The sequence below is a fragment of the Salmo salar genome, chromosome ssa25 (assembly GCF_905237065.1).
Source record: "Salmo salar chromosome ssa25, Ssal_v3.1, whole genome shotgun sequence".
Lineage (NCBI taxonomy): Eukaryota > Metazoa > Chordata > Actinopteri > Salmoniformes > Salmonidae > Salmo > Salmo salar.
The window spans coordinates 12284698-12350257 of NC_059466.1; the positions used below are offsets into that span (position 1 = coordinate 12284698).

Below are 65560 nucleotides of genomic sequence, written 5' to 3' on the forward strand. Positions count from 1 at the left end.
TACAGTGTAAAAAATAAAGAAAAACCCTTGAATGAGTAGGTGTCTCCAAACTTTTGACTGATACTGTATGTCTGACACTAAGGCTGCATCCCAAATTGCACCATATTCCCTAGATATTGCACTATCCTATGGGTCCCGGTCAAAAGCAGTGCACTATATAGGTAATGGTGCCATTTGGGACACATCTTAACAATCCCCTCTTTCCCTAAACCTCAGAGTCAGCACTTCAATTACACCTGGATGAGGCACGTTCGCCAGAAAGATGTCTGTCTCACTACTCAGGACAAAGGTAGCAGCCTGGCTCTGCAGCCGTGCAACAACACCAAGCCACAGCTACGCTGGCTCCACAAGGCCTCCTCCTCTGCTCTGGTAGGTTCGCTTTAGAGTGGGCCTTTTCCTCCTCTACTAGAGTTCTCGGAATATCGATTTTTGTGACGATGATTTGTTATTCTTATGCCAAGCTGTCAACTACTAGCATACAGAATATGTACAGTCTGCTTGAAGGTGGAAGTGAAGAGGAAATTCAGCAACTCTTGGAGGATAGTGTATGTTGATTTAAATAGCTTTTTTTTATTGTTAAAACCATCGCTTTTTGGCCCTTAGCCTTCGTCAGCGCTTGCACCTCAATTCACGACACCTTGGTTGGAGAGCGAGGTAGAAGCAGTGTTCCTTTGCTGAATGAAAGTTAACATTATGTACATTGTGGTGCTTACTGTACTATTTCCCTGTGTTGTCTTTGTTCAGATGGAGCACCTCGTTACGGAGCTTGCTCCCAAGCGTTTGTGTCTTGAGGCTGGGGCTCTGGGTAACAGCATGCAGCTGAAGAAGTGTGCGCCTACCAGTCCCTACCAGAAGTGGCAGTTCACGCACTACCACGCTGAATGACGGGAGTACAGGGCTACAGCACTATTCATGCATTAGTGATCGACACTCAAGTACTTGACTGTACTGTGTGTGTTTAGATGTGGTCTGCTGCAATAGGAATACGCATGGTGTTGGTTTGAGGGTGGTGTTGGGATGTGCAATGTTTTAAATTTTTTTTTTTTTATCATGATCAACCTTTGAATTTTGCATGACTTATGAGGCCCCGGAAGTGATTTGAAAGGGCAGCTATTAGACAATGTAATTAGTGTTTTAGGAAGCATAGTTTACTGGAGTTGCACTTTTTATTGAGCTCTTTGGTTTTACATTGTATGTTCATCAGCTTTGCAAAAAAAAGTATTTTCTCTAAAGAGCCGTGGCAAATCGACCACGAATGTGCCTTGACTATTTACGTGAGGATTTTTCTACAGATGTTCTCTATATTGTAGCACTCGGTTTGACCACACAATTTACCATATTTCTTACTGTTTCAGTGCCAAATGGCTGGATATATTATGCCACTTTTCCATGTAAATACATATTTTCTGTCCATGTACCATTTTCACTGTTTGAAATACCACTTTTATGTACAAATTGAAATGCATGCAGTGTGCCTGTGTAGACATTACATATCACAGATAGCTTTGCTAAAGACATCAGATTTTATTTTATTTTTTTCTGAGATAATACAATGCAATTTATTTTATGTGAGGTTATGACTCAGCTCCGGGTTACCCCTAAGGTACAGATCTAGGTTCAACTTCCCTTCCCCCAATCCTAACCTCAACGATTAGTGGGGGAAATGCAAAACTGACCCAAGATCAGTGTCTAGGGGCCACTTCACCCTACACCTTATGGCACACCTAGGATAGTAAGAGCTGCTTCTTTATTACTATATGGTTATAGGTTTAGTACATACTGTATGTATATTTCTCTAACACTAGAGGGGACTGTTGTTGATAAAATATGATATTCTTTCTCCTTTTCTGAATAGATATTAAAGATGGTAATTTAATGTGGGTGTCTTTTTCCAATTTTTTGCAACAGATATTTCACGAGAACATAGGCCTACACTTTCTCACTGTTCTTATGGCAATATTACAGCATGGAAAGGTATGGCTGTTACAGAGAGCTTTAGGGGTTAACTTTAGGAGTTGATCTTATAGCCTAACGGGAACTATATACATTTACTTTATACATTTAAATTGCAGAACTTCTTCACATATAGGGTTGATCACCTGGAAAAAATATAAATAGATTTTAAAAAATTACATTCATACTTCCAGTGCTTACCAAACTGAATTGAAATCTATACAGGCCAGGGTCCTTGGGAAAGTATTCAGACCGCTTGACTTTTTCCACATTTCGTTACATTACAGCCTTATTCTAAAATTGATGAACTATTGTTTTCTCAGCAATCTACACACAATACCCCATAATGACAAAGCGAAAACAGGTTTTTAGAAATGTTTTCAAATTTATAAAAATAAACACACCTTATTTAGAGAACTATTCAGACCCTTAGCTTAATTTCAAGTCTCATAGCAAAGGTGTTTCCTTGATTGGAGTTCACCTGTGGTAAATTCAATTGATTGGACATGATTTGGAAAGGCACACACCTGTCTATATAAGAACCTGCAAAAACCAAGCCATGAGGTCGAAGGAATTGTCCGTAGAACTCAGAGAGGATTGTGTCTGGGGAAGGGTACCAAAACAGTGGCCTTCATAAATGGAAGAAGTTTGGAACCACCCAGACTCTTCCTAGAGCTGGCTGCCTGGCTAAACTGAGCAATCGGCAGAGAAGGGTCTTGGTCAGGGAGGTAACCAAGAACCCAATGGTCACTCTGACAGAGCTCCAGAGTTCCTCTGTGGAGATGGGAGAGAATTCCAGAAGGACAACCATCTCGGAAGCACTCCACCAATCAGGCCTTTATGGTAGAGTGGCCAGACAGGAAGCCACTCCTCAGTAAAAGGCAAATGACAGCCCACTTAGAGTTTGCCAAAAGGGACTTAAAGACTCTCAGACCATAAGAAACAAGATGAAACCAAGATTCAACTCTTTGGCCAGAATGCCAAGCTTCACGTCTGGAGGAAACCTGGCACTATCTCTATGGTGAAGCATGGTGGTGGCAGCATCATCCTGTGGGGAGGTTTTTCAGTGGCAGGGACTGGGAGACTAGTCAGGATCGAGGCAAAGATGAACGGAGGAAAGTTCAGAGAGATTCTTAATGAAAACCTGCTCCAGAGCGCTCAGGACCTCAGACTGGGGCGAAGGTTCACCTGCCAACAGGACAATGACCCTAAGCACACAGCCAAGAAAACGCAGGAGTGGCTTCGGGACAAGTCTTTGAATGTCCTTGAGTGGCTCAGCAAGAGTCCGGACTTGAACCTGATCGAACATCTCTGGAGAGACCTGAAAATAGCTGTGCAGCAACGCTCACCATCTAACCTGACAGAGCTTGAAAGGATTTGCAGAGAAGAATGGGAGAAACTCCCCAAATACAGGTGTGCCAAGCTTGTAGCGTCATGCCCAAGAAGACTCAAGGCTGTAATCGCTGCCAAAGGTGCTTCAACAAAGTACTGAGTAAAGGGTCTGAATGCTTATATAAATGTAATATTTCAGCTTTTTACTTTGAATAAATTAGCAAATATTTCTAAAAACCTGTTTTTGCTTCATCATTATGGGTTATTGATGAGTGAAAAAAAAGATTTAATCAATTTTTGAATAAGACTAACGTAACAAAACGTGGAAAAAGCCAAGGGGTCTGAATAGGCACTGTAAATCTTAATGTTTGCTCGTAGGATTACTATGTCCCCAAGCCTCTTATTTGTTTGATCTGCTAATCAAATACCTGCCTTACATAAGTAAATGTTTCCCACTGTTATTTTCTGGGGATTATATTTTTTACTAATTATTACAATACTTCTGTGCGTAACTTTACAATACTACTATGCATATTGAGCTCTTATCAGTAGTCATTCCAAGTCTGTGGGAACTTGGACTTTTTACGTCCATCATTCATTTATTTGGCTTGAGTAGAGACATAGCATTACAGTAAAACGTCAACATTTGAGATATAATACACAGTCTTTTAAGATTGTGTATTAGAAAGATAAATAAACCCCTAACAATAGGGAATCATTATGCCAGTTTGCATAGTGACTGGTTTAGCATGCCCCTCAGTCCACATCCAGCTCCTTGTAGTTGAAGTAAAGCTGCAGTATAGCCTACTTCAAGGAAACTGACATCAATAGAATGTTATAGATTCTTCATCATGGACTCAAACTCGTCAGTCTTTTGGCGAGTGTTACCTTTGCGTGTCTTCCTGTAGGAGACAATGCTATATTTGGAGCTGATGTTGTGGTTGGAGGATTTCTTATGACGGGGTCGGCCAGACTTCTGTCCTCATGAAGACTGGGAACTGTTACCTTGACAGGCCAGGGAATCTTGGGAACCGTTGTCTGTCCTCCACCTCATCCTGACTCTCACTGTTGGGCTCATCACCAGAGGAGGTTGTGGTTTCAGGCTCCGTGTTCAGCTGAGTCACCTCCTCCTTACGTACAGACGGGTGTAGTAATTTCCTTGAGTGCAGCAGAAACTTAAAAGCAAAAGTACACAACATTTATGCCCCTTGTTCTTAGAACAAATTAATATTCAGGCTTTTCTCTGCTTGTAGTGACCTAAATATTCCATTCACATAACTCCAGCTCATGAAAAAGTGTATTGTATCTGGTTGGATCATAAACCTGGTTATATGGTGATTTACCAAAAATATTCATTGTGGAATGTATGTGCTGGATAATTGATACTGACATTTTTGCTTTATTGTAATGCAGATTTCCTTAACCTTGTCTGTCAATGTGTTCTACCCTGGCTGTTTTTGTGGCTCTGCAGGTGTTGGAGTTGGGATATGTGCCAAAGTTTCTGTTTTGGCTGTCTGGGGCTCAGTTACAGCACTGTTGTTGTGCTGAAGTGACCCACTGTCAAACATGGCAGAGGTACGTGTCTCCTCCGTCAGTGACCAGATCTGTTCCTGTTCCACTCTCCACGACTACACCCGGCTGTCTCAGCCTTGAGTAGGATCACCTCCCCATTCTGTTGTTGAGCTGACTTCTCTGTGGAACTACAGATCAAGGGATAAGACCTTCCTTCCCCGTCTAATGGAGCATCACCCTCATCATAGAACACAGTCATCTCCCTCCTCCTCCAGAGTGGCAGCAGCTCTATCCACAGCCTGCTCCAGAGACTGGATTGCTCCCAGACTCATCCCACTGATGATCTCCACCACCTGGGATGCCATCTTGTTCATATTCCCCTCCATCCCATCCACTTCCATGTCCAGTGGACGAGCAATGCTTTCTTCTGTGTCGACCATGTTTTTGTTTGTTTGTTCAAAATAGTTTTTTGGACCCCCTTTGTGGTAATGAAAAATAATCAGAGTTCTCTGATGTTGACAATTGCCCACCTCTTGTTTTTCCTGCTGAGATTTTGTCGTATCAGTTGCCCGAGTTTGTAAATCCTCAGCTGGCCAATGCGGTCGTCCATTCCAGTTGTCCAATGAAAATGCTCATTCTCGGTCCAAGTTATCCCTTTTGATTGTAAGAGAGATTACCATCCTGCATTTTAATCAATGATGTGATGCCAGTTTGTCTTTTTTTGTGCTAGTATGCTTGTAATTCTTGAAGCATGTTTGAGCCAATGAAAAACGTTTTGTGTTGGGCCAATAAATGTCTCTTTGTCTGTGTGGCTTGAACAAGTGAACTTATTTGACTGATTCTTTAGTTTAATCCATCCTGAGTGACCACCTTCTCCCTATGACATTCTGAGGCTAGATTAACATTCTACTGTAGATTTACCCAAAAAGAAGGGTAAGCTACAGAGTAGAGTTTATTTCTATAGAGGCCCCATTACCTATAGAGTGCACATGTTGCATGCTTAAAAGTCCAATGCAGCCGTTTTTATCTCAATATCAAATCATTTCTGGGTAACAATAAAATACCGTAATGTAATTGTTTTCAATTAAAATTGTCAAAAATAAACAAAAATTGCATCTTAGAAAAGAGCAATTTTGCTTGGACTGTCTGTGGTCTGAGTGGGAAGGGGGAAATGAGTTGTCATTGGCAGAGAGTTTTGTAACTCCCTTTCTTATTGGTCTATTGTTACTCCCTCCCACCAAAATAGGCTGACATTTCAGGCAGTTTTTTCAAACAGCTCTTACACTATAATGTTCATAGTATATCCCAACCTCATAGCATGCAAAGAGTGTGTTCTAAAGGAAAAGGGTAGCTACTTTGAAGAGTCTCAAATATAAAATATATTTTGATTTGTTTAACACTATTTTGGTTACTACATGATTCCATATGTGTTATTTTATCGTTTTGATGTCTTCACTATTATTCTACAATGTAGAAAATAGTAAAAATAAAGAAAAACCCTTGAATGAGTAGGTGTGTCCAAACTTCTGACTGGTACTATATTTTTATTGTGTACTAGATCATATGTGTTGAAAAGTGTTTTTTTTCTCAGACATAAATAAACAATTCCAGGTGAAAGCCAAAAGTTATAGCTTTCTTGGGGTGGAAAACACAACTACATGAATAAAATATTGCAAAACAGCTGTAAAACAGCTGTCAGCTCAAATGGTTTTAATACACCAATGGTAACATGATATTCGTTTACCTAAAATACTGCCTTGTAACCAACATTGGCGAAGGTTTGTTTGCAGAGGGGCGTGGTTATATATATATATATACACTGCTCAAAAAAATAAAGGGAACACTTAAACAACACAATGTAACTCCAAGTCAATCACACTTCTGTGAAATCAAACTGTCCACTTAGGAAGCAACACTGATTGACAAATTTCACATGCTGTTGTGCAAATGGCATAGACAACAGGTGGAAATTATAGGCAATTAGCAAGACACCCCCAATAAAGGAGTGGTTCTGCAGGTGGGGACCACAGACCACTTCTCAGTTCCTATGCTTCCTGGCTGATGTTTTGGTCACTTTTGAATGCTGGCGGTGCTTTCACTCTAGTGGTAGCATGAGACGGAGTCTACAACCCACACAAGTGGCTCAGGTAGTGCAGCTCATCCAGGATGGCACATCAATGTGAGCTGTGGCAAGAAAGTTTGCTGTGTCTGTCAGCGTAGTGTCCAGAGCATGGAGGCGCTACCAGGAGACAGGCCAGTACACCAGGAGACGTGGAGGAGGCCGTAGGAGGGCAACAACCCAGCAGCAGGACCGCTACCTCCGCCTTTGTGCAAGGAGGAGCAGGAGAAGCACTGCCAGAGCCCTGCAAAATGACCTCCAGCAGGCCACAAATGTGCATGTGTCTGCTCAAACGGTCAGAAACAGACTCCATGAGGGTGGTATGAGGGCCCGACGTCCACAGGTGGGGGTTGTGCTTACAGCTCAACACCGTGCAGGACGTTTGGCATTTGCCAGAGAACACCAAGATTGGCAAATTCGCCACTGGTGCCCTGTGCTCTTCACAGATGAAAGCAGGTTCACACTGAGCACGTGACAGACGTGACAGAGTCTGGAGACGCCGTGGAGAACGTTCTGCTGCCTGTAACATCCTCCAGCATGACCGGTTTGGCGGTGGGTCAGTCATGGTGTGGGGTGGCATTTCCGCACAGCCCTCCATGTGCTCGCCAGAGGTAGCCTGACTGCCATTAGGTACCGAGATAAGATCCTCAGACCCCTTGTGAGATCATATGCTGGTGCGGTTGGCCCTGGGTTCCTCCTAATGCAAGACAATGCTAGGCCTCATGTGGCTGGAGTGTGTCAGCAGTTCCTGCAAGTGGAAGGCATTGATGCTATGGACTGGCCCGCCCGTTCCCCAGACCTGAATCCAATTGAGCACATCTGGGACATCATGTCTCGGTCGATCCACCAACGCCACGTTGCACCACAGACTGTCCTGGAGTTGGCGGATGCTTTAGTCCAGGTCTGGGAGGAGATCCCTCAGGAGACCATCCGCCACCTCATCAGGAGCATGCCCAGGCGTTGTAGGGAGGTCATACAGACACATGGAGGCCACACACACTACTGAGCCTCATTTTGACTTGTTTTAAGGACATTACGTCAAAGTTGGATCAGCCTGTAGTTTGGTTTTCCACTTTAATTTTGAGTGTGACTCCAAATCCAGACCTCCATGGGTTGATAAATTGGATTTCCATTGATTATTTTTGTGTGATTTTGTTGTCAGCACATTCAACTATGTAAAGAAAAAAGTATTTAATAAGAGTATTTCTTTCATTCAGATCTAGGATGTGTTGTTTAAGTGTTCCCTTTATTTTTTTGAGCAGTATATATATATATATATATATATATATATATATATATATATTCACATTATATATACAAAAGTATGTGGACACCCCTTCTAATGAGTGTATTTCGCTATTTCAGCCAAACCCGTTGCTGACAGATTTATCAAATCGAGTACACAGCCATGCAATCTCCATAGACAAACATTGGCAGTAGAATGGCCTTACTGAAGAGCTCATTGACTTTAAAACGTGGCACCATCATAGGATGCCACCTTTCCAACAAGTCAGTTTGTCAAATTTCTGCCCTGCTCGAGCTACCCCGGTCAACTGTAAGTACTACTATTGTGAAGTGGAAATATCTAGGAGAAACAACGGCTCCACCATGAAGTGGTAGGCCACACAAGCTAAAACGGGACTGTTTTTTTAGCTTGCGTAAAAATGGTATGTCTTCGGTTGCAACACTCATTGCCTATTGTAGTTCCAAATTGTTTCTGGAAGCAACATCAGCACAATAACGGTTTGTCATGAGCTTCATGAAATGGGTTTCCATGGCCGAGCAGCCGCACACAAACCTAAGATCACCATGTGCAATGAAAGCGTCGGCTGGAATTTTGTAAAGCTCGCTGACATTGGACTCTGCAGCAGTGGAAACGTGTTCTATGAGGTGATGAATCACGCTTCACCATCTGGCAGTCCAAGGGACAAATCTGGGTTTGGTGGATGCCAGGAGAACACTACCTGCCCCAATGCATAGTGCCAACTGTAAAGTTTGGTGGAGGAGGATTAATGGTCTGGGGCTGTTTTTCATGGTTTAACACTATTTTGGTTACTACATGATTCCATATGTGTTATTTTATCGTTTTGATGTCTTCACTATTATTCTACAATGTAGAAAATAGTAAAAATAAAGAAAAACCCTTGAATGAGTAGGTGTGTCCAAACTTCTGACTGGTACTATATTTTTATTGTGTACTAGATCATATGTGTTGAAAAGTGTTTTTTTTCTCAGACATAAATAAACAATTCCAGGTGAAAGCCAAAAGTTATAGCTTTCTTGGGGTGGAAAACACAACTACATGAATAAAATATTGCCCACTTGTTAGATTGATGACTGAAGCCATATCGAAACAGTGTAAAACAGCTGTCAGCTCAAATGGTTTTAATACACCAATGGTAACATGATATTCGTTTACCTAAAATACTGCCTTGTAACCAACATTGGCGAAGGTTTGTTTGCAGAGGGGCGTGGTTTATACATCTAGATAGCTACTCTACAGGTGGCAGAATTTGACTGTAGGTTGTCCACAAATAGAAATTAAAGGTTTACCCTATTCATCAATGGGTAAACTGTGTCTGATGTTAGCTAGTTACTGGCTAGCTAGGTCTTCAGCCAGTATGGAACAAAGGGGGAAGGGTTGTTCAAAGCTCAGATGCAGTTGTCATGTCAACACAAGAGACATGCCAAACAGGAGATGTATTAAAAAAAAAATACATCATTGATGCAATTTCAATGTTGTTTGAGTTGCTTTGTGTATCACCATTTACTTGAGATTATTTTACTGCAACACTGTATCCAAGTTGCTTTACATAGGCTTAGCCTGTGTTTTTCAAACTTCCTGGTAGGTATAATATTATTTTGTAATTTCTATCCAAAACAAATATTATGGGTGATATCTTAGTCACTCAAAAGGCTATTTTACATGGGAATCAGAATGACTGTTCAGGACCTTTAAGGGTTCCTTGGGGGATGCCAACAAGAATACCTACTGTTGATGGTTAAGTTCCATCAGATCATATAGCTGCGACGGTCAAAAGACAGTTGACCAGCATACATTTAATATAACAGAGACATGGACCAGGACAGGAACAGCGTCACAACCGGGTAACAAAATGACAATTAATGCTGAAGCGGGGAACAGAGCTGGGGAACAGACAGATATATGGGAGGAAATAACACAGGTGATTGAGTCCAGGTGAGTACAATGAATCGCTGATGCGCGTGACGAGGGAAGCAGGAGTGCGTAATGCAGGGCAGCCTGGCGCCCTCGAGCGCCAGGGAGGGAGAGCGGGAGCAGGCGTGACAGGTTATAATATGGATTCTTTACTGGCTTGGCTTGCTCAATGTTTTTACCCACTTACCACTTGGTGAGGGGTTAATCTGGTCTCTCATGGTATGGAAGAGTAAGCATCGTACTGGGCACAGATGTCAATTCAACGTCTATTCCACGTTGGTTCAATGTAATTTCATTGACATTATGTGGAAACAGCGTTGATTCAACCGATGTGTGCCCAGTAGGATGGAGTGCTGGCAGGGTCCCAATGGTGTGCTTTCAGATTCCAGTCTATTGGTTTAGGTCAACCCAGAGCCATATATTTCTAAATACATGGCTCTGGGTCAACCGTACTGACTAGTTTGTGAGGCTATCATAGCCATCAAAAAGGCATTGCTTGTAAGTGCTTCTTACCTGACTGTTGTAGTGTTCCTTTTCTTCAACTATATTACTTTGTTTCAGAACCCAACTGCTGAACCTAAGAAAGGCGATCTGGACACTATTTTCACATTTGTTAAGGTATTGTGAACCTCTATTTAATACTTTTTTTGCGGTGTGGAATTGTAGGTTTTGATATAATTCCAAAATATTAATGGCTATATTCAATCAGATCCGCTTAGCGGTTGTTTTGATGGTGTCAGAGGTGGAACTGTGTTAGAGTTGTCACAAGTCGCGTTAACAGAAATCCCTTGTTACCAAGTTCGAACACTGGAATGTGAGATGTAATCAACACCTCGATTAGGATGTGAATGCACAGGTAATGTGTTATCTTTGGCACTGTTATGCAAGCAGACAGTATTTCAACCACATAAAATATGCACCCAAGACGAACTGATGTCTTACCAGTACGGAGAAAAAAATGTATGAAATATATGCATTCACTACTGTAAGTCGCTCTGGATAAGAGCGTCTGTAAATGACTCAAATGTAAATGTTATCAGAAACGTGTTTAATCGTTTTCCATTACCTTAAAACCGGTCAAACTGATGACATTTAGACATTTTGCACAGGACCAATCTTTCCACTGTTTGAGTTATTGCATTTTCTCCCCGGTTCCTAAACGAAACAGACAACTTTACCGGTGTTAACTAGATTACTAATGCATTCATTCTATCGGTGTAAGACATTATTCTGGTGAGCACTACTTTACTGTCTTCTGAGGAAACAAGTTATGATAGATACATGCAGTTCATATTTTAACTATAGTTAACAAACAAATGGCCTTCCAAATGTCAGAAATTAGAATATGGCCTTCCAAACCTGTCTAAATTAGGGGTGAAAGTGGCCAGTAGTCTATATTGTCCAGTTCAGAGTATCAGCAAAATAAATTACTACGGAATTATGCTGGATCAAACTGCGCAGGTAGCCTACTTTTTAAAGTGATTTGTTTGACAATCAGATGCAAACATCACACAACACGAAACTGTACCCGCACAGACCACATAAAACAACAGTTAACGGGATAAGATGTTTACATGCCACAGTATCCCGTCTAAAATCAGCATATCCCAGGCATCTTATCCGGGTTTCTCATAACCGGAACACAAGCTTTTTCAGGTTATTGTAAATGGGATATGATGTTTATGAGTCAACAAACAAATCTGAATACTTCAGTATCCAGAATAATAATGGGATATTGATGTGCATGTAAACGTGGTATGACTGCAAGAGCAGCTTCTCACCAATTTGATCCAACACAGTTCCACCTCTAACACTGCCAGTCACCGCTAAAATATCCGTTATGTGGGTGTCTGCTATCGCTGGTTCATGCTTGATCTGATTGAATTTTAAAGAGCAACTGCCCCTAAAAAAACCTTCTCATTTAGAAATCAGCCTATGGTCATTGATATGAGTCAGAAACATTTATTATACTGTCAAAATTGACTACAGCGACCAAATAGGATAATTTTGGTCACAATGTCAATCTAATCCAAAACAGAGTTTTGTGAAACTTGTGGTCTGACTGCATCACAAAGTAAATGGTTGGGTTTGTTTCAATCCTGCCCACATGCCCACAGCACACAAGAAATCATCAATTTGGAGTGCAGCTGCACAAGATCCCATCATAATGCCTGTGTAACTTAGTTGTAGTCAAAATTTCATTGCCGAGTGTGCATTTCACTAGCCAATAGTTTTTTTTAACGCATCAGTGGAGGTTGCTGAGTGGAGGAGGGCTCATAATAATGGCTGGAACAGGAAAACTGAATGGCGTCAAACACATATGTTTGATGTATTTCATACCATTCCACTTACAGTGCATTTGGAAAGTTTCAGACCCTTCCCCTTCTCCACATTTTGTTACATTACGGCCTAATTCTAAAATTGATTGAATTACATTTTTTCCTCATCAATGTACCCCATAATGACAAAGCGAAAACAAGTTTTTTTACATTTTCAGACCCTTTGCTATGAGACTCGAAATTGAGCTCAGGTGCATCTTGTTTCCATTGATCATCATTGAGATGTTTCTACAAATTGATTGGAGTCCACCTGTGGTAAATTCAATTGATTGGACATGATTTGGAAAGGCACACACCTGTCTATATAAGGTCCCACAGCTGACAGTGCATGTCAGAGAAAAAACCAAGCCATGAAGTTGAAGGAATAGAGCTCCGAGACAGGATTGTGTCAAGGCACAGATCTGGGGAAGGGTACCAAAACATTTCTGCAGCATTGAAAGTCCCCAAGAACACAGTGTCCTCCATCATTCTTAAATGAAAGTAGTTTGGAACCACCAAGATTCTTCCTAGAGCTGGCTGTCCGGCCAAACTGAGCAATCGGGGGAGAAGGGCCTTGGTCAGGGAGGTGACCAAGAACCCGATAGTCACTCTGACAGAGCTCCAGAGTTCCTCTGTGGAGATGGGAGAACCTTCTAGAAGGACAACCATCCCTGCAGCACTCCACCAATCAGGCCTTTATGGTAGAGTGGCCAGATGGAAGCCACTCCTCAGTAAAAGCCACTTGACAGCCTGCTTGGAGTTCGTCAAAAGGCACATAAAGGACTCTGACCATGAGAAACAATATTCTCTGGTCTGATGAAACCAAGATTGACATTTTTGGCCTGAATGCCAAGCTTCACGTCTTGAGGAAACCGGGCTACATCCCTACGGTGAAGCATGGTGGTGGCAGCATCATGCTGTGGGGATGTTTTTCAGCGGCAGGGATTGGGAGACTAGTCAGGATTGAGGGAAAGCTGAACAGAGCAATATACAGAGATATCCTTGATGAAAACCTGCTCCAGAGCACTCAGGACCTCAGACTGGGGTGAAGTTTCACCTTCCAACAGGACAATGAACCTAAGCACACAGCCCAGACAACGCAGGAGTGGCTTCGGGACAAGTCTCTGAATGTACTATAGTGGCCCAGCCAGAGCCCGAACTTGAACCCGATCGAACATCTCTGGAGAGACCTGAAAATAGCTGTGCACCGACGCTCCCCATCCAACCTGACAGAGCTTGAGAGAATAATGGGAGAAACGCCCAAAATACAAGTGCCAAGCTTGTAGCGTCATACCCAAGAAGACTCAAGGCTGTAATCGCTGCCAAAGGTGCTTCAACAAGGTACTGAGTAAAGGGTCTGAATACTTATGTAAATGTAATATATAAATGTGTAGTTTTTTGTAAATGTGCAAACATATAAAGTTTTTGCTTTGTTGTTAGAGGGTATTATGTGTAGACTGATGAGGAAAAAAACTATTTAATCAATTTTAGAATAAGGCTGGAAATAACTAAATGTGGAAAAATTCAAGGGGTCTGAATACTTTATGAATGCACTGTATATTGCTCCAGCCATTATCATGAGCCTGTCCTCCCCAATTTAGGTGCCACCAACCTCCTGTGAGTGCAATGCTGGCTCTTGCTGCGGAGTCCCCACTCTTGAGGCTCCAAGTCAAGTAAAAAAAAATTCTATCCATTTGAGTCTCAAGTCAGACGCGGGTCAAAGTCATGTGACGTTTGTGCTACCTATCCTTTAATTAAAGTTACGTTTGTGCTACCTACCCTTTCATTTAAGTTACGTTTGTGCTACCTACCCTTTCATTTAAGTTACGTTTGTGCTACCTACCCTTTCATTTAAGTTACGTTTGTGCTACCTACCCTTTCATTTAAGTTACGTTTGTGCTACCTACCCTTTCATTTAAGTTACGTTTGTGCTACCTACCCTTTCATTTAAGCAACAGAAGAAGATAATATGAGAGTATGAGATAGAGAATATGTGAAGAGGGACAGTTTATTTGTGCATTTTTTTACAGGTCACTTGTGTTCAGAGAATTTCAAAACATATTTTCTTTGAATCTTAATTAAAGCAGCAATATGAAGACAGCAAGCATAAAACAAATTACATTTCACGACACTCCAAGTTACTGAAAAATGTCCTGAATTACAGGAAACTTCAGATGTGTAGTTTATCAAGACAAAGTTGTAGATACATAAGCAAGCCAAACGTGGCAATGGGAACAGAAATAGTGAAGAATGTAGCACCTTCTCTGCCCACATCCTGTTTTGAACTGTGCAGTTAACCACACTTTTTTGTGACAAAACTGCCAGACATGCTGTCCAATATAACTTATTTGATCACATTTAAATATGCAACGCATACATGTCTTAAGTTATATACAAGCAAAATAATTAATTGAGGAAGATCGGGCCTTTTCATTCATAGTCATCACCCTACATCCTATGGTCACAATTTTAGAAATGGCAAGCACAATCTTTGTTTCATTGGCTGCACACACATGAACTGAGTTCTTGCGTTCCTTATTACAAATAACTGCATTCTTTATGACAAAGAATTGTTGCAATTTTAAGAATTGATGCCGTTTTCTCTAGGATTTTGGTCAAGAACAAATCCTCTGAAAATGGTTGTGTGAAAGTGCAACACCAAAGCAGTCCATCATGCACGCAGTATCTGTAGATAACTGAAGGCTTTTGTCAAAGGGAGAATGCTTGCTTCCTCCTAATGCTTCTCATGTCCATAATGCTCATATAGTATGTGTCTCTTCCCGAGTCCAGGTATGGCATCCATATTAGGACTGTCTCAGCAAGAAATGTTTGTATTGAACGTCACATCACACAAAGACGTACTGTAGCGTTCGTTCATAGCTCAGTTCAGGTGTCCTCCTCCTCCACTGAGTGGTTGAATCCAGGGATGAACTTCAGGATGTGTTTGCGGACGCTGGCTCTCCTGGCCTTCCTGGGGAGAGTCCCAAACAGGGACGACGAGGCTCTGGAGGCGTCCCATGTGGGGGAGGGGGAGGAGAGGGAACTGCTGCGGCTGGTCAGGCTACCGCTGCGGGTACGGCTGAGGCTGGCTGGGGGCCTGGGGGGCCCCTCCTCGGTGAAGTCTCTGGAGAAGAAGCAAATATCGTCTGGACTGGCCACACTGCATGGACTCGGGGAGCCCAGGTCGCCAAACACACTGGCCAGGTCACTGTCCTCCGTCATCCCACTCTGGCAGCTACTGTCACTGGAGAAGCGGTGGCCGCGGTGGCCACTGTGTCCTGACAGAGACATTGGAGATATCAGGGAGTCCATAGAGGGGTGTAGAGAACTGTCATTCAGGTTACCTTGAGACAAAAGAAGGGGAGTTAGTTGACAGTGTGAACTTATCCAACCACAGTATTCATGTGCACTATAAAGGATGTGGTTGATTGACAGGATTTTTTTTCTCAGTCAATTTCTCACAATGACGTTCAACAAAGCTCATTAATAGACAGATCAACGATTTACTCGTCATTTTCACATCAACAAAATGAGAAAGGAAGTTCTGCAGTTTCAAAGCTGGGAAAAACCCCTCACCTCGCATAAGACATTTTTCCTGTAATGTGAGCACTTGCAACTCCACTCTTTTCTCTCTCAGGGTTTGCTGTGTGGACAAAGACGCAGAATGACGATTAGACTCGGTTGACTCGGAGGTCAGCCATACAGTACTTAACATGACCTTTATAGTGATGCGTTTCCCTGTGACCCAATTCATCTATGTAGGATTAGTGATGAAATGGTGTTGAAAATACATATAGCTATACTAAACCTGTTTCAATACTGTGCTACGGTTGTTCTGTCACGTGTGCTTATTTGTGCTGTGCTGGGTGGGGTTATGTGGTTGGCTACAACACAGAGCACGCCACCCATATTTTCCACTGTAAGGTCTTATTCAACTAGGGTGTGTTACTGAAGCCAAACATCCGCCCTGTAAGAGAGACACACCTTGAGCAAGCTCATCTTCTTCTCCAGCTCAATCCTCTTCACCGCCGTCCCACACACCGTCTCCATCCTGAGATTACACAGGGACTAAATGAGCACAAACAGCAATAGCTCCGAATATAGTGCGCCAATACGGACCATGTCCCATAGGGCACTTTATAGTGCACTACTTTGACCAGGGCCCATAGAGCTCCGTTCAAATGTTGTGCACTATATTGGGAATAGGGTGCCATTTGGGAGGCCACCAAACAAAATCTCACAAATAATTCTGCACACCGTGGTACAATATCAAGGTTCATCAAAATGTTTCTATGCTCAATGTTGTTCAGAGTTACAGACAGTAACCTTTTGGCTTGGGTCTCATTGCAGGTCTTACTCACCGTAATAGGTTGGTGGATTCTCGAATCAGGTCAACGATGCGCTGATGGCTTGACCCCTCAATGCTGACCCCATTGATGGTGACGATAACATCACCTATGTGAACAGAGCAAGAGGGATAGAGAGCATATGAAAGATAGACAGAGAGAGAAAGAGTAGTCAGGCCTTTGCGTTGTTGGCCTTCCTCTGTGTGAAAGTTACATGTATTGTAATGGGTGTAACGTGGCCGTCTCTCTGAGTCAATCAGATCAAGCGTTAAGCGGCGATAGCCGACACCCGCATAGCTGATATTTTGGCAGTGTCAGAGGTGTAACTGTGTCGAAGCTAAATAATAATGACGCTCAAATTGAAAATCATAACTATTCATTTCTACCAGCCTAATCGGGGTGTACTGTAGATCACATCTCACATTTCAGTGTTCAAACTTGTAAACAAGGCTGCATGGGATTTGTCAGAATGCGACTCCGTGCAGCCAATGGCAATGTCCACTTTAAGTATAGTGACAGGAGCCGCTTGTGGATTTGACAGCCTGACACCACCAGAACAAACGCTATGCGATTGTCAGCTAAAGCGGATCTGTGAGTAGAGCGCCGAGTTTGAGCCACAGGTAGAGGAAGTAGGAGGTGGGTGTCTCACCGGCGGTCAGACCTGCACTCTCAGCTGAGCTGTCCTCCTGCACCTTGCACACAAATGTGCACATCTCCACCGCCATGCTTTTCTTCAGCTGCATGCCATACGTCTAGAACAAGAGGAATCATACTTCTGTCACTAGGCAGGACTGATGGCGCAGATAAATATTTCTTAAATGTATTTTGTATTAATTGTAAGACTGATTAAAATGTCTTACCTGAATTTCAAATCCAAAAGTCTCATTGTCTTGCTTTTGCAACATAATGGTAGTCCTATGTGCAGGCAAAATTCAGTTACACACTTGTCATAACTTGAGTCATTAAACAGAATTGTGGTGGTATCATAGTATTAACAGTCAATCAAATTTCAATCAAATGTATTTATAAAGCCCTTCTTACATCAGCTGATGTCACAAAGTGCTGTACAGAAACCCAGCCTAAAACCCCAAACAGCAAGCAAACAGTGCACTATACAAATGACAAAGGGCTTGTATTTACCTCTGAGGGTCAGTATAATCCACTAAGGAGTTTGAGCGGGCTCTGTTGGACTGGAAAGTCAAAAGTATATTTAAATACATTTTCATACATTTTATAAAAACAGTGAAAATAACTATTCTGATTATATATTCATTTAATGTAAAATAAACAATATTTAGACCAGTCTCATCATATTCCTGGTAAATAATGTGACAGAATATGTTAATTAAATCTTAAAAACACAGTATGTTTCCAAGTCCTTTTTTTCTGCTAGTGAACTAGTTTGTCTTATGTAAAACATTCATGGTCTTGGTAAATATTCATGTATACCTCTCTGATGCCAATGAAACAGTTTTATATACTATCTACAAACATCAATGACCTCTAAGAATAACAAACCGAGTGCAACTTTATAGGTCACATGACTGAAATGATACACAGTAAAACCGTTCAATCTTTTCCTGTTTCTTTCCAAGGTTTCTCACTCACCTGTTTCCAGCCTCTTGGCAGAGTCCCGGGAGTAGTCCCCCCATTCTGACTGGTTTTGTTATGGGGTTCCTTCAGAGAGTGCTGATACCATAGACGACCCTTCTTCCTCAGAGAGCCCTCCATAATGTAACTGTCCTGGCTGCCCTGTCGCAGGAGCCTGTTGAGGTTCATGGTGGATTGCATGGTGGAGTGGAGCGCTCGCTCTTCACAGCACCATATTGCAGCTCTGCTACAGATAGTTCCGTACAGTAACTCTGCTTGTGTCGTATGTGGTGTGTCCCTGCCCTGCTGTGCTGCTGAAAGCAAATGTGTCAAAGCGGAAATCCACACCATGTGATTATGGTGAACCTGTGTTAGTCGATCACAGCCCTCGCTCACTTTCTTTTCATTTTTTTCTTATTTTTCTTATGAACTGTTCGTCTGCTCTGCTGCGGCCGGGAAAAGGAATCTGCTTACGTTTTTTTTCTTTTCAAACATCCCCCTTTTCTTTTTTTCTCTTCGATTTACGGTCTGTCAGAAATCAGCAATGCATGAAAAACTACCACCTCTGTGGTCTAGTCTAGCATCACCTGCTTCCCCTTACTCCAGTTTCTGTTTTCTGAATGGGTTGGAGTCAACCTGAGCCTCTCTGGTCCGCCAAGCAAAGAGCTTCGTCTTGCGAGGACAGACAAAAGCAGGCTTTCGCTCGGGGCTAGAGACTTGCTTTACAAACACACGGCATGGGTCAATGGCTAGAAGCCATCAGACGGGGTTTGATCAAAGAGGAAATCACACACAGGCCAATGGTCAAGAATAAAAACAGGGGACAGATGTGCTAAAGAAGACTCTCACAGGACATTAAAAAAAAAAGTTTATATTGTTCTTTGAGAGTTTAGGATTTTTTCCTAATTCATTTTCTAAGATAAAGAACAATATGTATTAAGATGATTATACAGTACCTTTGCATTCATTCAAATACCCCAAACTGTATGATGTGTTTGGGATACAAAACAAATTAATTGGTCAAATAGAAACATCAGAATGTCCCACACCTAAAGCCTGTCTTTGTGACGCTGTCCCAAATGGCACTGTATTCCCTATATAGTGCACCACTTTTGACCAGAGCCCTATAAGTTGCCATTTGGGACCAGCCCTCACGAAACAGAACAGTTGACGGCAGTGTTGCCTCACTCGAATCCTCTCTGGTTCATTGAACCTGTGTGACCCATAGCAGAGCCAGCGACCGAGCTTCCACGGGACTGTCAGGCCAGTAGATTTCCCCTCCACTGTAACACTGTGTACAGACAAGGAACGCACATCATTCGCTATACAGTGTATTCGGAAAGTATTCAGACCTGTATTTGGAGAGTTTATCCCATTCTTCTCTGCAAATCCTCTCAAGCCCTGTCCAGTTGGATGGGGAGCGTCGCTGCACAGCTATTTTCAGGTCTCTCCAGAGATGTTCGACCGGGTTCAAGTTCAGGCTCTGGCTGGGCCACTCAGGACATTCAAAGACTTGTCCTGAAGCCACTCCTGCATTGTCTTGGCTGTGTGCTTCGGGTGCTTGTCCTGTTGGAAGGTGAACCTTTGCCCCAGTCAGGTCCTGAGCGCTCTGGAGCAGGTTTAAAATCAAGGATCTCTCTGCACGTTGCTCTGTTCATCTTTCCCCTCGATCCTGACTAGTCTCCCAGTCCCTGCCGCTGAAAAACATCCCCACAGCATGTTGCTGCCACCACCATGCTTCACCGTAGGGATGTGCCGGGGTTCTTCCAGACGTGATGCTTGGCATTCAGGCCAAAGAGTTCAATGTTGGTTTCATCAGACCAGAGAAACTTGTTTCTCGTGGTCTGAGAATCCTTTAGTTGCCTTTTGGCAAACTCCAAGCAGGCTGTCATGTGCCTCTTAATGAGGAGTGGCTTCCATCTGGCCCCTCTACTATAAAAGGCCTGATTGGTGGAGGGCTGCAGAGATGGTTGTCTTTCTGGAATGTTCTCCCATCTCCAGAGGAACTTTGGAGCTCTGTCAGAGTGACCATCAGGCTCTTGGTCACCTCCCTGACCAAGGCCCTTCTCCACCGATTGCGCGGAAGTAATCTAGGAAGAATCTTGGTGGTTCCAAACTACTTCCATTTAAGAATGATGGAGGACACTGTGTTCTTGGGGACCTTCAATGCTGCAGAAATGTTTTGGTACCCTTCCCCAGATCTGTGCCTCGACACAATCCTGTCTCGGAGCTCTACGGACAATTTCTTTGAACTCATGGCTTGGTTTTTGCTCTGACATGCACTGTCAACTGTGGGACCTTATATAGTCAGGTGTGTCCCTTTCCAAATCATGTCCAATCAATTGAATTTACCACAGGTGGACTCCAAATCAAGAAGTAGAAACATTTCAAGGATGACCAATGGAAACAGGATGCACCTGAGCTAACTTTCAAGTCTCATCGCAAAGGGTCTGAATACTTATGTAAATAAAAAGGTATAATTTTTATATTTTTAATTAATTATCCCCCCCCAAAATGTTATGATTGTCCAAGTTCCCGGTCACAGTGCTGTAGAATTGAATGGAGATTATGGTTAAACCGAAGCACATTCGGGAGTGGCTGACTCATCTGAGTAGTGCCGATAACAGCCAAGGTGACAAGGCTTACTTCCTCCATTTAAAACGGACAAATCTGCTGTAGTTGTCAGGTTAGCCGTCATGTCTTCTGAACCACAGTACATTTATGAATCATTGCAGAGGATAAAACGGATGACATACATAAGAAATTGTCATTTCAGGTAAACGACTGAAAATGAGAGGGAAACACTCTCATTCCGGAAGTCATGCCCTGATACTATCATAATCTGTCATGGGGAATTACATATGACAAACAAATAAGGTATTAAAAATATCAAAGAAAAATGTAATTTTCAATTAAATGTAGTTTATTGACTCACCGTTGTCACATATTTATAATAAATAGTGTAAGACTGAAAGACATATTGACATAAGAGACCCATATCGGAATTCACAACACAAAATAGTTGCTCTTGTCAACAGAAAGAATGAAGCTAATTCATTGGAGGGTGACATTTCTCAACGTAAAACCTTCTTTAGAAAACGAATACCACATTCCCAGAGCAGGCAAAACTTCCAAATTGTGTCATACACAATTTTCAAAAGATATTTGACCAGAAATTTCAGAATTAGTCTCTTTTCTTCAGAATGACAGATGGTCTATAGAAGCAAAACAATTCCACACATCATCTTGACCAGTTGTCAAACAGTGATCAGACTGTTCAGTTCCTCAGGGAAACTGACTCGACTGTAGGCCATGACAACAAAAGCACATCTTCATTTCCAATTAGACAATTAACATTAGCTTGCTTGTCCACAGGATACAGGCAGAGCACTAAATACTGCAATGTCAATATATATTTTGTTACAATTTCGGGGAAATAATTACACATATTAAGTGAAACGGTCATTGTTTTTAACGCACAAAACATAATTGTAACATTGACTTAATGATACAGCTATACGGGCAGCAGAGCAGCAAGCCTGTCACTATGTACACCTATGAAGCAACTGCATTGACCATGCTACATTGACCATGCTACTGTACATTGACCCCCCCCCCAGGCAGATGCTGACTTGCATGAACTACAAAGATGTTAAACAGCTTAGGGCTCTATTCAATCTGTATCGCTGAAGCGTTCCAGGTTGTGAGATCAAAAAGGTAATTTCCGATTGAGCCGACATATGCAGCGTTTACCGTGAATGCAGTCTTCGCTAACGCGGGAACATTGCCTTTAGATTTCAATCACGCTGTAACTCTGAACTTTAGCGAGCCAAATTCAATAGAGCCCTTATTTGCATAAGCAAACAATATAAAAGTCAACAAGAACAAATCTACATAAGTCATTAAAAGCCAAGTGTATTTTTCTAAACAGCACCCATCTTAAACAATCTCAAATCGCAGGCTTTGTTTAAGCAAAATGACACCACAGGCAATACATGGGCAAATTTTCAAACATACATTGGCAAAATGTCTGTGTGATATACACGTCGTATACCTCTGATTGAACTTGCTGCAGGCCTACACAAACAGAGCACCAGGCCTGCCATGTTGTGTACAGGAGACACCCACTGCAGATTTAGCTTATGTCCCCGTTCCTAAGCCTGTTATGGCAAGGGTTTACAAGCCAAGTCTGACAATGGCATTAGTGTTCACATAAGCAGCCTGAACACAGCCACTGTTCAAACTCACGGCTGTCTGGACTCACTGAAAAATCCCTCTTTAGTAGACAAACAAAAATATCTGGTGAACAATTTGGTCTTTTTTTTTTTTGGTGCATATTATCTTGGGTAAAGGGTGTACTGCTTTGAGTACATTATACCAACAATGTAGTACATTTTGTACTTCATTTAAAAAAAAAAAAACAATGCATGTATATATTTTCACATTGGCATTTCATAGTGTCCCTACATATTGTAGTGTTCAATTAAAGGCTTTGGATATATAAACAATATTTATATGGAATAAAACTCTTTCCATTATTACATCTATATATTAAATATATCAATATATTTAAGTGTTTTTTTTCTAAAACTTCTCTCTTCTGTAATATAACAAAAGTTGTGCTTCACAGAGAAGATGCGATTGTTAGAAAAAATACAAATGCGTTTGTGCATGTGTTTAAAGGGGCAATCTGCAATAGCTACATCTGTTTTTTTTCTTCACTTTTATTACATTAATGATATACACCCATTGATTCTTAAAGAACATAACTTATAAAATGCCTCACGAGCTAAGTAAATACTGTCGTAGCACATCGAAAACCAAAATATAAGCTTGTTTTACGCCATTGTTTGTAAACAGTGCCATTGTACACAAATACTGTATATCCTCGAAGCATGGTTAAAACCAGAGATCCTATTAAATGACTATTCTTATTTCAACTATTAGTATTCTAATTCCTAATTATATGGTTAATACTATAATATTGATATCATGGATGGTCAGTCCCATGCATCCATAGCTCGGTCTATGAATTTGAGAGTAGTTCCATTTCTCCAGCCCCGTCCCTCAGCTGTTAACCAAAAATAGCAGTGGGTGTCCACTTTGTCATTGTTAGAACTGCAGATTGCCCCTTTAATAATAATATATTGTGTTATACAACATCTTGGACTTTTTTTAAAGTTAAATACAGAGTATAGTTGATATAGGCATTATTTTTCAAGTCATATACAAAAATATATATGGATGCGTAATAGAATAGGGTGGGGTGGGGGCAGCACACACATAGCAGTTATTTTTCTGGATGTAGACCTTGGGTGTCCTTTACTAATCAGGCATAGCAGTGAGTGCATTACTCAGTAACATTTACAATATTTTTTTGCATGTTGCCTAGCACTACAGTACATACACAATTATATGGCGTGAAGCATTCAATGTGCAACTTCAAGCTTTGGGCACTTAAAAACATCTGAGGTAGCAGAGAAAAATCGGTACATTATAAATCATCCATTGACATCTAAAAAGGTCACAGTTTCATTTCCTGTTCCTTCTTGATTGGGTGATGCAGTTCCAGTCACACACTGCAGGGCAGGACAGGAGTGTTCCCTGCTGGGTCACAGCAGTAGGCTCCTTTGGCATCACAAGCTGAGAATGCACACTGCTGAGTTGTATTCATTAGCGCACAACATAGCAACAAAAAAAAACCCGAAAATGTTAGTTTCTTATTTGACAAATTCAGGTAGACCCCTCCCTGCTCCAGTCTGTTTGGTTTCTAATGAATACCACCCAATTGAGTGTTTAGTGTGGTCCAGAGGATGCTTTGCTCCGACTAATAACAGTACATTGGATGGGGGGGGGGCAGCCAGTGGACTAGCTTACCTAGCTAATCTTTGATGTCCTTGAGTACAGTCACCTGAGAGACGGTTTTCTTGACCCTCAGTGCGGTGAGGCGAGCTGCAGCATTGGCGTACCAGCACTCGCGCATCAGCTTGCCTATCACCCGCAGTGCCTAACGAATCCAGAGGGATTTTTATCAATTAAAAAGGCCCAGATTTTACATGGTCAGACCAGATTATTATGGTAATTTAGCACAGGCTCTTATCCAGAGCGACTTACAGGAAAGTGCATTCAACTAAGAATACAATGCCTTCAGAAAGTATTCATACCCATTGACTTATTCCACATTTTGTTGTGTTACAGACCGAATTAAAAATTGATTCAATATTTTTTGTTCTCACCAATCTACACACAATACCCCCTAATGACAAAGTGAAAGCGTGATTTTATAAATTTTTGCAAATATATTGAAAATACAGAAATATCTAATTTACGTAAGGACTCACACCCCTGAGTGAATACTTTGTAGAAGCACCTTTGGCAGCGATTACAGCTGTGAGTCTTTCTGGGTAAGTCCCTAAGAGTTTCCACACCCGGATTGTGCAACATTTGACCACTATTCTTTTCAAAATTATTCAAGCTCTGTCAAATTGGTTGTTTTGATCATTGCTAGACAACCAATTTCAGGTCTTGCCATATATTTTTAAATAGATTAAAGTCAAAACTAACTCAGTAACATTCACCGTCTTCTTGGTAGGTTATTGTGGTTTAGGTTGTCCTGCTGAAAGGTAAATTCATCTCCCAGTGTCTGGTGGAAAGCAGACTGAACCAGGTTTTCCTCTAGGATTTTGCCTGTGCTTAGCTCCATTCCGTTACTTTTTTAACCTGAAAAACTCCCCAGTTCTTAATGATTGAATTAAGGACCTTACTGATAATTGTATGTGTGGGGTGCAGAGATGCGGTATTCATTCAAAAATCATGTTAAACACTATTATTGCACACAGAGGGAGTCCATACAACTTATGTGACTTGTTAAGCAAACGTTTACAGTAAATTCCGGACTATAAGCCGCAACTTTTTTCCCAGGCTTTGAACCTCGCGGCTTAAACAATGATGCGGCTAACATATGGATTTTTCCCGCTTTCAATTTTTTTATATATACATTTTTTTAAACACATTCTGTGACGTTCTCAGTTTTTTGGCGGCATGAAGCTTTCATTAGACCAATGAAATTGCCGAACGGGTTAAGGTCAAACAACTTTTTTGTTTACTGTTTAGATTAAATCGAGCGCTCTCAAACTTCCCATCATTCTGATTACGGTAGTCATTTTGTCACCCTCATCATGGCAAAGACACGGAGAAATGCATATGATGCAGCTTTCAAGTTGAAGGCGATTGATCTGGCTGTTGGAAAAGGAAATAGAGCTGCTGCACGGGAGCTTGGTCTTAATGAGTCGATGATAAGACGTTGGAAACAGCAGCGTGAGGAATTGACACAGTGCAAAAAGACAACTAAAGCTTACTGCAAATTTTTTATTTCTTGTTACAAGCCGTGTTTCGTTAAAGTCTATTTATTTTGTTACAAGCCGTGTTTCGTTAAAGCCTGTGTAAAGTTCATTTGTTTCAATGTACCGGTAGGCACCTGCTGCTTATAGACATGTGCGGCTTATTTATGTTCCAAAAAATATATATATTCAATTCAGTGGGTGCGGCTTATATTCATTCAGGTGCGCTTAATAGTCCGGAAATTACGGTACTCCTGAACTTACTTGAATACTTATTGACTCAAGATAATTCAGCTTTTCATTTGTAAACATTTCGAAAAACATAATTCCACTTTGACATTATGAGGTAGTGTGTGTAGGCCAGTGACAAAACATCAATGAAATCCTTTTAAATTCAGGCTATAACAAAATGTGGAAAACGTCAAGGGGTCTGAATACTTTCCGAAGGCACTATAGGTAACATAAACCCATATTACAGTCAACACAAGTAAAAACTTCTTCAGAAACAGCAGTTCAATTTACAGAGGTAAAATTCTAAATGCTAGCCAAGCCAACATACAGTACTTACCTTATGGCACTGTAGCGGTAAAGCAAAAAATTTTTTTAAAAACATTCCAGTCTAGGGTTGTAAAATTCAGGTAACTTCACCTAAATTCCCAGGCTTCCCGGTTGGAGTATTCACAGATTTACTGCGGATTCCAGGAATCTTCCAACTAGAAAAACCTGGACACTTTGGGGAAATTACCGGAATTCAGTCAGAATCTTATCTCACCTCGCAGCTCTGCCACTGGTTGGGAATGTTAGGTCTCAGTTTCTGGTCACAGACTATCTTTCTCATGTCCTCCACAGAGGGATCTGAAGGCACCATATCATAGTAAGGCAACTGAAAATCTTCTTGAAGTCCTTTGGGGAAAAAAATACATTTTATCATCAGTTCCACGGCACAAATGTACCTCCATGAGTTCCACGGCAATATTAAACATTTTGTTTATTCAATATCAGTGGTAATATAATGATTCTTTGAAAAAAGTTCCCCAACAGTGAAAATCATGTTTTTTTTCTCTTCATCAAATTTGAATGAAAACAGTTCATATAGTAGGTTGATCCAAGTATGAAAAATGACTGTAGCTTGTATATTGAGAAAGTTGATCATAAAGTTACTTACCCCTGTAAGTAAGCATTTCATGGTTAGTCTACACCTGTTGTTTACGAAGCATGTGACAAATAAAATGTGATTTGAACGTTGTCCACATAAGGATCTGCAGTTTGTATAGTATTTGTAATTTACCCCTGAAAATCACATTTTGCCATTCCATTGTGTGAGTTATTTTTTTACAGTTGTGGTTTGTCTCATTGGGACTAATCATGATGATTGGGGGGGGGGGTTATTATTATTATTTCACTGTCCATCCCCTTTTGTCGTCTTTCCACTACCATCAAGTTGTGTAATGATAGACATTTTAGAAAATTCAACATCTACTCTGTCTGCACAGCTTCCCAGGCAACCACCGCATCAGAAATGCTGTGATACAAAATCAAAGCATATCCCCCAAGGCAAAGAAGGGGGATATCCTGTGAAGCCTGTGAAAACAGACCAAAGTGTGGGGGGGGTATTTATTTTTACCTTTATTTAACTAGGCAAGTCAGTTAAGAACAAATTCTTATGCTGTGAAGCCCGACGCAAGATACTATAAGTCATAGTTATTCATGGCTTCCTGTTAAGGCAAGGGCTGATTTCAAGGTTTTACTGCTAACCTACAAAGCATTACATGGGCTTGCTCCTACCTATCTTTCCGATTTGGTCCTGCCGTACATACCTACACGTACGCTACGGTCACAAGACGCAGGCCTCCTAATTGTCCCTAGAATTTCTAAGCAAACGGCTGACTTCCGCAACAGAGATGTAGGGCTTTCTCCTATAGAGCTCCATTTTTATGGAATGGTCTGCCTACCCATGTGAGAGACGCAGACTCAGTCTCAACCTTTAAGTCTTTACTGAAGACTTATCTCTTCAGTAGGTCCTATGATTAAGTATAGTCTGGCCCAGGAGTGTGAAGGTGAACGGAAAGGCTGGAGCAACGAACCGCCCTTGCTGTCTGTGCCTTGCCGGTTCCCCTCTTTCCACTGGGATTCTCTGCCTCTAACCCTTTTACAGGGGCTGAGTCACTGGCTTACTGGTGTTCTTCCATGCCGTCCATGGGAGGGGTGCGTCACTTGAGTGGGTTGAGTCACTGACGTGGTCTTCCTGTCTGGGTTGGCGCCCCCCCTTGGGTTGTGCCATGGCGGAGATCGTTGTGGGCTATACTCGGCCTTGTCTTAGGACGGTAAGTTGGTGGTTGGAGACATCCCTCTAGTGGTGTGGGGGCTGTGCTTTGGCAAAGTGGGTGGGGTTATATCCTGCCTGTTTGGCCCTGTCCGGGGTATCATCGGATGGGGCCACAGTGTCTTCTGATCCCTCCTGTCTCAGCCTCCAGTATTTATGCTGCAGTAGTTTATGTGTCGGGGGCTAGGGTCAGTCTGTTACATCTGGAGTATTTCTCTTGTCTTATCCGGTGTCCTGTGTGAATTTAAATATGCTCTCTCTAATTCTCTCTTTCTCTCTTTCTGTCTTTCTCTCGGAGGACCTGAGCCCTAGGACCATGCCTCAGGACTACCTGGTATGATGACTCCTTGCTGTCCCCAGTCCACCTGGCCGTGCTGCTGCTCCAGTTTCAACTGTTCTGCCTGCGGCTATGGAACCCTGACCTGTTCACCGGACATGCTTGTTGCACCCTCGACAACTACTATGATTATTATTATTATTTGACCATGCTGGTCATTTATGAACATTTTAACATCTTGACCATGTTCTGTTATAATATCCACCCTGCACAGCCAGAAGAGGACTGGCCACCCCTCATAGCCTGGTTCCTCTCTAGGTTTCTTCCTAGGTTTTTGGCCTTTCTAGGGAGTATTTCCTAGGGAGTTTTTCCTAGCCACTGTGCTTCTTTCACATGCATTGCTTGCTGTTTGGGGTTTTAGGCTGGGTTTCTGTAAGGCACTTTGAGATATCAGCTGATGTACGAAGGGCTATATAAATAAATTTGATTTGATGTAAAATCAATTGAGCATTTCAGACACACACATTCCAAATACAAACATTGAAAAGTTTCAGAAAAAAAGTCTGACTAAATATTGCATATTTCAAATTGGGTACTTCAAAAATACCACAATACACATTGTAGAATGAGTATATCACTACATCAACGAATTGATAGCATCATAACTCTGAACAGTAAATAAAAGGAAATTAAATTCACTACCCATTTAACAAACATTTCCCTCATAACATTTTTGAAAAAAGAACAGGCTTGCAAAAGTATTCATCCCCCTTGCAGTTTTTGTTGTGTTACAACCTGTAATTTAAATAGATTTTTATTTGGATTTCATGTAATGGACATACACAAAATAGTCCAAATTGGTGAAGTGAAATTTAAAAAAATAACTTGTTTAATTATTATTTTTTTAAACTGAAAAGTGGTGCGTGCATATGTATTCACCCCCATTGATGTGAAGACCCTAAATAAGATCTGGTGCAATTAGAAGCCACATAATTAGTTAAATAAAGTACACCTGTGTGTAATCTAAGTGTCACATGATCTCAGTACACAGTTGAAGTCGGCAGTTTACATACACTAAGGTTGGAGTCATTAAAACTTGTTTTTCAACCACTCCAAATGTCTTAACAAACTATACTTTTGGCAAGTCGGTTAGGACATCTACATTGTGCACGACAAGTAATTTTTCCAACAATTGTCTACAGACAGATTATGTCACTTATAATTCACTGTATCACAATGCCAGTGGGTCAGATGTTTACATACACTAAGTTGACTGTGCCTGTAAACAGCTTGGAAAATTCCAGAAAATGATTTCATGGCTTTAGAAGCTTCTGATAGGCTAATTGACATCATTTGAGGCAATTGGAGGTGTACCTGTGGATATATTTCAAGGCCTACCTTCAAACTCAGTGCCTCTTTGCTTGACATCATGGGAAAATCAAAAGAAAAATTGTAGACTTACACAAGTCTGATTCATCCTTGGGAGCAATTTCCAAACGCCCGAAGGTACCACGTTCATCTGTACAAACAATAGTACGCAAGTATAAACACCATGGGACCACGCAACCGTCATACCGCTCAGGAAGGAGACGCGTTCTGTCTCCTAGAGATGAACGTGCTTTGGTGCGAAAAGTGCAAATCAATCCCAGAACAACAGCAAAGGACCCTGTGAAGATGCTGGAGGAAACAGGAACAAAAGTATCTATATCCACAGTAAAACGAGTCCTATATCGAAATAACCTGAAAGGCCACTCAGCAAGGAAGAAGCCACTGCTCCAAAACCACCATAAAAAAGCCAGACTACGGTTTGCAACTGCACATCGGGACAAAGATCGTACTTTTTGGAGAAATGTCCTCTGGTCTGATGAAACAAAAATAGAACTGTTTGGCCATAAGGACCATTGTTATGTTCAGAGGAAAAAGGGGGATGCTTGCAAGCCGAAGAACACCATCCCAACTGTGAAGCACAGGGGTGGCAGCATCATGTTGTGGGGGTGCTTTGCTGCAGGAGGGACTGGTGCACTACACAAAATAGATGGCATCATGAGGAAAGAAAATTATGTGGATATATTGAAGCAACATTAGTCAGGAAGTTAAAGCTTGGTCGCAAATGGGTCTTCCAAATGGACAATGACCCTAAGCATACTTCCAAAGTTGTGGGAAAAAGGCTTAAGGACAACAATCAATGACAACTACGTGCTACAAACTTGTAGGCCTATTGTCTGTTGTCACCAGACAATAGGCCTACAAGCCCTCTTTCCAGCCTCTCTCAACCCATTGTGGACAGTGAGCACTGATGGAGGGATTGTGCGTTCCTGGTGTAACTCGGGCAGTTATTGTTGCCATCTTGTACCTGTCCCGCCGGTGTGATGTTAAGATGTACCGATCCTGTGCAGGTGTTGCTACACGTGGTCTGACACTGCGAGGACAATCAGCTGTCCGTTCTGTCTCCCTGTCTTAGGCGTCTCACAGTACAGATATTGCCATTTATTTCCCTGGCCACATCTGCAGTCCTCATGCCTCCTTGCAGCATGTTCACACAGATGAGCAGGGACCCTGGGCATCTTTCTTGTGGTGTTTTTCAGAGTCAGTAGAAAGGACACTAGGGAGGCCTATGTTTTCATTACCGTGACCTTAATTGCCTACCGTCTGTAAGCTGTTAGTGTCTTAACGACCTTTCCACAGGTGCACGTTCATTAGTTGTTTATGGTTCATTGAACAAGCATGGGAAAAAGTGTTTAAATCCTTTACAATGAAGGTCTGTGAAGTTATTTGGATTTTTAAGAATTATCTTTGAAAGACAGGGTCCTAAAAAAGAGACGTTTCTTTTTTTTGCTGAGTTTAGATGGCTAGACTATATTTGCTTTGCTTATATGGTGGTGAGGACAGTAGTCCTACTGACAACTTCACCAGGACGAGGATCAATTGATGTTTACTGATCATGAAAAGCATGCAGTTACATGCTGAATAACTCTGATGATAGAGATAAATGTGGAATAATCTGAAATGTGTAGTTCTGACAATGCTCTTCAAGAGGTGATGATATTAAAACCAAATAGTTATAACATTTAACAATCCCTTGAAAATGGCACGTAGTTGTCATTGGTTTTAGCAGAGCTGGTGGTCTCCTTGCCCCCCGGTGGCCAAATCGAACACTCTGCACCATATCGTGACGTTTTATTGATAAAAGCTGTCAGTCAAGGTGCGCTCATGAATATAAACTCCCTTACCACTCCGCCTGTTCTTTCAGGCTTCCTGATAGTTAGAGATGAGAGAAAAAGGTACAACTTGATTCAATTCTGAACATTTTAATAGTGTAAAAATATTATGGGTGATGTTTTGGTCATTCAAAAGGCAATTTTTACTTGTGCTGTACCTTTAATATTTATAAAATGATGAATCACTGAATAAAGTCATTTGAGTCATCTACCCAATAACTGCATCAGTCACTGCTCCAGGCTCATTTATTTCAGTGCATTAGCTGCACAGACTGGACACTTCCATTCCATTTGCTTAAGGTTGCTTTTGTACTAAGAGTTAAATAACTTGATTTGTGTCCCAAATGACACCCTATATAGAGGTTCCCTGGTCAAAAGTAGTGTACTATACAGCGAATAGAATATTCGTTTCAGCTTTAAATAGTGTAATTCCTAGGAGTGCATTAGTTGCACAGTCTGGGGATTTCCATTTTATTTGCTTCAGCTTGCTTCTTTTTTATTTTTTATAACTTACCCCTTACAGAACACCTCCGTGCCAGTTCCCAGAACACCAGGCCCAGGGAGTAGATATCGGCCCGCTTGAATGACTCAAAGCTGCTCATATTGATCGTGTCATCCAGCAGTTCTGGTGCCATGTACCTGCCAGGAGGGAGGATACACTTGTTAACTTCTAATTAACTGGGTTTTAGGGTGAGAGTCAACAATGACGCATCTGTCCTTTAGAGTACGAAGACTCAATGTCCTGGCAGAGATACACAGAGATACGCATAGTCAGTTTATTATTATAGATACAGGGCTCCATGTGAGCTGTGGTCCAATCATTCTGTTAACAGTTTACAAGAAAAGCATATGGTGGCCCTAAACATTTAAAAAAAGAGCTCTGAATGATGGAGAGAGCACGTGGAAGGGGATACCTGTCGGTTAGCCATCAATCTCCTAAACGAAGGCGAGTGACGTGAGGTAAAGGCTTGGTGTATGTAGCAAATGGCACCCTATTCTCTAGTGCACTACTTTAGACCAGAGCTGTGGCATTTGGGACGTACACAAAGTCAATGTGAGACCTTCCTGATCGTCGGCTCAATATTTCTCCCTCCATCTCTCTAAAAGGACATAAAGATAAAATACTAATAATTGAATAAGTTGATTAAAGCGGCCAATAAACATGCCCATCTCTCTCTTCTCTCAGGTAAAAGCTGCCTAGTTACCTCTTTGTTCCTACTCTGTGATTGGACGGTATGTCGATGGTGTTGGTGCTGGAGTCGTGTTTCACGGCCAATCCCAGGTCTGCTATGACGGCTGTCCCATTCTTCTTCACCAGGATGTTTTTAGACTTGATGTCTCTGTGGGCAATGGCAGGTTTCCCTGTAAGACAGATCCCAAATCAGAGTTATATTACATGTCATTTCAACTTGCTAACGTGACACATGGGGTTTGCTGTCACCGTTGTATGGCCCTTGCAAAATAGATTCCCAGGGCTAAGAATAATAGATGTACACATTACAATACAGTTATACTTCATGTCATTTCAATAACTTGCGAACAGGATAGATGTTTGTTTTCACTGCTTTATGACCCTTGCAAAACAGAAGTCTGGTGCTCACAATCGACTAACAGTAGTACTGTGTAAACAACTGACACAAAGAAAACTCATTCAGAAGAAAATAACGTATGTGTTATATTGTAACTATTGAAGTAGGGCTTTGGTTATGAATGTGACACGGTCACTACAGCAAGTAACAAGCAACACAAAGAACTGTGCTTGGGAAAGTAGCTAAGAATAACAAAGCGCTCCACAAATGAGGGATTTCTGCTGTTAGTGCTTTGTACAGTAGGAGGCTCTCACCTAGTCACAGTGAGTAATCTTCTGACCTTTGGTAAATAAATACATGTGAATCCTGTGGGATGTTAAATAGATAATCTATAGCAGGAATGGCATCATTGCAACACTAGACACAGATACACAGGTCTGCAATTGTTACTGAATTGGAGGCTACTATACTGCAAATAAGAGCCGAGGGCATGGTATATATATATATCTGTGGAGCTATGGCTAGGACCTGGGAGCTGTAGTGCCCGATCTAGGCAGAGAGGATTGCGGTGCCAGTCCCTCACCCTGAGTGCCAATGATCTCCATGTGGAGGTGTGCCAGGCCGCTGGTGATGGACAAGGCCAGGACGATCATGCAGTCCACAGACACTGTGTACCTGTTCAGGTAGTCAAACAGAGAGCCGTGCTCGTGGTACTCTGACACCAGCCACAGCTGGGTCCAAGAGCCGTTATCTGCAACACAAAAACAGCAAAGGGCATGGTCATACACCTGGGGGTTAGTGTATGCGTACAGTCCTATTGAGAACGTTGGTCTCACATGGTCAAAACAACAGAGATGACCCTGGTCAAAAGTAGTGCACTTAATGAGGAGCAGGGTGCCATTTGCCCAAATGTGTCAATAAGTACCTTTGTTATCGGCTGCGATGAATCCCAGGATGCTCTCGTGTCGGAGCATGATGGTCTGGTAGATCTCTGCCTCTCTGAACCAGGACCTCTCGTCTCGGGATGAGAAGATCTTCACCGCTACATCCTCCCCTCGCCACCTCCCTCGCCACACCTCCCCGAAGCGGCCCTTCCCAATGGTCTCCTGCAGCACGATGGTCCGAGCTATTGTCCGCTGTACCAGCAGCGGCAGCCCTGTGAAACAAAAACGAAATCAGTTTAATCAGGATTTCATGTTTTATTTTCTTTAACCAGGCAAGTCAGTTAAGAAAAAAATTATTATTTACAATGACAGCCTACCCCGGCCGAACCCGGATAGCGCTGGGCCAATTGTGCGCCGCCCTATGGGACTCCCAATCACGGTCGGTTGTGATACAGCCTGGAATTGAACCAGGGTCTGTAGTGACGCCTCTAGCCATGAGATGCAGTGCCTTAGACCGCTGCGCCACTCGGGAGCCCTCGGGAGTTACAACTGATCTGCCAGGAACATCATCTAATTGAAAACTCTCTGAACTCCACTTGTTTCTCTCACTTCCTGCCCATTGTGTCCATATCAAGCAAATAAAATGGTGTTCAATATTAAAACATCAAATTGATTCAAAACGCTACACTCACCGTGAGATCTATCTATCAGAGCGCCATTACCTGCTCTCCTCTGTTGTGCGCCTAAATGGAATCCCCATTACAGACCCAATGACTTGGAAAGGGATGGCCGTTCTAGTGATTCTATTTCTATGACTGTAAATGCATTTGTAGACCCTCTCTTACCGGAGCCTGAGCCGGACGTGCTCATGTCATAGATGAGATCTTTAATACACTTGTCGGGGGACATGAGACTCTGGTCGTCCAGGGGCTCCTCCACGTCATTCTTGTGGGCCCGGTTGTAGGCACAGCGCTGGCCCTGCACCACACACACCCCCAGCAGGATGCTCACACACAGCAGGGCAGAGGGAACCAGGATGGCCGCTGCCAGCTCCAGCCTGCCCCAGCCGGGCTCCTCCGAAGGCCTCTCAACATAGCCTACACAACACACAGAAGCATACACACCATACTATGTATTCAAAAACAGAGGGCCTCATTCAGTAACAAGACGATCAGTAGATTAAATGTGCAATGGCCCACACATTTGTGATATAAGATTTTAAAAACACGGATGGAGAATGTTTAGGGATGAAAAAAAATATATATACACACACTTCCTGAACTCAAATAATACATAGGCTAATACTTCATGATCCCTATGCCCTCTAGTGGTCATTTTCAACTTTATTCATTAACCCATTACTACCAATAATGTACAGTACGTCAATGTAGTAACATACGGTACCAGCTTGTGGTCAAAATATGAAGCGAAAGAAATCTCGCCAAAAACAAAGGCTCCATTCTGTTCACCAGCAGCTAACAATGTTATGAATATGGTTGTGTCCCAAATGACCTCCAAAAGTAGTGCACTACCTTTGACCAGAACCATATGGGGTTGCCAGTATAATTTACTCCATGATCATTTAGTCAGACCGATCCTGGACTGGGTGCTATTCTGCTTAAAAACAACTTTGACTTGCCAAACGATGTTGTGCGTTAGTATGGATACAGAAAGGCTCAGGCACCCAGGCTAGACAGAAAACCATCCATCCAGAAAATTAAATACAGCCCTTCAGCTAGTCTAAATCCTCTCAGATCCTGAGAAACTTGAATTTGGCAGATGCAGAGTTAGGTTTGCAATTAAACACGTTTCTAAAAAGACCTGTTCTATGCCAGATGTTCTCAGGCAAATCAGATTCATCAGCAGCACAAGATACAGAAGCAGGGTTTTACTGGCCATAGCTTTTATAAGTTCAGCTTGTTTTTACCAATAATACATTCCATGGAGTCATTTACTGACTGCAAAATGCATCTTGGAGATAAGTATCTAGACTATGAATCACTCAGCATATGACATGGCTCTGGCTGTACTGCCAGACATACACAGTAAGCCTAACTTTGTGTCGTTATTTTTGGGGAAATTAATGAGCACTGACTGAATGACATTTATGCAAATGTCCTGGAATTACCATGGGAATACTAAATTATTCAAGAATTAAAAAAAAGTAATGAAGCAGTTATTTTTCAAAGTTGGAATAGCCTTCATATCAACAAAACAGAACGTGCACTCTAGAGCTTAAGTTGCATCATGTTATTTTGACCTGCTGGTCTTATCCCCAAATACAGGAATAGTCTTTAAATGTCCTCATCTAGTAAGACGTCTTGCAACATTGACAGGGTGAGAACTGTACACAGATATGTGAACTGTACACAGATATGTGAACACGACAACCCAAGTCAACTATTTCATAACACGTCTTTCCCTTTAACCTAAAAAGCCTTTCTACCACCCGTCCAAGTAGAGCAAAGCAAGTCACTCAACGAAGCACGCAAAACAACAGAAAAAAAATGAATAAAAATCAGTCTCTAACCTCCATTGCCCTACTGGTTAAAAGATTGAATGTTTTTCAACATGGATATCAGTTGGATGCACTTGGGACATATCTACTTCCCCATATGCTTTAAATAGGCCACTTATCTGTGTCTAATGTTGGGAGGCTACTTTGGGAGTGGCATGTGTTAAGGCAGCAATCTCAAGTCATTCATCATTTTTTTGACATATTCAAATATTTGTATCCAAATCACAATATCTACGCGACGGTATGAAACAACGTGTTCTTAAGACTAGGCAAATTTCTGGAAATCAACGTCACCGGATTGAAATAAAGAACAGTCATTATGACAAGAAATAGAGTCTATAGAACGGGCCTCCCCGTTCAAAACATTGATGGCATAATGGGTGGACAGGCAGCCATTGCTAGCGTACCCATAGGAGCTAGATCATATATTCAATTTCTATGCACTAGGCAGATACAGCATTTTACATGCGCAGAGCCATTTTATTATAGATTTCAAACATCACGACTATAGTGGGCTAAAGTTATCTCAACTACCCTTTGAACTTTCAGTCATGTGCTCTAACCGGTTACAATAAGATCCATAAACATATCTAAACGAGCTTGTTTTCACGTGATCCATATATATATAAATAACACACACACACACACACACACACACACACACACACACACACACACACACGTTCAAAAGTTTGGGGTAAAAGCAACTCCGGGATGCTGGCCACCTGACAGGTGCAGCATATCAAGAAGCTGATTAAACATCATGAGCATTACACAGGTGTACCTTCTGCTGGGGACAATAAAATGCCACCTTAAAAAAGTGCAGTTGTCACATAACACAATGCCACAGATGTCTCAAGTAAAGGGAGTGCGCAATTGGCATGCTGACCGCAGGAAAGTCCACAAGAGCTGTTGCCAGAGACTTGAACGTTAATTTCTTTACCATAAGCTGCTTCCAAATTTTAGAGAATTTGGCCTCACAACCGTAGACCACGTGTATGGTGTTGTGTGGGTGAGCGGTTTGCTGATGTCAACATTGTGCCCCATGGTGACGGTGGGGCTATGGCATGGGCAAGCATAAGCTACGGACAACGAACACAGTTGCATTTTATCGATGGCAATTTGAATGCACAGAGATACCGTGACGAGATCCTAAGGCCCATTGTTGTGCCATTCATCCGCCGCCATCACCTCATGTTACAGCATGATAATGAACAGCCCCATGTCGCAAGGATCTGTACACAATTCCTGGAAGCTGAAAATGTCCCAGTTCTTCCATGGCCTACATACTCACCAGACACGTCACCCATTGCACATGTTTGGGATGCTCTGGATCGTTGTGTACGACAGTGGGTTCCAGTTCTCGCCAATATCCAGAAACTTGGCACAGCCATTGAAGAGGAGTGGGACAACATTCCACAGGCCACAAGCAACAGCCTGATCAACTCTATGCGAAGGAGATGTGTCACGCTGCCTGAGGCAAATGGTGGTCACACCAGATACTGACTGGTTTTCTGATCCACGCCCCTACTTTTTTTTAAGGTATCTGTGACCAACAGATGTCTATCTGTATTCCCAGTCATGTGGAATCCATAGATTAGGGCCAAATGTACTTAAATTGACTGATTACCTTATATGAACTGTAAAACAGCTATACACACACACACACTTCATCCACAGCGATAGTAGTCAGTTATATCATTGTCTAAGTGGCCTTTATGAGTTACTGATAAAGCGGTCGTCTTTTCTCTGTAGCTCGGGTAATTTGGAAGCTGTTGGACCACTCTGCTTCGGTACATACAATCAATGTGGTTACCAGGGGAACGGTAATCAAGGTCATAGCACAGGCACTGAAGAATAGAGGAAATAGAGAGTGTAGTCCGTACCCTCTTAAAATACAAGTCCGTACCCTCTTAAAATACAAGGTCGTCAGCAATAGTGCAGTTCTCCTCTGAAACAGCAGCAAGCACTTAAACATCCCCATATCCATTCATACCCGAAGTCGTTGTGTAGACTATCATCTGTGAACAACTGATGAATGTTACCTTTAACAACTTTATCATAATGTGTGTATTTTTCACATCAAAGGGTCTAAGTATACTCTGATGATTGGTCTGGATCCTACAGCGTCACTGTAATTCAGTTATTACCAACCCTGGAGAGATACCGGGTGTGCAGGCTTTTGTTCAAGCCCAGAAGTCTGATTCGACTTAACTTTTCTAAACCTTATATATAAGATTCGAGATATAAGAAGCTTTATGACACACACACACACACACACACACACACACCCAAAATAGTTATATGGAAAATGTCAGATAGGTCAATTATATGATATGAAGAGTACAAGATGTTCTATTCTAGGGTTTTAGGCTATTTAGGGAGCGAGCCGATGTCAACTTTCAAGGTACAGCACTGCTACACTGCTACTGCAAGCTGTACACTGAGTGTACAAAACATTAGGAATGCCTGCTCTTCCATGACAGACTGAAAAAGTGAATCCAGGTGAAAGCTATGATCCCTTATTGAGGTCACTTGTTAAATCCACTTCAATCAGTGTAGACAGGGGCGGAAATCCCGGGGGGGACGGGGGACACACGACCCCCCCATCCTGGGAAAAATATGATTTGTCCCCCCCAATATATCACTGAAACATAACTATGTAATTTAAATAATATTAATAATACGCAATGAAAGCAATTGTGCTGATTATAGACACTTAATAGCGCGTTTTTAAGTTTCAAAAGATTGCGACCCCCCCGCCCTTTGCCTCACAATGGTTTGATCCACTGCCAGTTCCTTAGCTTGCTAGGTAACAGAGAGGTCATATCTACTGTCTGAAAGGCACTCAATGCACGTAACTGACGTGAGGTTAACCTCTATGGGACCGGCGGGACGAATTCGTCCCACCTACGTAACAGCCAGTTGAATCCTGTGGCGCGATTTTCAAAACCTTTGAAATGCTATTACTTCAATTTCTCAAACATATGACTATTTTACAGCTATTTAAAGACAAGACTCTCGTTAATCTAACCACACTGTCCGATTTCAAAAAGGCTTTACAACGAAAGCAAAACATTAGATTATGTCAGCAGAGTACACAGCCAGAAATAATCAGACACCCATTTTTCAAGCTAGCATATAATGTCACAAAAACCCAGAAGACAGCTAAATGCAGCACTAACCTTTGATGATCTTCATCAGATGACACACCTAGGACATTATGTTATACAAAACATGCATTTTTTGTTCAATCAAGTTCATATTTATATCAAAAACCAGCTTTTTACATTAGCATGTGACGTTCAGAAAAAGCATACCCCGCAAACTTCCGGGGAATTTACTAACAATTTACTAAATTACTCACGATAAACGTTCACAAAAAGCATAACAATTATTTTAAGAATTATAGATACATTACTCCTCTATGCACTCGATATGTCCGATTTTAAAATAGCTTTTCTGATGAAGCACATTTTGCAATATTCTGAGTAGATAGCCCGGCATCACAGGGCTAGCTATTTAGACACCCGGCAAGTTTAGCCTTCACCAAAATCCCATTTACTATAACAAAAATGGTCTTACCTTTCCTGTTCTTCGTCAGAATGCACTCCCAGGACTGCTACTTCAATAACAAATGTTGGTTTGGTCCAAAATAATCCATCGTTATATCCGAATAGCGGCGTTTTGTTCGTGCTTCCCAGACACTATACGAAATGGTAAATAACGGTCTTGCGCATGGCGCATTTCGTGACAAAAAAATTCTAAATATTCCATTACCGTACTTCGAAGCATGTCAACCGCTGTTTAAAATCAATTTTTATGCCATTATTCTCGTAAAAAAGCGATAATATTCCGACCGGGAATCTGCAATTAGCTAAACAGCCAAAGGAAAATACTGCACGGGGTCGAATCGGGCACGCGCCTAATTCCATTGTCCTCTGATGGGCCACTTGGAAAAGGCGATAATGTGTTTCAGCCTGAGGCTGCCTCGTCATCGTTCAGGTTTTTCCCGGGCTCTGAGAGCCTATTGGAGCCCTAGGAAATGTCACGTTACAGCTAAGATCCTGACTCTTCAATACACAGAAGCAAGAACAACAACACCTTGTCAGACAGGCCACTTCCTGCATGAAACCTTCTCAGGTTTTTGCCTGCCATAGGAGTTCTGTTATACTCACAGACACCATTCAAACAGTTTTAGAAACTTTAGGGTGTTTTCTATCCAAAGCCAATAATTATATGCATATTCTAGTTACTGGGCAGGAGTCGTAACCAGATTAAATCGGGTACGTTTTTTATCCGGATGTGAAAATACTGCCCCCTAGCCCAAAGAAGTTAATCCAGTCAATCGCGCACACACACTAGCTGAATATGCAGAGCTAGCGCGCAAATATTAACTATTAAGCTAGCTAGTACCTATTCCATTTATGTGGCGTCGTCAAAGATGGAATCAGCATGCAGATGATGTAAGTTAGTACTTCAAAGTCCCTGTGATAAGGTTAGCGATAAACTGAAGTCCAAACTGAACAGAACTACACTCTCTTCTACAATTGTCTTAAATATATTTAATGGTCTCGTTGCAAAAGCTAAATTGTCGCAAGGGAACTTTTATTTGTTTATTTTATTTCACCTTTATTTAACCTGGGTAGCAAAGATTATAGCAAACACCACTGAAACTGAATTGGTGCTCGCTAGCTTTGCAAATTCAGCTATTGTTGGAAGCCAGCCAATATGAAACAAACTATTAAAATGACAAAAGGTTGCAGCATATGTTGTGTAAATGGTGAACTCATACAGCTGTCAACTCTTGTCATTTTAATCCGTTTCACATTTGCTAGCTACCTTTTAGATCGAAGCCCATATAGTATGATTGAAGATGATAGAAGCCCATCTCCTACTGTAAATAACCTACACACTGTGTGTGTAGCCAGCCAGCCAGCCAGGTAGAAAAATGGCAGAAAAATAAAAGACAGACATCAGAGTATTTTTCAATACACCAAAACGCAAAGTAAGAACCCTAGTAGCCTAATATCTCAAAGACTAGTTGATAAAATGTTCATAAGAAAGAAATTAAATTCTAATGGAAATGTTTCACAATGATGTCATTAGGCAGAGCAGTCAACAGATGGCACACAGACAGCAGAGTTGGGGACAGATATGCAGGGACAGACTGGCAGAGACAGGGAGTCTCAGGTAAGTTTGTTGAGTCTTTGTTTGGCAACATTATGAAAGGTTCTCCATTTTTTTACTTGTAAAATAGGAACATAATTGGAAAATGCCATGGATACCCCACTCTCAACTTAAACTGGTGACTGAACTAAGATTTGTTAAAGCCAATGGTATTGCTGTTGTGATTAGTTGTGTAGTTTTGGGTACCGGTAGTTAGGAGTACGGCAAACACCTTATTTCTTTGGTTCCTCAATATACATTTACCATATTACAATGTAGGCTATGTGTTACAGCACTACTTTTGGTGTCCCCCTCAGGAATTGCTCTTGAGAAAATGTCATGTAATTGTCCCCTCCAAAGTGGATATCAGATTTTCGCCCCTGAGTGTAGATGAAAGGAATGAGGATTTTTAAGCCTTGAGACATGGATTGTCTATGTGCCATTCAGACAGTGAATGTGCAAGACAAAATATTTAAGTGCCTTTGAACGGGGTATGGTAGTAGGTGCCAGGCGCACCGATTTGAGTGTGTCAAGAACTGCAACGCTGCTGGGTTTTTCACGCTCAACAGTTTCCTGTGTGTATCAAGAATGGTCCACCACCCAAAGGACATCCAGCCAACTTGACACAACTGTGGGAAGCATTGGAGTCAACATGGGCCAGCATCAATGTGGAACGCTTGACACTTTGTAGAGTCCATGCCCTGACAATTGAGGCTCTTCTGAGGGCAAAAGGGGGTGCAACTCAATATTAGGAAGGTGTTCCTAATGTTTTGTACACTCAGTGTATATCAATTTCAAGGCCTAAATCGTAATAATATACATTTGACCGATTATAAATGTGTACAAACCCTCACATTCCTAATGAAGAGTAACTTTGAGGAGAGCAAAGTAAAACACCAGGAACTAAAAAAAGGGAGAAGCATGTGGATGTTATACAGCTTCAAAAACACCATAACTTACTACAGATCTTCAGTACTGGGCAGTAACAGAAATCAGGCGACGTTAAAACGTCAAAAAGATGAGAATGTTTACTTACTGAGGTCACCGAGTTGAGAACAGCAACATGTGCCGAGAGCTTTAACTAACCTACCTCTACAAAGCAGACGTTTCGCTCTAACCAATTCCACACGACTGGCCTGACGAGGTGTCTATAAAACTGATGGGCGGATCACTGGCAGGCGGCGGGTAACCTCTGACAACATTATGTCACAGGATACGCTAGGCCAATCAATGGTAGCTCAGCTCGTCTGGCTAGACCACGGCCTGAGCGGGAAATCCCTCCTGGAATGCGCTCTAGCTACTAACGTTGTCCGCATGGGGTTTTCAATTTCTTTAGAACGCTTTCCTTTGGTAGAATAACCACAAGTCAAGCTGTGAGTATTAAATGGTTAAGGGACGTGTGTTTGAGTTTCGAAACCATGGGGTTCAATTCCAGAAAGTGAAAACCATAACGATTGGGCAATAGATTCTAATAACAGTACAATAGACTTTGCAATAAGTAGCATGACTTCATAAGTACCTGGATGCAGATGCAGGGTCTCGTTGTTGCAGAAGTCTGTGAAGCAGCAGTTTCTCTTGGAGACGTTCCGGGAGCTGTAGCAGAAGACCTGTCCCCTCATCTCAGCCGGGGACAGACAGGACTTGACGGCCTCCTCCTTCCCGTTGATCAGCATCACAGAGTTCCAGCAGGCCCCGTCTGCACCCGTCTCACAGGTGTTGTTGGCACATAGCTGGCACACACACTTCAGAGCTGAAACGCAACAGTGCGACGTTAGATGCCTGGCTTTCTACTAAGACGTTTCTTAGTACACTTCCCAAGTTTGTGATTTTCTAGAGCCTTTCTTGCATATCACTTAGACTTCTGAAGAACAACATTAACAACTGTATAACTCAAGCCGTCTCAGGTACAGCATGGAAAAACAGTCGTTTTTAATCAATTTAGAACCACTTTGCATACATTCTTTCAGCAATACAATAGGAGGCGCTCAGTAGCCATCGACCAATGTCTACTACAGACCTCTATGGATAGTGGCCATTATGGCTAGCGGCCACTCGTACTTTTGAAGCCGAGGCTTTCTGCCTGTTATGCAATCCTGGACATGCTCTTAAAAACAAATAAAAGAGTATTCTATAATGCCCTTTAGTTTAACACCCAGATAATATTGTGCTCTTCTTGGACGCCTACCCACTCCTGTCCTGTTTAATAAAGCCAAGAGGACAGCAGGGCTCTCCTACTCACAAGGAATTGGTGGTCTATTCTGTAGGATGGGACCAGTAGAGGAAGGGGATGACCGTCCTCCTCAGTGAATTTAAAAAAATAAAAAAATAGTGAAACATTTAAAAAAAAAGTTGTCCTATACTAAATATATTGACATGTCACCAAATAATAGATTTTTAAAAAACACAGTTTTGCAATAAAGATCTACAGTAGCCTAAACAGCACATGTAGGGTAGCACCATGGTATAGCCGGAGGACAGCTAACTTACGTCCTCTTCTGCGTACATTGCCTTAAATACAAAACCTAGGAGGCTCATGGTTCTCACCCCCTTCCATAGACATACACAGTAATTAATGACAAATTCTGGAGGATGTCCTCCAACCTATCAGAGCGCTTGCAGCATGAACTGACATGTCCACCCAATCAAAGGATCAGAGAATATATCTAGTACTGAAAGCATACGCTAGCTAGTAGCACTGCAGTGCATAAAATGTGGTGAGTAGTTGACTATAAGAGAAAGACAATCGTTTAACAGTTTTGAACAAATTAATTTCCTCAAAAATGAAGGCGAAGCAAGAGAGAGATATATTTTGTAATTGTTTCTACTTTCACTTACTTAGCTATCTGGCTATGACTCTCCAACACTGGAACTCTTCCAAGTCAAGGTAAGCTTTTGGTTTTACTAATTTATTGCCACCGGGGCCAGCCAGTGTAACTGCTAAACTGCTTACTGACTGTACACTGTACTCCATGGTTGTAGCAGATTTAACTTACTAACACATTAGTTCTATTAGCCATGTTGACTATGACGTTACTTTAGCTAATATGGTGACAACGATGTAGGCTGTGTAGCAGTTATGATAGGAAGGCTTGGAAAGGTTATTTCGCTTGGTCACAGACAGCTGATGTGTTGTGCAAGCGAAGGGAAAAGGTGAGAGGAGAAGAGAGCGGAGATGCGAGAAGGAATACAACAAGCTGTTTGTATGTGGCTGCTATGAAAGTGAACTGTGTTTGTGTGAGATCAGGGGTGTATTCCAATAGAAACTCTTGTTTGCAACTGTTGGACTAATGACTACACCCTAGATCAGCTAGATGCAGGGCAAGAGTGTGCAAGGCAGTATTGAATGTGTCACCTAAAGAAAAATCTCGACCTGTGTGCACCTACGTTGTCAACTTTCATTCATAGGCTAGGTTGTAGCAACCTCATGATGGGTATAGGTCAAATTTGAGTATCATGTAGTAGCCTAAACCAAATCAATGTTACATTGAACTGGGGAAAGGAAAATGAATGACATTTCTATTACAACATAATGGTTCTAAGGCCATGTTCGTGAAAATAATCGTCCTCCCTCATCTTAAAAACGTCACTGGATGGAACTATGTCCAACTTTTATAGGAGCAGAGGTAACGTTTGCCTGGTTGATATGGAGCTGTAGGGAATCGCATGTCCTCATCTCAGGTCCCTGCTACATGTCTGAGCAAAGCTCGATTTCCCAGACTATCAGAACACCCCACAACACTGCTGATGGGAAGATGAATAGACTAATCCCTTCCAAATATATTTTTTGTTCTAAACAGTGTGGTAATGAATTCACTTGTCCATATGCCTTTACAATATTCCTGGGTGACTTCCTCCATCACAGTTGATTTTTTTTATGGAATATCTACATAGGCCTACAGAGGCCCATTATCAGCAACCATCACTCCTGTGTTTCAATGGCATGTTGTGTCAGCTAATCCAAGTTGATCATTTTAAAAGGCTAATTGATCATTAGAAAACCCCTTCTGCAATTATGTTAGCACAGCTGAAAACTGTTGTGCTGATTTAAAGAAGCAAAAAAACGGGCCTTCTTTAGACTAATTGAGTATCTGGAGCATCAGCATTTGTGGGTTCGATTACAAGCTCAAAATGGCCAGAAACAAAGACCTTTCTTCTGAAACTCGTCAGTCTATTCTTGTTCTGAGAAATGAAGGATATTCTGTGCAAGAAATTGCCGATCTCATACAACGCTGTATACTACTCCCTTCACAGAACAGCGCAAACTGGCTCTAACCAGAATAGAAAGAGTGGGAGGCTCCGGTGCACAACTGAGCAAGAGGACAAGTACATTAGTGTCTAGTTTGAGAAACAGATGCCTCACAAGTCCTCAACTGGCAGCTTCGTTAAATAGTACCTGCAAAACACCAGTCTCAATGCCACAACAGTGAAGAGGCGACTCTGGGATGCTGGCCTTCTAGGCAGAGTTGCAAAGAAAAAGCCATATTTCAGACTGGCTAATAAAAAGGAAAGATTAAGATGGGCAAAAGAACACAGACACTGGACAGAAGAATTCTGCCTAGAAGGCCCGCATCCCGGAGTCGCCTCTTCACTGTTGGCGTTGAGACTGGTGTTTTGCGGGTAATACTTAATGAAGCTGCCAGTTGAGGACTTGTGAGGCGTCTGTTTCTCAAACTAGAAAAGCTTAAATAAATTATTCTCTTCTATTATTCTGACATTTCACATTCTTAAAATAAAGTGGTGATCGTAACTGACCTAAGACAGGGAATTTTTACTAGGATTAAATGTCAGGAATTGTGAAAAACTGAGTTTAAAATGTATTTGGCTAAGGTGTATGTAAACTTCAACTGCATCTGGGATGATGCCGGCTCACTCCACACAAGTTTTTCCCATCTGAGCTGGGGTCAAAACTAGGCTACCTGTCGCTCCATCTACCATTGATTGTTTATGTTATACTCTGCCCTTCCTATTAGCCATAGTGAAAGTCGAGGACTTTCTTAGTGTACCTGACCAATGGCAAGCATGGGCAGGCACACTAAGATACAAGAGGGTTTCTGGCATAAGAGGCACTCTACTGTGAACAGATGTCTGGTAAATTATACCTAATCATAAAGTGCAGACAGAGAGGAAGTAGCTGCACTCAACCTAACCTGTCAATGGTAAGACTGCAAATGAGACAGAGTAGATGAGTGCCTATTTACAAGAAAGAAAACTAAAATGGGGGGGGAAACAGCTCTGACAGGCAGGTAAGTAACCTGTGGCTCTAGATATGTCTTAATTGCCATCTGGGGTTCACAATCATGACAAATCGATATAAAACCACATTGCAAATTGTTTTCCTACTAGCAGCAGGTACGGTTTATAAATGGTCATTGATTTGAACTGTACTATGTGAACGCAACACATAATTCTCTCAGTGATGATTGGGTCTCACTTGCCGTTCTTGCTTATCCCCACGGGTAGAATTGCGACGATTATGGGTAACGATTAATTGTCATACATTAACTATGTCAATTTGCAAGTCATGTTTGTTGAAAAATGTTTTAACCTTGTAATGCATATTTTATCTGTGAACTACACTCCTCCCCGTATGCATTTGGACAGTGAAGCTAAAATTGTACATTTGGCTCTATACTGCTGCATTTTGGATTTGACAAACGTTTCATATGAGGCGACGGTAGAGAATATCAAAAATAGGGGAGAGTTGTGTGTTATTTTCTATTATTATTTTTTAAATTGGGCACAGGGGAGGGTAGTGCTATTTTTACTGGTTTACATTTGTCCTTTTGCAAGTTTTACTATACAATTTCTTCCATCCTAGCCAAATGTCTGTCTAGAACTGCAATAGGCTAACTACTAGCAATCATACCACACAAAAGTCCTTCAAAGCTGCACCAATTTTCTATATAAATTCACAATAACAAGGAGGAATAGCTGATAGGCAGTGGCGAGGCCAGGTACGTCATTGCGCATTGAAAAAAACATTGGATAGACAAGACACGCAGCTCAAAGAGCTTCCCTATTGATCTTGTTTAGGGACAATACAATGATCCTAGACTAGCCTACAATACCACAATGCAATGAATAATTAATTCGACTTCTATTGCACTTTTAATTACAAAAAGAATCTCAAAGCTCTTGAAAAAAGCAAAACAAAGAATAAAATACAGATATGATAGAGTAGGTCTGGATTACAATTCTTTGCCGAAGTTTAAAGTGGAGTGTTTCAAGACTCAAACAGATGGAGCGACAGTCAAGAAGGAACCACATGGGATGAGCACAGTTCACTCTCCATTGAAGGCGTCTCACCGGTGTCTCGCCATCCCGGTGGTTTGACAGACTTCTCCGGAACCGTTGAATCTCTGGTCTTGTAGAACGAGATGAAGTTTGTTTTTGAGCCCTCTCACTCAGGGTAATTATGACAGCTGCTCATAACTTCAGATGATAACCTCCTGAGCAATCAAATTGTCACTTCCAGCTCACCATGCATTGTAGTCCTCTTTATTGGGTTAGTAGACCGTCGAAATAAAAAAGAAATAGTCTGGTGTATTCAAATTAAAATACATTAGTTAGCATTGCTACCGTAGCCTGGTAGAATTGCTAGCTAGCCATCTTTAGAAATATGATTTTCCATGAATTCATAGGCAGGAAACAAATAGATGCTAGCCAGACCATATCTGTACACATTTGGCTGTTCACTACGAAAAAAAAAGTAAGATGTTTCAAACCATTTTTTTTATTTTTTTTAAATGTACAGGAGCCCTCTGCCTAGGTGACCTCACGGCGCCACGGAACTTCAATTGTATTGTTGTTTTTAAGTGGGTACAAAAACTGCAGTGAATATGTCATTTGAATTACTGAGCGAAAGCCCTGTGATTTGAATGTTTCATTCTGTTTGGATCAGTTGTGGGTCTACACTCAAACGTTCTAGAAAGGCACAGTAGCAGGCCAGTCTGGCTGTATACTGAGATGTGCCGTCTGTTACGGCTCATCATTCTCCCAAGTTGTCCTATAATAATGTGGCCCCATATGCTACCAGCTATTCAGGAAATGGACTTACTACCTATTGGGTTAAACAAAGCTGTAAACGAATCCAACAAGTTTGCAAAGTCACAAGCTTGATGGAGTCATTATGTGCAAGGACTTGTGGGAACAAATACTTAACTTTGACTACTTTAATACACCAAGTGATTTTAATGTATACCTATGACTTCTTCAAATGGGGGGACTGGATACATAAGGTGCTTTCACTTCTAAATGGTAAAAAATACACATTCTGTGTCACCTCATATGAAACATTTGATGTCAAATCCAAAACGTATAGAGCCAAATTTAAACTGTAGCTTCACTGTCCAAAACCATACGGAGGGAAGTGTACCTGATGAATACAACACAGCTTTGGTGACACCCAGTCTGACAAACTAATGGATTTGACCACTATGAACTTTTGGAAATGAATGTTCTCCTCCCGACCGTGTTGTCGGATTCGACAGTCCCTGGTCGAATCCAGGCACTATCACATCCGGCCGTGATTGGGAGTTCCATAGAGCACAATTGGCCCAGTGTCGTCCGGGTTTAGCCATCATTGTAAATAATAATTTGTTCTTAAAACCTGTTAGGGATAGGGGGCAATATTTTCACGGCCGGATAAAAAAAAAAACGTACCCGATTTAATCTGGTTATTACTCCTTCCCAGAAACTAGAATATGCATATAATTAGAAGATTTGGATAGAAATCACCCTAAAGTTTCTAAAACTGTTTGAATGGTGTCTGAGTATAACAGAACTCATATGGCAGGCCAAAACCTGAGAAGATTCTATATGGGAAGTGCCCTGTCTGACCATTTCTCGTCCTTCTATAGCCTCTTTATCAAAAATACAGGATCTCTGCTGTAACGTGACATTTTCTAAGGCTTTCATTGGCTCTAGGAAGGCGCCAGAACGTGGAATGATAGCTCTGCAGTCTCTGGGCGAAAAACAGCAGGGGTTTTGGTGAGTGGTCCTTCTGAGGAGAATGGCACTGGCTCGTGCGTGCATGTGACGACTCCATGTTTTACTTTCAGTGTTTGAACGGATACAACGTCTCCCGGTTGGAATATTATCGCTATTTTACGAGAAAGATCGCATAAAAATTGATTTTAAACAGCGTTTGACATGCTTCGAAGTACGGTAATGGAATATTTTGAATTTTTTTGTCACGAAACGCGCCCGGCGCGTCACCCTTCGGATAGTGACTTGAACGCACAAACAAAACGGAGCTATTTGGATATAACTATGGATTATTTGGAACCAAAACAACATTTGTTGTTGAAGTAGAAGTCCTGGGAGTGCATTCTGACGAAGAGCAGCAAAGGTAATCCAATTTTTCTTATAGTAAATCTGAGTTTGGTGCGTGCCAAACTTGGTGGGTGTCAAAATAGCTAGCCGTGATGGCCAGGCTATATACTCAGAATATTGCAAAATGTGCTTTCACCGAAAAGCTATTTTAAAAATCAGACACCGCGATTGCATAAAGGAGTTCTGTATCTAGAATTCTTTAAATAATTGTGTTTTTTTGTCAACGTTTATCGTGAGTCATTTCGTAAATTCACCGGAAGTTTGCGGTGGGTATGCTAGTTCTGAACAAAGCTGTTTTTTTATATAAATATGAACTTGATTGAACAAAACATGCATGTATTGTATAACAATGTCCTAGGAGTGTCATCTGATGAAGATCAAAGGTTAGTGCTGCATTTAGCTGTGGTTTTGGTTTTTTGTGACATATATGCTAGCTTGAAAAATGGGTGTGTGATTATTTCTGGCTGGGTACTCTCCTGACATAATCTAATGTTTTGCTTTCGCTGTAAATCCTTTTTGAAATCGGACAATGTGGTTAGATAAAGGAGAGTCTTATCTTTCAAATGGTGTAAAATAGTCATATGTTTGAGAAATTGAAATTATAGCATTTTGAAGGTTTTTCGTATTTCGCGCCAGGCGCTACCATTGGATATTGGCGAGATAATTAACTGACTTGCCTAGTTAAATAAAAGGTCACACACACACACCAACAAGTTATTTTGTTGCCATTTACGCATGTCCCAATTACCAGTAAAACATAATCAAAACCTCTCGTTCACTTACTTGCCGTGCTGTTTTGTTCATTTGTTCCGTCGTTTCATTCTCAACCATTAATTTATCATACATGTCAAGCAGTGGAGTTTCAGCTCTGTCTGTCCGTGGCCTCTTCCTCAGAGCGCACGGTCACTGTGTATGTAACATTTCACATAAACCCTGTTTCTTGTCTGCATTGAAGTAGCAGTCCTTGTACCTAGCATCGAGCATGGTGGCGACACAGTAAAGAGGCTCAGAGAGTATGCCACCGAACCACTTGTTCACAGCCTCAAGTACTTTTGCAAGTTAACCCCACGGTCTGTGTGGGCAGGTTTGTTGAGCAGGCATTTCAATACCATGACAGAGGGTATCACGTCTGCTGCAGACAGTTGATTAGCTTATTTCTCCAGTCAGTTGGAGCTAGGAATGTGTTAATGTTTCCAAGTTTCAAACATGTTCTCAAATGCCATTGAAATGGCAGCAGTGGTATGAGAACCAGCACATTCTTGAGCATGCAATATGGCTTTCCTCGGCACGAAATCCTCGTCGGCCCACTGTGCTGTCAGATTCAGCATGCTCATGGGGCTGGCATCGCTGGTCCAAATGTCAATTGTGACGCCCATAGCAAGTAGCATAATTCATTCCATTATCTTGGCGTTAACGGATTTCGCCTCTGAGTTGTCTCGCTGAAATTTTATAACTCTTTAAAATGACTGCTGGACTTGAACTTGTTTAGTTGTTGGAAGTGCGCTTAGTATTTTTCTGCTTTTGTTTTGTGTGGCACTGTATTTTTCGTGGCGTCATTACATCATCGATTTACGTTATATTTAAACGTATGTCAGCTTTGACACCGGTTTTGCACATCGGTGTTAAACTAGTCATCGGGCCGATGCTGGCATTTTTAAATAATATCGTCCGATTCGGATATGCTCACCGATATATCGTGCATCCCTACCTTAAACCCAGAATAGGGACCACACACCCACTCCACTGAATAGCAGGCTAGTGATTGCTTTCAATACTTGCAGTTAGCCACTGATTCCTTCTAAACCACTCATTGTTGAATTTTCAATTTCCAACTTGTGTAATGTTTATGTCCAATGGCCGACGAGCATCGATATGTTTTATCTATAATTTATCTTTGTTATTTCTCTTCATATGACAAGGATTAAAAAGGATTTACCAGTAGATTGTCAACTTTATTCATTGATGACTGCTAGCTAAGATTTTGAAAGTATGATGTTCAGTCCAAGCAAAGCTTCTGTAGATATAACGTGATTTGACGTCATTTCGTCTGTGGCCAATGACCTTGAGCCTTCTTGGATGGGCACTTCTAATGTAACGCTATGGCAGCACCGAAGGGGCTTGAATTTGAGCTCTATCCTTACATTTGGCAGTGACGTAGTGTCCCCATGAGTGACAGAACACTGAGCCAATCATGGCGCAACTAGAGAACATTACCAACCCCTACGCTCCGTATTTTCCGCTGGCTGCCCCACCACCACAGAAAGCACTGAGCTAGGCTGAAACACCTGCATTTTGGAGCTGCCTTACCCAAGAAAGCAAAAAAAAGAGACCATGTTTGTATGCGGCTTTATTAACTAAATTATTAATTATTTTACATTGTTTGCAAACTGATATGTGACACGTATTAATGACAATGCCTGCAGGAATGTCCACCAGAGCTGTTACCAGATAATTTAATGTCCAATTCTCTACCACATACTGCCTCCAATGTCATTTTCGAGAATTTGGCAGCATGTCCAACCGGACTAAAAATTGCAGACCATCCGTAACCACCCCAGCCCCTTCACATCCGGCTACTTCACCTGCGGGATCGTCTGAGACCAGCCACCTGGACAGCTGATGAAACTGAGGAGTATTTTGGTCTGTAATGAAGCCCTTTTGTGGGGAAAAACTCATTCTGATTGGCTGGGCTTGGCTCCCCAGTAGGTGGGCCTATCCACCCATGGCTGCTCAGTCATGTGAAATCCATAGATAAGGGCCTAATGAATTTATTTCAATTTACTGATTTCCTTGTATAAACTGTAACTCAGTAAAAATGTGGAAAAACTGTTCAGTATAGTATACCAGTCAACTGTCTATCCTGCCCACCCTCCATAGTGACATTTGGATCATTTGTCCAGATCTGCAATGTGTTAACTTGCAATCATACCACGCATACAATTAATCAAATCTGCACCAATTTTCTATATAAATTCCACAAGAGAGGAATGGCTGATAGGCAGTGGGGAGACCAGGTCCGTCATTACACATGAAAGAAGAGTGCAGAGACGCAGCTCAAAAGGCTCCCCTGTTGATCTTGTTATGGGACAATACAATTATCCTACAACACCACAATCCAATGAATAATTACATTGTTTTCAAGTGAGTACAGTTCTACTCTAGGCTGTAATATGCAGTGAAAATGTAACTTGAATAATAGAGCAAAAGCCCTGTTATTTAAAATGTTTCATTCCATTTGGATCAGTTGTGGGTCTACTCTCGATAGTTTATAGAAAGGCACAGTTGCAGACCAGTCTGGTTCAATTTTTTTTACTTCTAATACTGATGATCGGCAACAGCCAGCTCATCATTCTCCCAAGTCATGACCACATAGGCCTACATCAGGGTTTCGGTTCTCCGGCCCCAAGGGGTGCACCTTTTGGTTTTTGCCCTAGCACTACACAGCTGATTCAAATAATAAATTAATCAACAAGCTTTGATCATTTGAATCAGCTGTGTAGTGTTAGGGCAAAAACCAAAACGTGCACCCCTTGGGGTCCGGAGAACCGAGTTTGGGAAACAGCAGACTATATGTTCCCAGCAGGCCCAGTTATTCAGGAAAGCTTAACACGCGTTCTGCCTCCTTTCCAATCCGAGCAGCTATTCATCAACCGGGAACCTAATGCTTCAATACTTTTTAAAATGTATTACCTTTTACACCGAGTTTACAAAACATTAGGAACACTTGCTCTTTCCATGACCAGGTGAAAGCTATGATCCCTTATTGATGTCACCTGTTAAATCCACTTGAATCAGTGTAGATGAAGGGGGAGACAGGTTAAAGCCTTGAGACAATCAGAGGGTGAAAGGGCAAGACAAAGGATTTAAGTGCCGTTGAACGGGGTATGGTAGCAGGTGCCAGGCAGCAGGTGCCAGGCGCACCGGTTTGAGTGTGTCAAGAACTGCAACGCTGCTGGGTTTTTCACCCTCAACAGTTTTCCGTGTATATCAAGAATGGTCCATCAAAGGACATCAAGCCAACTTGACACAACAGTGGCAACAATTGGAGTCAACATGGGCCAGCATCCCTGTGGAACGCTTTCAACACCTTGTAGAGTCCATGCCCAGACAGAATGAAGCTGTTCTGAAGAAACGGAGGTGCTACTCAATATTAAGGTGTTCCTAATGTTTTGTACACTCAGTGTATGTGTGGCATAAACACCTAGTCATAGTGTTTTAATCTGATTACGCTACCTGCACACGTTCATCCACACTAATGATTACACCATCCAAACTGCGCAAAGTCCATTCGACTAAAGGATAGACATATGTTACAAAACATCCAAAAGTTGATCGGAGATTGTCAAACCAAGCCTTCGATCGATCCTGTTTCAAGTTAATGTCACATGTACAAGTACAGTGAAATGCCTTTCTTGCAAGCCCTAAAGCCAACAACGCAGTAATCAACCAACAACGTAAATACTAAAAATAACAAAGTAGGAAGGGATCGATGTATTTTCGGTTTGTCGAGATTAACACCTCAATTAAATTGAGTTTGTCAAAGCTGATGATGAACCCTCAAAGTTAGTAAATCGGTATGCATTTATGCGTTGTTTATTGGTTGTGTGTGGTACATTGGCACAGAAACCTGTTGGTTGTTTTCTAGGAGTATAGCATCCAAAGGTTGAACAACTGATTTCCAGCATTTGTGTCTGCAGCCGGCTCTGATCGTAGCGTAATGAAAACGATAGCGTAATGAAAACGGTAGCGAAAACGGGCAGAGTGAGCTCGTCCGTGGTGGTCCGCCAACCCTCCACCTTCTGGCCGGTTAGCCCTGCATGGCATCAACTGTGCCACAAAAAAAAAAAAAACACGCTGAAGCGGTAAAATCGATATCCTAGTTTATAAACACAGAGTTGCTACAGTTATTGTTATTTATGGAGGTAATAACTATTTGTTTTGTTAATTTTATGAGGGGGGAGGGTGTGAAATGTTTATTTACGGTACAAGGGGAGGGTCGTGTGAAAATACTTAAGGTTGTGGTGCATTTTTGACACCTCGAGTTGGACCAGCAATGTAAAGAGCCTCTTATGAGTACATAATATACCTATTGAAAAAAGTTATTATAGTACTGTCGAAAAAGTTTTTAAATAATAATTTTACATGTAAAAGGTATTACAATTTGTGTTTGGTTCAGTTTAGAAAGATGGAACAAATTCAGTCTCAGCGAAAGCAAATAATTTCAAAAGTAGAGTGAATTAGGTTTATGACATAATAGCCTACAGTTTAGCCAAGTCATATGAAATGAACACATACACGTGAACATCTATCATGTTAATTCAAAATAAACCAAGCGCTTTAGAATGATCTTTTGACATTAGCTATTTTTCACATGGTTAGAGTGTAACTGTTTTAGTTAATGTTCAGGATACAGAATGTGGTAACAAAGAAATAGCAAACTATATCATACATGAACGGCTGACATCATATGATTGAGTCCACTCAAAATGTCAGGCTGTTGCCTAAATTAAGTCCAACTGCAACACAGGACACAGAAAAACAGCCTACAATTACCACCTAAACAAGTTCTCATGAAACACATGATACATGCAGTGGTCGCACAAAGTTTGTCTTACAGCCTACCTGTGCTCAGCTGTGCGACGGATATAAATATCAACGCCGCTTCAACCGTGTTGAGCCTGGGAAGAGTCATGGCCGGAGCCACATCTGCTTGGTTCGCGGAGGCCCTGTCTATACCATGTTTACTTTCGTGTTTAAATCCGTCATGTACACACTTCGCATTGCTCCACTGTAAATAAGCAGTGAGAGAGCTGAATAAGCAGGCAGATATGCTCCGCCTCTGTCGACTGGAATTTAAAAAGTATTAACGCTCCCCAGCTAGCACATTAAAAGTTCTGGGAACGTCTGTTTTTGGTTTCACATTGGTTGTGGGAAGTAAGCCCCAAAAAATCCTGACCCGCAAAAAGAAATGTTTTGCAAACAGAAGTGAACATTTTGTTCTGGGAATGTTAATTTTTAGGTTACAGGGAGGTTCTGAGAACATTTTACTCTGGGACCCTGAAACATTTCCTGGGAGGTTTTATCAACTCTCTGAGAATGGAAATCATAGTTTTTAAAACCAGTTGAACTAACAACAACTGACAGTTTCGCTATGGCTTTAGTAATCAATCTAGCAAGAGGGCAATATTTTATTAATGCAGTAGTGTTGTCCCCGCCCCCAGAAAGCTTTGACCTTTGGTTTTCACCTGGAATTGTTTATTTATGTCTGAGAAAAAAAATGATTCAACCGATATGATCTAGTACACAAAAAAGTATAATAAAACATATACAAATATATGATAAATAAAACAAATTGTGAATGAATAAGCCTTTTCATACTTTATAATATGTCCATATATAGTTCTGTTTTTCTACCTAAAATATTTCACCTTCTTTATTACTTTAACAAACATATCATGACATTGGTGATAGTCAAAATCTGTAACATTTGTGAACGTCTAAATCAACAACAGGTGTCCCTCCTATAAACAAGGAGAGGAGGGTTATCTAAAGAGCTCAATGTGTCTGCCTCCGACGTAAAACAAATGTTTGACTTCCACACAAAATTACTTCTTCTTCCTACTTATTTTAGGTTTAAGGAAGTGCGTAGGTCGCATTCTTTATTGTAGAGCTATGAAAGTTATACATTTAGATTCCACTGCTTGAGACAAATTCAGCGATTGCTTTGCCATGTCTGTGCCATGAAGCAGTCGATCTGGATACATGTTTTTTAAGGACCGTCCGTTTGACGTAACGTTGCAGTGAAGTAATACAAATGGATATAATGATACAGCCGAACTCTTTGGCCTGAATGCCAGGTGTCACGTTTGGAGGAAACCTGGCACCATCCCTACAGTGAAGCATGGTGGTGGCAGCAACATGCTGTGGAGATGTTTTTCAGCGGCAGGGACTGGGAGACTAGTCAGGATTGAGGGAAAGATGAACGGAGCAAAGTACAGAAAGATCCTTAAGGAAAACCTGCTCCAGAGCGCTCAGGACCTCAGGCTGGGGCGAAGGTTCACCTTCCAACAGTACAACAACCCTAAGCACACAGCCAAGACAATGCAGGGGTGACTTGGGGACAAGTCTCTGAATGTCCTTGAGTGGCCCAGCCAGAGCCTGGACTTGAACCCGATCGAACATCTCTGAAGAGACCTGAAAATAGCTGTGCAGCGACGCTCCCCATCCAACCTGACAGAGCAAGAGAGGATCTGCAGAGATTAATGGGAAAAACTTGTAGCGTCATACCCAAGAAGACTTGAGGCTGTAATTGCTGCCAAAAGTACTTCAACAAAGTACTGAGTAAAGGGTCTGAATACTTATGTAACTGTGATATTTCAGCTTCATTTGTATTTTTTTTGCTCAAATTTCTAATTATCTGTTTTTGCTTTGTCATTATGGGTATTTGTATGTAGATTGATGATGGGAAAAAAACATTTAATCAATTTTAGAGTAAGGCTGTAAGGTAACAAAATGTGAAAAAAGTCAAGGGGTCTGAATACTTTCCGAATGCACTGTATCGATCTAGAACAGGATTATCTATTTTGGATGCAATTTGAATGGAGTTGATGCTCGCGCGGGCACTGATTTAAGGCAACGATATGCGAGTGAGGCTGTTTTAAAACTCTGGAGCTGCAATAATAAAAACAAAACATCTTTACAATTAAAAAATAAGGTGACCATCGAAAGCCAGATGGAGATGAGTAAATTAGACGTGTATTCGGTCTTTACATTATTGCAGCATCGACTATGCTGCAGCAAATGTATGCTTACCTGTCACAAGAAAATAAGTTACCATGATGAGATGATAGGTCTGCATGCATTGTGAAGTGTGCTCCATACTGAGATGGGCTGTCTGTCGCCGCCCTGAGCGTTGATGATTCATCATGCAGAGGCCGTAGAGAAGCCAGATTTAGACATTTTATATAATTTAACAGTTCCATTTCACACCATGCTGTTCATATAAATTATTTATTATAATTTACTGGTTTCTCCCAGTTATTTATCCCAGGAAAAGGGAGTGGTTTTGTGCGGTAAATACCGGTAAATTGCACACACCTGAACACACTTAACAAAATAAAGGAGAGACAGAGTTTAAATAACATTCTTAGAACGTTTTCTGAACTTTACTTGTATGGTAGGAAATGTACATTGCTGACACACCCTAAGATTCTTGGTCCTAAGACAGGTGTCCCAACACTTGCAGCAGCTAGAATGCAGTGATGGTCTTTGATTTTAGCAGCTTACACATATGAGATAGAGTACAAACCATCAGAGCAGCATGGCAATGCAGATGCATTGTCCAGACTCCCCCTGAGTGATTGTAGGGGTCCTACCCCAAATCCACTGTGTAGTGTCATTTATAGATGACTTGCCAATCACTGCTAAAGATATAGCACTTGAAACTGAGAAAGATCCTGTATTGAAAATAGTTAAGCATTTATGTCAAAAGAAAGTTTGAACTTACCATTATTGGAGGATGTTCTTTGGGGGTTACAGGGTGGTGATTCCACAAAGCAAGCAAAGCAGACTATTGGCAGAACTACATGAGAGTCATTGGGGTATAGTTAAGATGAACTCCTTAGCTAGAAGTCTTCTCCTCGGGCCTTATTGCTTAATTATACTGCAAAATTACTGCAGTAAAAAAAACGGTGTTATTTTGGACACAGTATTTGCAGCATACTTCAGTTATACTGCACTCTAATTGCAGTTATACTGCAGTGGACTCCAGTTATACTGCACTCTGACTGCAATCTTTTTTCGTAAGGGATAAGGTCACCGGCAATCTGATTATAATAAAACAATTAACGTTCATAGTTTATTTACATATTCCCTCCTAGTTTTGGTGCTGGTCCCGCCCAAAAGCAAGAGCGATTGTGCAGTATGGCTGCATTAGCACTGTATTCCATCCAAACAATCACTTCATCTGATTTTGTTTTCATAATCAACTGTCAGAGTTCAGTCGAACCTCCTGCACAGCACACTTTGCATCAGACTACGTTGCAAATCAGGCTAGGTATACATGTGGATTTCCCAGCAGCTCCATCAAGCATCGCATAGATCTTGAAATCATCAGCAGCAGCAACCATTCATCAAGTGTCCAGATAGTTATTTTCCTATTATAAGTAAAGGACATGCTATTCATGGGTTGCATGCTTCGTCACTATATCGTTTTGAAAATCCCTTTTCCACCACCATTTAACGTATTTTCGGACAATTTAGCCTGAATGGAGGAAGCTTTATGTACATGCGGGTCCATGGCGGACACGAGTGTATTACCGGGAATGCATATCAATCTTAGACAATAGTGCAGATCTAGCGCACACTATCGGCTGCTTAGGCTACTGATATATGATCCCCCCCAAAAATGTAAAGCCTTCTGGCTGCTGAATGCAAGAATTAATGTATACCCCTTATGATATATCATAGGACTTATAAAAGCTCAGGCTGGAGGTCTAGCTTGTTTGACTTTACTACAGGCATACAGTGGCAAGAAAAAGTATGTGAAGCCCTTGGAATTACCTCGATTTCTGCATAAATTGGTCATAAAATTTGATCTGATCTTCATCTAAGTCACAACAATAGGCAAACACAGTGTGCTTAAACTAATAACACACAAATTACTATATATTTTTTGCCTATATTGAATACATCATTTAAACATTCACAGTGTAGGTTGGAAAAAGTATGTAAACTCCTAGGCTAATGACTTCCCCAAAAGCTAATTGGAGTCAGGAGTCAGCTAACCTGGAGTCCAATCAATGAGACGAGATTGGAGATGTTGGTTAGAGCTGCCCTGACCTATAAAAAACACTCCCAAATATGAGTTTGCTATTCACAAAAAGCATTGCCTGATGTGAATAATGCCTCAAACAAAAGCGATCTCAGAAGACCTAAGATTAAGAATTGTTGACTTGCTTAAAGCTGGAAAGGGTTACAAAAGTATCTCTAAAAGCCTTGATGTTCATCAGTCCAGGGTAAGACAAATTGTCTGTAAATGGAGAACGTTCGGCACTGTTGCTACTCTCCCTAAGAGTGGCCGTCCTCCAAAGGACTGCATTAAGAAGAATCCTAGAGTGTCAGCTAAAGACTTACAGAAATCTCTGGAACATGCTAACATCTCTGTTGACGAGTCTACAATACGTAAAACACTAAACAAGAATGGTGTTCATGGGAGGACACCACGGATAGGCCACTGCTGTCCAAAAAAAAACATTGCTGCACATCTGAAGTTCGCAAGAGAGCAACTAGATGTTCCACAGCGCTACTGGCAAAATATTCTGTGGACAGATGAAACTACAGTTGAGTTATTTTGTAGGAACACACAACACTATGTGTGGAGAAAAATAGGCACAGCACAGCACACCAACATCAAAATCCCATCCCAACTATAAAGTTTGGTGGAGGGAGCATCATGGTTTGGAGCTGCTTTGCTGCTCCAAACCATCAGGGCCTGGACAGCTTGCTATCAGACGGAAAAATGAATTCCCAAGTTTATCAAGACATTTTGCATGAGAATGTAAGGCTATCTGTCCGCCAATTGAATCTCAACAGTTGGATGATGCAACAGGACAACGTCCCAAAACACAGAAGTAAATCAACAACAAAATGGCTTCAACAGAAGAAAATACGCCTTCTGGAGTGGCCCAGTCAGACTCCTGACCTCAACCTGATTGAGATGCTGTGGCATGATCTCAAGAGAGCAGTTCATACCAGACATCCCAAGAATATTGCTGAACTGAAACAGTTGTGTAAAGAGGAATGCTCCAAAATTCCTCCTGACAGTTGTGCAGGTGTGATTCACAACAAACAGAAAACATTTGGCTGAAGTTATTGCTGTCAAAGGATGGTCAACCAGTTGTTAAATCTAAGGGTTCACATACTGCACTGTGAATGTTTACATGGTGTGTTCAGTAAATACATGAAAATGTATAATTGTTTGTGTTATTAGTTTAAGCAGAAATCCAAGTAATTTCAAAGGGTTCGCATGCTTTTTCTTGCCACTCCCCTAACCTTATTCTTTCAATAAAGTTGTTTTATTAATATATTACTTGTATATTACTTTCCTTATATTGATGAGTCAATGCTTTCTGTGATTTGTTTTTGGTGCAGATATGTGTTTAATTTACTAGCTGGATAAGAAAGTGTCTGATCACGGAATATTCCGTAGAATTGTAGAAAAGAACCATCAGTCACAAAAACATGATCAGAATGGAAATACATTTTATTGAGAACGAGTTATACCTTCCAGAGCTTGCGTTGTAAAACAACTTAAAGATATATATGCCATGATTTTTACTTTCATTATAACCTTGTTTGCGATCTGAGACAGATATAGGTTTATTTATACAAATACATGTGCCACAATGGAGCACTTTGACAGTTTACAATAAAGAAAACAATTGCAGTGCATCCGTTTTATTGTCTTATGTAAATAATTGACGAGAGAATTTACAAAGAATGACAACCTTTCAATGGAGTCTGATTTCTTTATTTACCTAAGAATGTTCACTCATTAGAAAAACGTAAAGTTATCTCCAGTATCATCGCAAAGTCTATTTTGCAAAATGATGAAATAGACTTTGATACTGAAGATTATACCATGGGCCATTGCATCTCAGAGGCCTAACACAGCAAGTAATACTAAGTATACTTAGTATTGTTTACTGTGTTTAGACGCAGAGGCCTATAGCCCTGTAGATAATCATGGCATTCTGCAATGAATAGACGGTCAGGATGGTCCACCAGGTAAACAGGCTGTTCTGGTCCTGCATCTTCTTGTGACCTATTGAAAACAGTACAATAATGATATAGCAAATTAAGATGCATTATGTAGGCCTTTTGTTTTGATGACAAAACAAAGTAGCCTACACACCTGTGGAAGTTTGTCGCTTTCAGGGTCCGACTCCAGCTCCAACTGACAGGCCTTTGTTGTTTTTTGAAGGGGTAAGGCCAAATCAAATTCAAATCAAATGTCATTTGTTGCATGCTTCGTTAAAAAAAAAAAACAGGGTGTAGACTAACAGTGAAATGATTACTTAATGGGCCCTTCCCAACAATGCAGAGAGAATGAAAAGGCAAATCAGGCTGTGTATGTAAATATCTAATTTCATATTACATTTTGTTTCCTAATGCCTACACAGTGCGATTGAGCATTTCAGTGGCCCAAGGGAGATAAAGCAAGATTATGACAAATATATGTTTTATAAAAATAAATAAACACAAAGTGACTTATTAGACAAAGTGACAATTTTAAAATGACATTTAAAAGGCTGCATGGGGGCTTTAATCTTCTCTGAACAATTTCAGAACATGACTTTAAATAGAACCATGAGGAAACGTGTAAGAAACATTATGCTGAAGTACTGAAATTCCCACAAAAGAACATTCCCAATGTCAAACCAGTTGGAGAATGTTCCTAGAACCTTACCAACATTTAAATTAAATATAACCATTTTGGAACTTTTAGGAAACATTCTGTTAAAGTAATGAAATACCAAGAAAATAATGTTTTTGTCAAGTTCCTTAAAATGTGCTGCTGATAATGTTCCAAAGCCAAGCAACTACCCCGCACAATTCCTAGAAAGTTGTGGGAAAGTTATATGCAAAATAACCATAGGACAACCCTGCTCTCACCAAGCTCTAAGAAACATAAGGTTCTCAGAACATTATGTGCTTGCTGGGTCTAGCCCACTGATAAAGACAAGTGAACGAAGAGAGAACTGCAGCCTACATTCAATCAATTTTCCATTTATAAAATTGTCCTGTGCTTGGGTTCTCTCAAAACATCACAGCAGTAAAATGAAAACATAGTTTGTGAGGTATGATGACATATGATGACTCACCTCTGCATCTGGCACCACAATCAACTGCATTCTCCTTTTCTCATTCACCTATGTAGGCCTATCAGAAGACAATATCACCATGATCCAGTAAAGAATGAACATCTACGATAAGCAATATTTAGATTTCCATTATCTATGAACTCGTTTCAGAACTGCTTATAATCCCTATATCATGTTTTTAAAAGGTACCTTGGTATAAAGTGGTGTATCTACCAACTAATTGGCCATCTAAAACCAATGGTAAAAAAAATTTGGATACATTTGTAATTCACCAGGGATACCAAAGACACCTTAACACACAACACAATTGTTTTAATTAAAAACTGATGAAAAGCCATGGTGAATGCTATCTACAAATGCTGGTAGGTGCTATACCTGTAAAATACTGTTCCTACTGTTTCAAATGTGTAGGGATTCACCAGAGCTGGACACAACCTTGCAGCTGTACAATCAAAGCCATTACACCAAGTTGTCTGACTGAGCCCCTAAGTGAAATCACAAGTGATTTACTTCAGCCTCTGTGTTTAACTTCGCGCCAAACTACATGGTACAATAGCCAGGACACTGCACTAGCACCATATGCTGCCTGTTCTACGGTACCTCAAGCACCGGCATACCTCCTGGTCAGGTCACGTGGTCAGGAAAAACTCTAAGCCCCATCTATGGCCTCTTGGCAACACCATCCCAGTTATGAAACCAATGTGGCACATTTTGAAAAACTGTTTAGAAAAGCCCATGCACTTCTCTGATCAACAGTCCCTCACCCCCTGACATGCCTCTGGTGAAGTCTGGGACTCGGTCCTCCATATCAAGTCCCTAATGTAGATCTGAGTGCTGTAACTTTCAGGATGTAGAGGTCAGCCAACTGGGCAACAGAACAAGGTTAAGGGTATTCCATATACAGACCAACAGCCACTCGAGAGTATCGTACTATTTACTGAACTCTTGCAGGACAGTGAAACTTGATAAAGCGTGCTTCTTTATTGACCAATGCATCCTTAGCCTTCATCAGGTTTTAACAATAAAACACTTGTCAACTTCCACTGTCCTTCAAGAATAGATTGATTTCCTCTTGCACCTTAGTTGAAGAGCGCGGTAGGGGCACCGTTCCCTTCTCTTTCTATGGTCTGGAAATCCAAAGTGAATCTGACGGAAGGCCTCCCATACAGCTACCTGCATGAAAATCACTATACAACAGCCATGGGTGATCACATTGCGCTCACTATTTTAAGTCTGCTAGATGACTAAAGTGGAAATGTAATGCATTTCCATAGTAACCCATTACGAACCGATTAGCAAAGCCACGTTGAAGGCGGGGGTTCTATTCGCTTTTCATTCTCACATGATCTCTCCATTCTTCAAGGCCAAGGCTACCTACAGTACATGCTGTCCCCGGATGAATAGCACAGCTTCAGAAGACTGAAAGAACGAGAGAAAGCAACAGAGGGAAAGAGAAAGAGGGGTGTGTGTGTTTTCCAGGGTGTCAGGCTGCGTAGGAAGTTGAAAAAGCAACTGCTTCAAAGAAAATGATTTGCCAGCTTAGTGACGAAGTTGGACAAATGAACTCTAGAAATGAATACGAAGAATTCAAGGCCCTCAGGATCTCTTGAGCTCTGTTGAATGATCATCACCACAGGCAACACTTTGCTTCAATGTTTTAATTGAAAAGCTACCAAACCTAAAAGCTGGAGGAAAAACAAGTACACATGCATCACTGTCGTCTTGCAGTGCTGTAGTGGGAATTAGTCTAAAATAATGTCTGCCATTTGCATGTAAATGGGAATCATGGTGAGTGAACAACCACCCGTATACACAAAGCAGCAAAATGAGACCTTGTTAAAACCACATCTGGTCATTGTGGATCAGTTCACAGTAGCACAGTCAGGAGACCGTTCTAATGACCAGTTAATGTTGACCATGAGTGAGTCCCAAAAGGCACATTATTCCGTATAAAGTGCTCTACTTTTGACCAGATCACTATTGGCCTCGGTCAATAGGGAATAGGGTGCCATTTGGGACATTTCCTAGGATGTTGCCTATAAAATATGCTCGTTTGGAGATGCTCATTTTGGGTGCCACAGTCAGTCCCGGCAGACAACTGACATATCCATTGCTTTGCTCTTTACCGGCCCCCACGCCGATTCAGGAATACAAATGAGTGCAGGTGACACCATTTACAGTACCATTCTAGACTTGCCTTTTGTTTCTCGTCGGGCAACTCCTCCACAATTTAGTCATTAGGGCCTAGAATACCCTCTGACATTTCCCAAATGAAAATGTATTTGTTGCATTTTACAACCGAGATTGAGCTGTGTTTAATATGGAAATGGATTAACATGCCCTACATACTTTGCTGCATTTCATTATTTGTTTAGTAGTCGACAAGCTGGACACAAGAAAAGTTCCTTTGTGCAGTGAACAGCTTACGTCTCTGCTGCAGGTCAGTAAGACTTTAGGGGCTGCACTATGCCAAGGCAAAGGAACTGTCTAGTCCGGGAGGACAAAGGAAAATATGCAGAGCTGATGAAATTAAAATACGCTCTGCATTTGCATAACAACCACTGCTAATACTCACCACGAGCATATTACTTATCCTGACAGTTGCATAACTGTGGTAACGCTCAAACTTCCCAGGTTTTCCAGCAATCCTGGTTGGAGTATTCCAGATTTACTGTTTATTCCCACCTAAACTCTGGGAATCTTCCAACTGTCATTTCTGGAAAAACCTGGGGATTT

General features: G+C 41.4%; 3 protein-coding genes across 7 annotated transcripts in view; 1 reads left to right on the forward strand and 2 right to left on the reverse strand.

The window, feature by feature from the left end:
* Nucleotides 1-1876, forward strand: part of LOC106586169 (polypeptide N-acetylgalactosaminyltransferase 5) — a 10936-nt gene extending 9060 nt beyond the window's left edge. The window contains exons 9-10 of one of the 2 annotated variants that reach the window (XM_045707698.1): nt 217-369; nt 462-708. In XM_045707698.1, coding sequence (XP_045563654.1) covers nt 217-369; nt 462-554 — 246 coding nt within the window. In that variant the 3' untranslated portion in view covers nt 555-708. Of the gene's footprint in view, nt 1-216; nt 370-461; nt 709-744 lie in introns of those variants that run through there. The other variant, XM_014173104.2, reaches the window with a different exon arrangement.
* Nucleotides 1877-14402: 12526 nt separating this feature from the next.
* On the reverse strand, nt 14403-19025 carry LOC106586170 (cytohesin-interacting protein). Its single transcript, XM_014173105.2, has 8 exons — nt 18367-19025; nt 17899-17948; nt 17619-17673; nt 17408-17510; nt 16774-16867; nt 16397-16463; nt 15989-16055; nt 14403-15756 (listed from the first exon to the last, which is right to left on the reverse strand). The coding sequence occupies exons 1-8, from the start codon at nt 18697-18699 to the stop codon at nt 15299-15301; spliced, it is 1227 nt and encodes a 408-aa protein (XP_014028580.1). The 5' UTR covers nt 18700-19025; the 3' UTR covers nt 14403-15298.
* A 2225-nt stretch (nt 19026-21250) lies between these two features.
* Nucleotides 21251-55776, reverse strand: LOC106586171 (activin receptor type-1C). Of its 4 annotated transcripts, none has more exons than XM_045707588.1 (10): nt 55563-55776; nt 43126-43356; nt 34765-35016; nt 33961-34191; nt 33619-33786; nt 32712-32868; nt 32021-32145; nt 26461-26591; nt 24226-24355; nt 21251-23991 (listed from the first exon to the last, which is right to left on the reverse strand). In XM_045707588.1, the coding sequence occupies exons 1-9, from the start codon at nt 55630-55632 to the stop codon at nt 24230-24232; spliced, it is 1491 nt and encodes a 496-aa protein (XP_045563544.1). In that variant the 5' UTR covers nt 55633-55776; the 3' UTR covers nt 21251-23991; nt 24226-24229. The 4 variants fall into 4 exon arrangements, with proteins under 4 accessions (XP_045563544.1, XP_014028583.1, XP_014028582.1 ...); XM_014173108.2 differs by having other exon boundaries at nt 21251-24004; XM_014173107.2 differs by having other exon boundaries at nt 21251-24007.
* Between the last annotated feature and the right edge of the window lie 9784 nt (nt 55777-65560).

Coding starts and splice junctions, on each gene's coding strand:
- LOC106586170 (XM_014173105.2), bottom strand. CDS start 18,699: ATGGTGTGGATTTCCGCTTTGACACATTTGCTTTCAGCAGCACAGCAG. Junction 17,674..17,898: donor GATTATACTGACCCTCAGAG/GTAAATACAAGC, acceptor GCCTGCACATAG/GACTACCATTATGTTGCAAA. Junction 16,464..16,773: donor GAATCCACCAACCTATTACG/GTGAGTAAGACC, acceptor GTGTAATCTCAG/GATGGAGACGGTGTGTGGGA.
- LOC106586171 (XM_045707588.1), bottom strand. CDS start 55,632: ATGACTCTTCCCAGGCTCAACACGGTTGAAGCGGCGTTGATATTTATA. Junction 43,357..55,562: donor CGTCGCACAGCTGAGCACAG/GTAGGCTGTAAG, acceptor GTTGCGTTTCAG/CTCTGAAGTGTGTGTGCCAG. Junction 32,869..33,618: donor GGAGATCATTGGCACTCAGG/GTGAGGGACTGG, acceptor TCTGTCTTACAG/GGAAACCTGCCATTGCCCAC.